The 71837-nt window shown below is 43.2% G+C and overlaps 2 long non-coding RNA genes across 2 annotated transcripts; both read left to right on the top strand.

Annotated features, from left to right (window-relative positions):
* Positions 1 to 31126: 31126 nt before the first annotated feature.
* On the top strand, positions 31127 to 67721 carry LOC113952176. The gene is made up of 8 exons (XR_003529426.1): positions 31127 to 31203; positions 31318 to 31420; positions 33437 to 35805; positions 51608 to 51684; positions 52130 to 53905; positions 55109 to 55284; positions 64653 to 64739; positions 67605 to 67721. It is a non-coding gene; the product is annotated as an uncharacterized LOC113952176 (long non-coding RNA).
* A 469-nt stretch (positions 67722 to 68190) lies between these two features.
* LOC113952177 lies at positions 68191 to 71231 on the top strand. Its single transcript, XR_003529427.1, has 3 exons — positions 68191 to 68376; positions 69768 to 69892; positions 71119 to 71231. It is a non-coding gene; the product is annotated as an uncharacterized LOC113952177 (long non-coding RNA).
* The last annotated feature ends 606 nt before the right edge of the window (positions 71232 to 71837 follow it).

The following is a 71837-nucleotide window of genomic DNA, read 5'->3' as shown; positions in this document are numbered from 1 at the left end:
GATTCTTCCTGATTAAAATTAGTCTTTTGTTCGGAAAGATTTCAGTTTAAAGCTGAAAATCAGATTCTCTGTCTCACAGCATCCCTGATTTTTTTTTCTCTTTTCTTTCTCCATCTGTTTAAGAGCCTTTAATTATTTATGTTGCCACTTTTTTTAATATGCAGCTTGTAGATGCATTGGAAGTGGTTGTGAAAACCTTGGTCTTCACACTCAATCCTGTATATCATTACTGTCCAGCACTTCAGTCCAGCTGTGTGAGTGCATTAGAAGCACCCAAAATAAGCAGAGGTGAAAAGCCATGACACAGTTGCTACTTTGATAAAGCACATTTACTTGTACTCACTGAAAATTCACTGTTTAAAATCTCTTAACATCATGGCCAGACTTAGTGTGGTTTCCTACACCTCCCTCCTGGTGTTCTGCCAAGACATTATCTGGAATCCTGACACCTCCAATCCTGATGTTCCTGCTCTTATCATGAGAGGAGGAAATCTGAAATGTGGTGGCTGCAGTGGCTGTTTTCCAGGAGGCTGGTGCTAGCACAGGGGATATTTGTTTGAAATAAAAGGTATTGAGAGAAAGGCATGAACTCCACATATTGAGTGAGAGATAAAGTGACATCTCTCCCACTCCCTACATGGGGATAAAGCAAGAGGGGTGTAAATGTGGATGAGTTTGTGTACACACACAAATCTGTTTCATCCTTCAGAAAGTAAAATGTTGTGTATTTTCCAGATACATTTCCATTTGCATGTCTTGGTGTGTGTCCAGGGTAATAGGTCCTTGACCCACTTCAACCAGAAGATGCCTGCTAAAAATTCAAGTGTTCTTTCTAGAAAAGATAGTTTTGCTTTGTTTGGGACACCCCAAGTCAGTGTGATCAGTGCTGATCCCAGTCATGGGCTGCCTCCTCCATCAGAGAATTTTTCCACAGACACATCCTTGTGGGGCCTTTCCTTGCACACTCCTGACTTACCAGGGATATGCCTGGTGTTTGTCAGCTCCTTCAATTATGGTTTGCATCAGAAATCCCTTGTGGGGGTGACCAAGGACACCTCCTGAAAGCTCAGCCCTGACTTTGGGGTTGCAGGGTGAGCACATGCCTCGTGTTCCAGCCCTTCCTGCCTGTTCTTGTGATGTGTTTTGGTGGCTGGTACCATTTACCAGGAACTCAGGAGGGATTCCCATCCCACAGCACTCTAGGCAGTTTATACTCAGGTCAGCCCCATATTCCATAAGATTTATCCCAAATGGTGGTGGTGTTTCAGAGGCTGTGAGAGGGATGTTTACACACATCCTGAGCAGCACATCTGAGCCCACCTTTGCTGGGACTGGGGGAGGCAGCAGAGGGAACAACTTGTGAAAGGGAAGCATTGTACTACTCCCTGAGGAACTTGTGGGTAGGAGCACTTTTATACAAGAGGGGATGTATAAAACTCAGCTGGTACCTGCCCTTGGTAGGTACAGAATGGAAAAGAGAAATAAATCAGGGATTAATTGCAGGTTTTTCTGTTCAGATGAAGAACCAGGTAGTGAAGTGTACACAGTAAGACTCTGAGTTTTCTTGGTTTTATTTGAACATTCAGTATCACTTTGGTAGCAGTTCCTCACTGCTGGTTTTTTAAGTTTGTTTAGTATAGTCACAAATTGTATATAATCATTTTCTCCAATCCCCATAGTCCTTTCTCAGCCAGTGAAGGATTAAAAATGAAAGTCATGACTGGGAGGTGAAATTAGAGTATTTATGTCATGTTATCCTTTCATGTTTTGCCTTTTTTCATCCTTTATTATTTTTCTGTCTTTAATCCCTTCTCCTTAATCGACTCTTTGAGGCAGTGGGAATGGCTTATAAAAGGACATGAAAGCATGAATGGAGTAATTGTCTCACCTGAGTATTGCAAATGGGCCACGAACCACTTTGGTTCAGAGCTCAGTGCCTCTGATTTTGTGTTTTCAGTGCTGTGTGAGATGGTGCAAGTCAGACCCCCCTGCACTCCTGTAATCCCTGCTTTGCCCTGCTCTGCTTCCCTGACATCCACTCCATGGGCATTAAATTGGGATTACATAGATACAACTCACCAAAAGAATATCACTCTTAATTTACACCTGTGAGCTCTTTAACTTACCCTCTTTCCTACACCACCACATTTAGCTCAGCGACGAAGAGACCAAAAGAAAATGTCAAAAACATGACAAATAATTGTTTTCTCTAAAAACCCATCCCATAGATCTGCCATTCTCTGTACCCAGCAGTCCCAGGACAAGGGGGTGCAGAAGCTGTTTGCTGTGACTGTGGGGCAAGGAAGGAATAAGCAGAGGTTGTGTTTATAGGTACCAAGGGAACCGTGAAATTATGTGTAAAATACTGAAAAGTGGCTGCTTCCAGAATTTGGGACCAGCACCTGGAGCCTGAGAGGGTGTCATTGGCAGTGGATATCTGCCAGTAAGGGGCTGAAAGCAGCCAGGAGAAGATGGGGAATCCAGAGGTTTTCTTTCAGAGCATCAATCAAAAGCTTTTAAGGGATAAGGATCATAACGAGATGTGAAGTGAGATATGAAAGAGTACTAGTTGTAAAACCTGCCAAATGATACTTATCAGTTCTATTTGGATTGGCCTCCATTGGGATCAGTCTGACACCATCAAGAGTAACTTTGCTAAGGCAGAATATCAGAAGAAAAAACTCTTCCAATTACATTGAAAGATTTGAGGGTTTAATCCTGTATTTAAACACTGTCTTTGTCGCTGTCTTGGAGACTGGTAGAAATGTTCCACTTGACTGTGCTGTCAGGCAGCTCTTGATGGATGTAGCTCCTTTAATTGGTGATGCTGTGCTGGCATGAAGAAGGAATTAAGGCCAATTTAGTAATTTATTTTATGAGTGTGAGATCCGTGTCACTACAATGCCAGTGCAGTCAATAGAGCACACAGTGCTGCTGGTTGGGTGTGATGTATCAATTTGTTTGTGCTACAAACCAAACAAACCTGTCAAATGCACCTCCTGCTCATCCCCAAGGTAGTGCTGTGTCCCACATTTCCTGTGGACACCGAGGAAGTGGAGCCTCAGATATTCCCTGGGGGGTGGGGGTGTGTGTGGTGAAAATAGAGGCAAAGCAAGAGGGTCGGGCTTGTTCCCTCTTACAAACCTAGTCCATGGAAAAATGCTCCAGTGAGCTTGGGAAAACCCTAAACAGGGGCCAGATCTCCATCCTTGGATGCATCCAAAGCTTGGCTGGACCAGCCCTCAGCAACCTGCTCTCCTTTTGGCTCAGGGTTAGACCAGATAAACTGCAACCAATATCATGCCATGCTTGTAATTCCAGAGACGGGAACAACTCAGGTTTCTAGAATTCCAGTTCTTCGTCTGGTCTCTGCTCTGTTGTGCAAGGTAAATATATATTTTTCATTAGAGAGGGAAAAATTAAGCTCTTTTTGGCACATTTTATTTGGCTGGAGCACTGTGGGAGAGGACTCGAGAGCCAAGTCACAGTTGTCGGCAGCTCAGTTCAATCTGCGTCTTGACAGTCAGGGCAAAGCTGGTGCAGTTGGTGTGAAAGGAGCGTGACCACTGAGCAGAAAAAAAGGTTGTTTATTGAAGGATCTACACACCAAGCACCTCCTGAATCTGTGAAATGCAGCTGTGTCACATTTTACAGACACCCAACCACATCGGGAGCAACCACGTTTATCCAGCAGTCAGTCCCGCAGCCCTTGGCTCAGCCAGGGATCCGGTGGCACTGGTAACCATGGCACCCTGCTCTTTGCATTTAGCAGCCTCCTCACACTTCAGCTTGTGCTGGCCTGAAAAAAATAAAGCCAAGCTCAGATCCCTGTCTTTCTGAGGGCACTGGGGTGCGTGGAGCAGTTGTTCTGGCAGCAGGAAGTGTTTGTGATGAAGGCAGAGGCTGTTTGGTGATCAGTCCAGTGCTGTCCAACACAGAAGTCCCTGCTGTGCCCTCGTGCTCTTCCCTGGTATTTTGGGCATCCCTGGGGAGTGAATGGCTGCTGGAAGCTGGGAAGCTGCCCCAGGCCCTGTGTGTGCTGTGCCATCTGGCAGCAAACATTGACTTCTCAGTGCCATCTCCAGGGACAAGTTTATTTTATCCACCCACGGCTTTCTATTAAAGACACATCAATCCCCCTCCCAGGAGAGTGTCCTAAGCACTGGGTTAGCAGCTCTTACACACACATGCTCAGCTCCTCAGAGATTTTGGGGATGGCTTGTTTTGTTTTTACAGCGCGGAGTGGATTTCTCAGCTCTGAGTCTCCCCCTTTCCTCACACAGATGCCATCCAGGCATCTTCCTTAGAGGTGAAAAATACAGATGAAACCTCTTAGGCTGGGTAGGGACTTGCAGAAATCTTTCATGTCTTCGTGGCAGATTTATCACAGAGCTGTCACATAAAAAGGGAGGTGCTGGTGGCTGTGTTTTGAAAGAAATGCTTGGTTACGAAAAGGGGAAAGAAAAAAAAGGCGTGAGGGAGGCTTTGACAGACCCAGCTGTCCCAGTGTGGGAGAGGAGACAGCTCTACCCAGCCCCAAGGAGGGTGTGAATGGTGGAATAGTGACAGCATTTCCCACACTTCCTTGGGTCTTCCTGTGTGGGATGGTTCACAGAGCCCCTTCCCGGGGGCCTGTGCATCACATGGATCATCTCAGAGCTGTCCTGGCATGGTGCAAAATCCTCCTTCTGCTTTTTTGGGGGGTGCTGGTGCCCAGGTGAGAGCTGAAAATAGGATATGGCATGGAAACGAGGGCAACTTTGCTATTAATGAAAACCAAAATGTTTTCTTGGGGGGGGGAAAAATTAGCAATGCCAATTATAGGTTCAGAGGCAAGTTTTCCTCTGTGTTTCTCGGTGAAGAGATTTAATGAAGATTGGTTGTTAATTTTGCTCTTCCTGCAAAGACACTCTCTTCCCTCAGTAAAGTGAGACCCAAATTGGGTTGGTTGTCAGGAGAAGACATTTTTTGTATGTGACTGATGAAGACCTTGCTTGAGGCTGAAGCTCAGTAGGTTCTTAGCTGAAAAGTTTAGGAGCCTTCCTAAAAAAAGAAAATACTGGCACATGGAAGGAGCCCTTTGAGGAATTGCTTTGAGACAAGAAAATATTCCATGCTGCTCTGTTCTGATCCAAGTTTAGTTTGTGCCTCTACTTATTGCCTGGATACATCTCTACTTGCTTTTTTTTCTTTTTACCAAACTGGATTGCTAGAGCAAAATGAAGCATAAAGCCACAGCCTAATGTTTGCAAAATGCCCTAATTTTTGTTAAAGAGCAGCTATTTTCCTTGAGCCTGTGCCTGCCACTGGCTGACAGAAATCAGATCTTCCCTGAGAATTGCCTTAATGAAGTTGAACGTTTCCCTTAACAAGAGAGAAATAACTATATTGGTGGATGATATCATACAGAAAAATAGAGCTTTTGCTCTTTTAGTAATAAAAATAGTATTTCCTTAAGCTTTGCCTTAAACCAGGTATGTATAGATTAGTCAGAAAGCTCTGGAAGACACATGTTGGCATGTAGTGGCCCAAATCTTTGGAAGCCTTTAGCTGTGCTATCCTGGATGCTGGAGTGCATTTGGGATGGAATTACAAATTGCTCCTCTATAAATACCAAGAGTCTTTGTGGTGATTAGTGCTTTTCAGTGAATAAGAAGTGAATTAATACCCATTAAGTTGCATTACAGAAATAGAACATTTTCACAGCATTGGAAGCTGCTTTGCCAACAACACTGTGCTGCGTACTGGGAACAGTTTCAAGCTACTTAGAATTAATGAATAAGAATTATTATGTATAAACATCATCTTTTTTATTATTATTTAAGAGGATGGTTCTCCCAGTCTTGCTGATGTTGAGCTATAACAAGATACGTGTTAACAATTTTGACATTAATTATATAACATCCCACTTGTCACCTTTTTTTTTTTTTAACAGAACATTTTACCCACCTTTAAGCTAATGAGTTGTGGAATTCCACAGTGATTGATGCCTGTTGAGGCTCATAATTCAGCATTTCTACTGTGTGAGATCACTTGGTATGAGGCAAAGGAGAATTGTGCCTGTTCTTAGGTGGTACAAAGAATGCAGAAAGGTTAATGTAACATTGCCCAGTGACAGTAAGAAATAATCTCCATATCTCTGTTTATGTGCAGCATTTTCTTGGCTTGCACTGTAAAACATGGCTGTCAAAAGTATTTACAGTATGACTTTACCTGATAAGTCACACAACTGAGGTAACTTTATTGTTTTAAAACATACTAAATCCTACAATAAGGTGTTACCATTGAAATAGTTGTATTGGTTATAATGGTTATTATCAAATATGTTCTCAAGTTACAGTAGTTACATTTTCAAAGTGTTCTGCATTTTGCTCACTGCATGTTGTCATGAGAGACTGGCAAGGAGAGACTTTCTAGAAAAGCCCTGAAATAGAAGAATACAGATATTTAAACTGTGTTTCTTCTCTTTCTGAAGATCCTGTGTTTTAAGGACATCTGTGTAGCACCGAAAAAACTAGAAAGAACAATATGCTTTGAGGATTAACCCCATATCCATTGATCCTGGGAATGATCAGAAGGGAAGGATGAACCCACAGATTGAGTTAAATACGCTGGTGTGGGGACATCACTGTGCCCACAAGGTTTGTCACAGATGGAAATCTGGAGATGTTGGAGAGGCAGGAGGAGTCAGACAGTGCTGGTGGGCAGAGCCCTGGCAGATTCCTTGGGAGCAGGAGTGTGGGGCGGGAGCCATTCCCCTGGAATGACCTGCTGAGGTTATTCAGCACAACTCAGCTCCACAGATCAATGACAAACTGCACTTACTGACATCAGCAGATGATTCCTTAGCAGAGGTGCGAGATTTAAATCAGGTTAAAACACTAATGTCATTAATGTCTGATTTTCCACTGGAAGCTATTCCAGTATCCAAACCAGCAGGTAACCTCTGAACTTGGTGTCCCCCAAACTGGCAGAAGTGAAAGGAATCCCATGTACCACTGGACTTGGCCCTTTGCTGGGGGCTGACACCCAAACACGTCATTCAGGCTTGTTTCTTGTTCCCACGTTTCCCAAGCTTTCCTTGGATGATGTGTGTCCATTAGTTCCTGTGCCTGCTGTGAAACCATCTTTGTATTTTCTATCAGTTTTGAGTAAGAGGAAGCGAAGCACCAGCACTGACAAGCACATTTGCATCTTGATTTGTGAGCAGTGTTTTGGTCTTTACTGCCCCAAAGAAACAGTGTCAAATTTTCCTTTCGCTCTCTCACTGGAAGGAAAAAGCAGAACAAGGAGAAGAACAGAGATGGATTTCTCCTTCCCTTTGCTCCCTTCAGCCCTGTCTGTGATTACTGTGTATCACCTCTTTCTATTTTGTAGCAACATACAGAACGAAATCTTTTCCTTTTGATTAAACACCAACAAAGCCACAGGATGGCAGAGCACAAAAATAGCAGCTGACAGCCCTTTTATATTCCTGTGCAGACACAAACAGGGGCACAGATCTACACTGAGCAGGGCTGGCACAAGACAAATCGTCTGAGAGCAGAACCAAACTCGTGCTACCGAGGCTTAATTAATTATATTAAAAATAATAATTTAATTACCAACCAAAATTAATGAGGGGAACAACCTCCTGCCACCTGCTGTGGGAAATTATTTTTGGGAAGGCTCGGGCATTTTTTAAATGCTGATCAGGAGTTTGGGCGTGGTGTTTTCTGTGTGTCTGAGCCCCCAGGGATGCTTTGCTGACCTGTGGTTTGGGATGGCATTGAGTATCCAGGGACCAGCCTTCTGGATCCTTTCCTCAGGGACTGCTCGTGTCCCAGGGAGAAGATCCAGCCCTGCCACCACTAGAGGACACCCTCGCATTTAAGATACAGATCTTGCTTTACATCATCTCAGCCGGGGGGGGAAGCAGGTGTGTCTGCTGGGAGGGTTCAAAACACACTGAACACACTCGAGGTCTGTTTTAAAAAGTGGATTACTACTTATATATGAAGCTATTTATTAAGGACATCTTCAAAACCCATTGGTGCCTCAAATAAATGAAATTTTCCCTATCTTAGCCCAGGTAGTTATTTTTATTTTTATTTGTTTTCCTTAAAATATTGATGACTATGTCTTGTTTTCTCAAGGTGTTTGGAAATCATTCTGTATCCAGTTAGAGTTGAGGTTTTCAAAATATTCAGGGATGTTTTCAGAATATTCAGCACTGACCTGCTCCTGCGGCAGCTGAAATCCTCTGCTGAGGAGGAGCAGATCTGGGCATCTCTAATTGCAAAACCAGCCTCTTTGTCCCTCCTCCCCTGGTGCTGAAGCGGGAGCAATTCCAAGGCAGTGCAGAATAAAAATAGCCTGAATTTTAACACAGGGTTACGGGATTTATGTTGCTATAGCCTGTAATTTGTAGGAAGGAAAACGTAAAGGTTTGCAGAGGGCACCGGGCAGCAATACATACAACTGAATCAGATCATCTCTGGGGGACAGAATATTAGGTAGAGAGGAATGGAAATCCTTGAGTTAGGAAAGATGGAGATGCAGCAGAAGCCAGGTGAGGAAGACAAGTGCTCAGTGATTAGGGAGAGCCTGGACACCAGGGCTGGCAGGAATGGCCTCAGTGAGAGATGAAGTGCCCTCTGGAGGAGTTCAGGGGATAACTGGGTGCTGTCAGCAAACAAAGGGACTGGCAAATCACATCTGTAGATCTACAGCTCCATAAAAGAGCAGCTTGGGAAAACAAACACTCCGAGGGGGTTGTTGCCGAGGATTAAACGCAGGCAGGGTGAGTCTGTGCAGGAGGAACCGTATCAAGGGTGACCCTGCTCATGGTCCTCCTGTGATACTGAACAAGGAAATCCCATTCCCTGGGTGGAGGATAGGGCAGGTTCCCAGTGGGCTTCGCTGGGAGAGGGATCTTGCAGTACATTTTTAAGGAAAAGAACAATGTGTAATGCATGTTGGTGGTTAATGAGTGACATGTCTGAAGAAAGCAACAAGTCTTGGTTGCCTTGGGAGAAGAAATTCAGTTTTCCTGTTTATAATTGATCACCTCCCACAGCCAAAACTGTATATTGGATATCTTCTATTTTGGATATTGGGATTAACTATCTACATCTAAAGACTGTAGGTCTTGGAACAACCCTGCTGGGTTCCCCTTACAGGAACACAGGACCAAACTGTTCAGATCAAATTAAAGAAAAAAAAACACCCAACATTTTCCCTGGGATCTGAGCATCTTTGGATATTCCTACAGGACCATGGATTGCATTTTGTCAGCACCCCACAGGCAGCACAGGGTTGTATTTGTTGTGTGGATTGTCACGTTCCCAGATCCCTGAGTGACTGAGCTTTCTCTGGGTGAAAAGTTGTGAAATGCACATTTTTGCAGCCCAACTCTCTGTCACTGAGAAAAGCCGTGAATAATTCTGAGTTTGAGACAGACCTGAGGACTCTGCAGTCTGCTCACAAGCAGCAGAAGTTTCCCTGAATAAATAATTGTTTGGGAATTAGCCAGGCCGCTCCACTTGTTCCCAAATCCTTCTCAGAAGAGGAGTTTGGCCTACAGGGAAACTACTCACAGCTACAAGCTTTTGGAACACGCTTTGGATAGAATATTTAAGTGAATGAAAACAAAATATTATGTATTGAGCAGTGAACAGGAGAGAGCAAAATGCAGCCCTTTGATGGCAGAGCATTAAGATGCAATTGTGCTGTCAGAGCAGGGGAGGCTGAATGTGAACACACCTCTTGTGGCACTTGTTTCCTTGCAGTGTTTGAGGTGTGAGGGAACTTCTCTTGGCAGGAATGCCTGCCATTGTTCTGTTGGCTGCTGTCCCACCACTGTGTCCAGGCTATGGCTTGTCTAGGAAAGAAAATAGTGGGCTCAAAGTACCTTGGCACTGCAAAAATTCATGGCTGATGATGGATCAGCTTCAGCTTTCTTCCTGCTTATAAACAGAGCAAAGCTGTTCCCTAGGACTGCTCCAATAGAGGAGAGAGGCAGGAAAGTGCAAAGATGTCATTTTTACATTATATCCTGAGTTTCACCAGCTCTTTTTGTGTTGGGCAAACAAGAATCCCACCAGCTACAGAAGAGCTCAAACGTGTTTTGTCCTGAATGTAGAGGGGTTGGTCCTTTGCTGCTGCTCAGAGCCTTGTGAACAGAGGGAAGTTTCTATCCTGGCACACTGGTGTGGTAGAGGATGTCCAAGGGCACCGAGCTGTGCCCTGTGGCTCTTTGTCCAGCAGAGTGCCAGGAGCTGTTTGTGGGGCTGTCAGAGAGCCAGAAATATCCCCCTTTGCCATCAGGGTCACTCAGAGTTTGCAGAGCTGCTGCTTGGAGGAGTCACCTTTTCTTTCTGAGGCCAGACAGAAAAATGCTTCTGTCATTTGTGTTACTTTGCAGAGGAAAGAAGTTGTACTACAGAATCCCTGCTGTCAGTGGTGAAAACTGGGGTGAGTTGTGTTCCTGCTGTGAAATGGCACAAGGTGACACCAGCTGGGCTGTCACCTTTGTCCGCTGAGATCACCCTTCAGGGGGCAAATAGGGAGAGCAACATCAGGTCCCAGTACAAGTTTGTTTTGCTTTGAGGCTGCATTATTTGCAGCACTTCTGAAGGAGTTTTGGTAGATGTTTAACTTAGGTAAACGTGTTGGGCTCCCACAGGCTCCTCTGAGGGGCGGTGCTTTGGGGGAGATGCATTGCCACAGATTTTTGGAGTTTTAACTTCATCCCTGATTTTTTTTCTCCAGTCATTCCTGGGGAAAAAAAATAAGTAACATGCTGAGTGCACCCTGTAGTAATTTTGTGCCCAAAGATGAACCCTGCACACCTTTGTTCCTCAAAGCAATGGTTCCACTGAGCAGTCCTCCAGTGCTCCCAGCCAGGTGTGTTGAAGTCCTTCTTTCCATTTTAAACCTGCATTTGTGAGCAAATGACCACAGGCTTAATGGCCCCAGCTTTGCCTCCCAAATTACACTCTATTAATCTTCATTTCTAAAAGAAAAGCTGCTGTTGCAGCACAGGAAGATGGGGCAACCCAGTACAAATCAGAACTGGTGCTTCATGAGAGGTTCCTCTAAGTAAAGTTTCCCTACCAATCTAAACAGCAGGTCTAAAACAAAAAGGTTTTGTTATCCTAAGAAAGCAGAGAGTAAAATGATTTATCTTCCTGTTGGCTGCTCCATGATACCATCAGCTGAACAGGTTTCAGTGTTTAATTATTGCAGAGAACCCATTCATTTGGATCCTGTGTATTGAAAGACAGCCAAGAGGTAAGAAAAGAACAACTCATGGTCTTTAGGTCCTTTCATCTGCCAAAGGTTTCCAAAACAGAAATAATTCAGCTCAATCCTTTCTGGTGAAGGGGAATGAATTGCTGGAGGTCCAGTTCCTGGAGGAGGTTCGGGGTGTTCACCCAGCTCCACTCAGTCTCTCCCTGTGAAATTATGGCCAAAGTTGCTCCTCAGATGGCTTTATATTTTCATTTCTATTAAATATTTATTGTTCCTCCTCCTGCAAGGAACCATTATGTGGTAGACATCCTATATATTTTTCTCCTGGTTTACATGTGCTATTGCCTGCAATAAACATGCTCAATCATAAAAGAAAATCTAATTTCCAAGGTTGGTTGAGCGTTTTCTTTCCCGAGGTTTGATACAATTAGCATTTTTTATTTCCAAAACATGGTAATTTCCTTGAAAATGAAGGAAAAGTAAAGAGAAACAGGGCAGATATTTCCAAACCAATGCAGAAACATGACAGTAATAGTAATGCTGTGCCCTAGGATGCCTCTCCTGTGAGTACCTTAAAATGCAGGACATACATTAATTATAAATGCACCTTCCATACTATCTCTGAAGAAGTTCCTGCTAATTGAACTTCACAGGCAGAGTAACCAACTGGCAAAGGTGTGTGCTACAAACCCATCTGCCCTAATAAGTTCCTTAATGCCTTTATTGCCTGTGTCAGCAAGTGCAGTTTAAAACCAGAATTTTCCAGTGCAGCCTTAAGAGGGGGCCCAAGAGTGCCCTGTTGGAAGGGCTGGGACAGGAGGGAGCTTGTTCCCAGCGATGTGTTGAGGTCTGTCCTGCTGGTGGCAGCTCGAGCTGCTGCCCAGAGAGAGGGAGCCCTGGGCTGCTGCTCAGGGACTCTGCCCTGAGGCCTCAGACTCAGTGTTGGCTGCACCAACCAGGAAGAGTTTTGTCCCTGCCCTCGTTTGCTCAGTTCCTTGGCAGAGAAGAGGGTGGGGTTTGCTGCAGCCCTGAATGCAGGGCAGCTGCAGGATTAGGCCCAGGATCAAAATGTGGGCTTGAAGAGAGCCCAAAGCAGGAGCAAAAGTCAGGAATTGAAAAAGAGAGGTGGAGAGGGAGATGGAGAGGCAGGGTGGTTTTGCATGGTTGGATTGCTGATTAAAGCTCATCCTCAACGGGGCAACTCCTGTAAATGAACTTGGCAAGTGAGACTATCCTGGCTCTTCCAAGTGCAGCAGCTTCAGGGGCTGATTTTCAGGGAATGTCCCCAAGCTGATGAAGTGCTGGTGGGTTTTCCAGATTTCCATTTGCTTATTCACATGGAAACACAGGGGGTTGAGATTCAATTGGGTTTCAGCTTTTATTGCAAATTTAATCACAAATGTAAAGTAAGCAAGTACATCTCCCAGGTAATGAACTCCAAACCTGGCACTGTGTTGTCTTGGTGGAGTATTTCTTGCCCAGATTTATCCCATGTACTCATTAAACTGATCTAAGTGTTCTTTTAGAACCCATAGATTTTTTTACTGCCCTATTAAATCTAAATTAAATGCTTTTTGAGGCATTTATAGTGCTATCATTTGCTCCAGCAGGGAATATGCAAAAGAAATGCTTTAAAACAAATCAGGGTGTATTCTCAGGAACTCTTAAATAAAGGCAGGGAAAGGCAGTGCTGCACTGGGCATCACTGCAGGTGTCCCCGAGGGGCTCTGCTACTTGATTTTGGGGTTGCTGATTAAAAATTGAATTAAAAACTAAAGGAAGTTTGGATGGGAACCAGGAGCAGCTCCATCTGTACAGAGGTGCCAACAAACAGGGTTCAGACTGTGTTTGGGGTATTCTAGGCATGGATGATGTCCCAAAGCCACTCTTGTCAGGTCACTGGTGCCACTGGAGAAGGTGCAGAATGACTCTGTGCCTCTGCCTATTGCTGGCTGGAGCTTCCTTTCCCAGTGGGAATGCTCAGACATGGTGTTGCTGTTGCTGCCAACTCGGGTCTTTCCAGAGTTTAAGAAAGAACTGGAATTATAAAAGTTATAACCTGCTGCTATTATTACCAGCAGATTTTGAGAGGTCCTGTACACCAAATTTAGGATGTTGTCACCTTTAGGATTCTAGCTGTGGCATGGATGCCCATCCTACATTCAGGATGGAGGGAAGGGAGGTTTGCACTGCTTTAGGTAACTTTTTTCAGTGTATTGGAGACTTTGTCCTGCTCAGAAGCTCTCCAAGGGTATAAATCCTGTCCCTCCCAAAATCTCAGTGAGGTGGACCATTGCACCAGTGGGATTAGGATGTCCTTTGCCTTTTGGCCTCTGACATAACTGCCTGAATTATTAAAAAAAAAAAAAAAAGAAAAAGAAAAGCCAAATAGAAGGCAGCAGCAGCAGCACAGAAGGTCACAACCTGCTCATTTCATTGGCACCTGGGGCTGAATTGGTCCTTGGACTGATTTGCTTTTACACCACAACAACAAACACCTTGGCCCTGCCCTTGTCACTTCAGTGCTGAGGTTTCATTTCAAACCCACTTTTTTTAGTTTCATTGGAAACCTGCTTTTCTTTTTCCCTGAGTGGATGCACAGTTCTCCCTAATAACAGCATCAGGGTTACCATGGCTACAGCTTTCCACTGGTGAGGCTTAGAGTGTGAAAAAGAGAAGAATGACTCCCAAACTCCCTGTTAGATGTTATTAGGAGAAGCAGGCAGCGATGGATGGATGGAGCAGCTCCCTGGTGCAAGGACTCTGCTCCTCCAGGCACAAGCCTTGGGTTCCTCCATCAACATCCAACTTGTCTCACACAGTCAGGAACCAGGAGCAGGGGGGGGGGTTGGAGAGTTCTCTGCACTCAGGGCACAACTCGTGGTGTTGCTGCCATTCTGATTCATATACTCAGTTCTTCCACACCTTTTTGCCCTTTGCCTCTCTCTCTCCTGGACTACATGGAATTTGGAGGTACAGGGAATTCGGTATCTTTGATTGCCTGTTATCTCCTAAACAGTTAAATTTGGGGTTGTGTGAATTCCTGAAACCAGAGTATGAAGATTAGGGTTTGAGGGCTTTTTTTTTTTTTAAGTATTTAATATATTTCTGGGAATTAAGGCACTTTGGGGAGGGGGAAAAAAGGCACAAAACCTCTAAATGAACATCTATTTCCCACTGATTTCCCAGTGATACAATGATTGTGCTCTCAAGATATTTGAAAAAATAGCTGTAATTCCTTTAGAAAGTTCAGAGTGGGTGGTACATTTGTAGATTTTAGTGTCATATATTCCTGTTATTCGTAGTTTTTAGTGTTATATATCCTAATTTTGCTGGATAAGTGTGGAGGCAGGTTCTTGTGCAAAGTTTGGTCATTTGGGCTTTGAGAAGAGCAGTAAAATAGAGGTGCTGGGACAGTGAACTCAACCACAGCAAAGGGGCCTGAAGTTCAACCAGGGTGTTGTTGACAAGCTGATTTTGTGCAGGGCTGGCCAAGGTCTCACAGCACTCATGAATTATTCACTCCAGAATAAATGACACAATCTGAACAAGGGAAATAGGATAATTTGGAAAAAGAGGGTGTTGCTTCCACCATCCTAATTCACAACATCTGTAATTTTATACTTTGGAAGGGGTTTTTAATATTTTCAACGTTTCATAGGGGAATCTTTCCAGTTATTTAAGAGCTTAAATTGCTTGTGAAGTCCTGGCCTTTAACACTCAGATATTAACAGGTTGGTTTAAAAAAATCATATGTTTATAGTGATCTCAGAAATAATTTAAATTATATTTGAAAGTATTTAATTTAAATTATATTAAATAGGATTTAATATTCAGAATACATTTTAGCATTTGCAGATGTTTCTTGTAATTTTTAATGTGATGCCCTCAGGAGAAAAATGATGTGGTGGGATAATGTGAGCCCATGAGCCCAGGAGATTCCTTTAAAAACTGCATTACAGTGTTTGAGTCCAGGAGAAACTCTTAATTCGCTCAGAAGGAAAAATCATGAGTGTGGAGTGTCTGTGATTCCTGGCAGGTTTTGTTCCATGTTGAATGGGACATGGAATCCTGGATAGGTCCCTAAACCACAGGGGCTGGAACACCCCCCCAACCGTATGGACAGAGATTAATTGAAGGTTTATACATAATCAAGTGCTAGATATAAATGAGATTATTTGAGAGCAGCCCTAGATGGCTCTGAACTGTACTTTTAGAAGGAATAATAGTATTTTGTGAAATATTCTGGAGGGAGGAAACAGAGGCTGTCATCTGGTTGTTTGATTGTTTTATGCAGTGTACTGGTTCTTCCCCGCTGGGATCTTTGGCTGCACTTGGTGAATTGAATGTTCCTCAGTTGTTGTGGCTTTTTTTTTTTTGAGGATAATTTTTCTGAGAAGTCCAAGTCAACTCATCATTCTGGAGCTTGCTCCAATTCCTTGAGCAAAGTTAAAAAAATTATTCATTTGTGTACAGTTGGTAAAGTTTTAAGGCAGAGACCGAGAGTGCAATTTTGGAGATGAAAATGTGTTCTTTTTAGGAGAAAAATATAATATATCTGATGTGGAAGTGCTAGGAATTCCCACTGCAGGGTGTGTGAATTGGACAGTGCTGCAGTTGGTACTGGAGCTCTTGTACCTGGATTCCTGAGATGCCCCCAAAACCTGCCCTTTGAATACACCTCATTTGGAGAAAGAAACTGGAATATTTCTCTGTTGGGAAAACTTGTGTACGGTTACGTATCTTTATGACTTCAGAAATGAATGTACAACATTCTGGGGGAAAGAGCACAAACAAAAGGCTGAGGAATTGTCAAATCTGAGGAGAATGCAGCCCATCAGAGCTGCAGTCACGAGATGTTAATGACTGCGAGGAAGGCAACCACCTCCTCTTTGCTCAGTAAAGCTTTCCATCCAAAATTGCCATCTCTCTGGCACATACATAATAGAAGGAAGGCAAAGCACAATTGTTTTGTTTCCAGGAGGTTGGTCACGTTTGTGCATTAACTGAGTCATGCAAGAGTGTGTTTGCTCTGTAATAGGGACACAAACACAGACACAAACGCTTGGACAGGGACTCGGGAGACATTTTTGCCTCTTGACTTTCATTCCTTGAGTTTCTGACGTTATAAGAAATGTTATGGCTCCAAAGATTTGTTTGTCATTTTGAGTATTTTCAGGCCAGACCTTGAGGGCTGGAATTCTACACCTGCCAGTCTGCTGGGCAGCAGAGACACCAGGGCTGGATCTCCATGGGATCAGAGCATTAAAGTGCAGAGCTTTTCTAACCCTTGCTCTGACATTTCGATGACAAAAGCAGATTTTGGGTTTTGTGAGGGCCCTGGTCTGTGTGAGGAGCCTGTCTCTAACACTGGGCCTGCTGGGAGGCCCTGGGAAGGAACACCCAGTTTAAAATCTTGGGTTCTAGAAGGAGGTTTTCATTTTCATTTTGTTGTTGCCAGGACTATTCGGGTTCCCAGGTCTTGGTTGCTTTTCTTTCACCCTCCTGCTCCTCCACAGATCCAGTTCTCCAGCAGGAGAATTGGTGGGATGTGGTGAGATTGTTGCTGCTGTTGTCCCCCTCCTTCTCCTGGTGGATTTATCCATGTCTGTATTTGCCTTATCCATTCTACAAGACTTGAGAGAAGCCTGGACTGGGTGTTTAATCACCTTTTTAGTGTGATGTGATCAGTTGTTTGCCACAGGCAACAAGAACTTCACAAAAACCAACACTAATTGCTTTTTTTCAAATTTTGGGATCTTTATAGCTATATTTCAGTCATTAAAAAGTGAAAAATAAAAGAGAACTATTTATCTTACATGAGGTGACCATTAGATACAACTAAAACAGGCTTTTGAAGCTCTCCCAGCGTGGCCATTTAAGCAGAACATCCCCTTTCAAGGTCCTGGTTGATTTGTTTTTGTTGGGTTTAATTTGGCAGCCAAACTCGCTGTATTCCCCCTCACTCCTGGTTCTGCAGCAGCTGCTGCTCTTCCCTGATTCATTATTCAGGAGATCATTAGTGCTGTTTGTGGGAACTGGCCTGGGGAGGGCTCCCCCTTCTCAGACCCAGCTTGTTTTGGGGATGTCTTTGGGAAGGATCTCAATTATCCTTTGGCCTCAGGTGGGGCCTTTCCTGGGAACACGGGCTGGTGTCGCTGGCCCGGGAACAGATGGCTGGAAAACTGTGGATGAGGAGATTTATCCCCAGGGGCAGGAGCAGGAGCCAGGACACGGGCTGGCACACGGATCAGCCCTGGCTGGCAGGTGCTGCCTTGGTGTGCCAAGGCCAGGATTCCTGCTTTTTGTGATCCTTCTCATTCCACTTCTTTCCACTGAAAGCTGAAGGACCCCTGGAAGAAAGTCAGAATGTCTTTCCTTAGTCAGACTAAGGCAGAAAAAGGGTAAATTTACACTGAGGGGCATTTAAAAAAAAAGTTTTGAAGATTTGTCTTCTTAATGAGTCACAAATTTATTTTGATTCCTTTGAAAGTGTTGGTTCATTTGCTCACATTTGCAGCATCAAATCCTCTGCTCCCTCCTGACTCTTAGTGGTGTTTAAACATCTCTAACACCCCTTTCATGGGGCCTGAGCCTTGCAGAGACCCCCAGATGTTCTGCTGAGCCTTCATCCTCTTATTTCTCTGGAGACAGCTGGCTTCAGGATGTCATTCAACTTTGTAGTCAGATGACAACATGTTTTGGATGTTTGCAGATGTTTTGGGAAATGGGGCAATGAATTTTGATGTTTTGCTTTTGGTGGTTTTTTCCCATTCTCTCATTATTGCCTGTTGAGCAAATCATAAATAGGAAAAGTTATAGGAAATGCAGTAAAATGGGGAGGCAGAAAGCTGCTCCTATGGCTTGGGCATAAAATTCACCCCAGAAACCTCAGACCTTTTCCTTTCTCCATCTGCTGCTTTCTCAAGTGCAGAAATTCAGAGCCCCAGCGTGAAGAACACAAGTCATAAGAAATTGGAAGCAGGAACTCCCCTTGTACTTCCCCTGGGTACAATAAGAGTAATTGTTCTGTGGAATTCTTGCAAGGACAATTCTGTTTCCCATTTTACATGTCATTGTATAGATGATGCTTTGTCAGAATTCCCGTTTAGTATCAATTATGTCCATCTTTTATTAATAAGAAATTACCTCTAAGGTGAATAGTCTCGACAAGCAGGACACACAGATGATTCTGCTCTGATAAAAGGTGGTTTTTTTAAATAATTATTCTGCTTAAATTACTTTTTCCTGACAATGAATATTAACCCTTCTCACTGCTGTCATACAACAGCCCATGTCAAAAGCCAGGCAGAGATCTTCAGATATTTAGAGACACTTGGAGAAGTCCAGCTGTTGTCTTGGCACCAACCTCACTTATCACTTCAATGATAAATGAAGCAGCAGAGCAAAAGCACGTGTTGAGTGTTAACCTGGGCTGTGAAATCCCCACACAAACCATTTCTAGCAGTTTCTGTGGGCAAGGATATTCCAGTCTGCAGGGCCATTGTGTTGTGGTCAAGTAGAGGAACTGGTTTTAAATGCTGGTACTCACCTTTCCAAGGCATAATTCATTTATATATATTTAACTTACTGCAGGAAGTACCAGAGGAGGTTTCTTGGCTGCCTTTGTTGCTACCACCACCAAAGCTTGTTGAGCAGCAGTAGAATCACAGAATTCCAGAATGGTTTGGGTTGGAAGGGACCTTAAAGCCCACCCAGAGCCACCCCCTGCCATGGGCAGGGACACATTCCACCATCCCAGGTTGCTCCAAGCCCCATCCAACCTGGCAAGGGGAGAAGTGGGAGCTGCAGAATCCTGGAAGAGTTACCTTTATGGTACTTTACATACAGGGTCTTTGCTGGTTCTCATTGTGAATAAATAATTGGAAGTAAAAAAATAAAAGAGAAATGGGGCGTGGCACAAAACATTTAATAGATTTCCATCTTTAAAACAGCCAGAAATGTTAGAAATCCAGGTTTTTTTCTGAAACAATATCCATTTCCCTATTTGTATAAAACATTTCCATATTAGTGGAGCCCTTTAAATTATGCAGTTGTTTTTCTTCTCATTGATTTTTCTCTTTGAGCATGATAAACATTTATTTCATGAACCTAATTTTCTCTGAATTTAGTGGCAAAAACTTCTCCACAAAAACATGTGAAAAGACCCATCAGTGTGAAGACCTAAAGAACCATTAGTTAAAGTCCATAGAACTGTACTAATAAATAGATACCAGATCAATCTTGCGTGCAAACCACGAGAACATTCATATTGTTGGCTCAGCTTCAAAATTAATGGGCTTTGCATTGCTTTGTAAAAAAGCAATTAATGACCTGCCTTTGATCAGTTCACCACAGACATAAAATGAACTGGCTCTGGAAAGATGGAGAGGAGTAAAATCAGGAGTTTGTTGATAAAGCTCTCAATTCTTTCAGGATGAAAAACGAGCCAGATGTGAAACCCTGGTCACACTGAATTTCGTGACAGTTTGCATTCGGGGGAGCAGAGTTTAACAGCACTGGGGTGTTGGGGAACATGTCATTCCATAAAGCCCTGTTAGGAAAGTTATATGACCACCTTTTTCAGTGGAATCAAACACAGGAAAACTCAATTTATGCGTTGGCAAAGAGAAATTATTTTGCAATGCCCAATCCTATTTAAGTCTGCTTGGACAGAGCTGCTCAAATTTTAGCCCTTTAGTTCTGTGCAGTGCAAAATGCTGGTGGTTTTGCTAAACCTCTTGTGCCTACAAATCCAGCCTAGGAATTATCAGTATTCCCACAGTCTATGATTCCTTACACAGTGTGCAAACAGCTGGGATGGGGATGGAAACCAGGAAGTCCTGAGCACAGCACGGCTCTGCTTGGCCCTCTGGAAACACATGAGCAAGTGGAAGGGAGCAGGGAATGAAATCCACAGTATTTGGGTTTATTTGGGGAAGTTTACTGTTTCCAAAGTGAATGCCAGGGATGCTGTAATTAATTAATCTTTTATCTCCCTCGTTCTCTGTAAAGCCAGTAACTGCACACAGGCAGTAAAGGATGTTTGTTTGAGCACAGCAAGCAGACAGTTATTTCTTGGAAAAAGATCCTTGTAGACACATTGTCATTCCTTCAATAAACACTCAGAGGGAGCAAGTGGAGCCCTTGATTTCTCTCTGCTCTCCCTCATCCTGGAGAGTCTGGGTCAGTTTGGAGTCTATCAGGTCAAATATATATTCAGGGCAAAAACTGACAAAGAATATGCTGGAAAAAGTGGTTTTCCAGCTGTGAGCAGCTGTTTGGGTGGATTGTTATTGTGTGCAGTGGAATAGCTGTGGGCAGCAGGGCTGGGAAACAGGGTCAGCTTTGTTCTGGGGGGAGAACACTGGGACTGGATTGAGGAGTTGCCTCTCTTGGTTATTTTAGTGCTTTGCTTTGTTTTGTTTTACTCCATTTTTGGCCAGACAGATACCTGGTGAAATATAACAATTTCTGAGTCTGGATGAGCTCTTTGCCTTCCTTCTCTCATTCATAATCCTGGAAATCCCCATGGAAATCACATCCACAACCTCAACACTGCATCTCCTTAAGAGCAGAGAATATGATCCCTTGTCCTAAAATCACTTTATAGAAATGTGGTGTCTCTCCATTCACCACTGTTTGCTACTTCTTTTGGAGTGATTTTGGAGCAAGATGAGGACGTGATAAATGAGTAACTTCAGTGCAGTTCAGGACATGTTTCTGGGGCTGGCACAGCTGAGGGATTCTGACCTCATGGCCAATGAAGTATCCAGCATGTCTTTATAGCTAAAGGTATGGCCCCATTCTGGTATTCCTGGGAATCCTAATGCTGGTGGAACACAAAGCATCTCGTGCAATCCAAGTTTGCCTTTTCCTTTCCAGCTTCCTTTGCTTCCCAGCCAAACATGGATGATGGGAGGTTTTAAAGCACAACTGTGCAGCTTCACTTCCTTAACTCCACTCTTGTATTTCTCTCCAAGCCTTTCCAACGTGAACCACCCTTCCTTTGCTGCCCTGCACAGACCCAGGTGGGGATGGAGGGGATTATGGATTTCTTTGAGGGCAAGATTTTGGAGACAACACCACAATGTTTCACGTTGATTCATCTCTGATAACATTGTTACTTCTTGAGGTATTCCAGAAATCTCCTCCACTGTACTATAAACCTTAGGAAGTTTTTCTGTTTTAGGGATGGAGTGGGACACTTCGTAAAGCTATTATTTAGGAAAAAGCCTCTCTAGTGTTATAATTTAATATTATTTGAGGTTAGTTATAAATAAACACTAACACTCATGTTAGTGGGAAGAGAAACAAAGTTGGAGAGCTCATTTTTAGACAAGAGGGATATTTTCTTACTTTTTGCAACAGAGTAGCTGGAATCTGTTGGCAACTGGGAGCACATGGGTTATGCCCAGGTACCATGTCAAAATGGGGCTCCATCCACACCAGTGCATGTAATTATCACTTCACCTGCTCAGCTGTTCCTCTGTGTGACCATATGAGTCATCTGGACAGATGATGATCCCTGTGGAATTCTTCTGCAATTCAATGGCTCTACAGAGAAAAATGGATGAGCTTTTAGTTCCAAATGATGGGAGTTGAATATTTGGTGATGTATTTTCCTGTGAAAAAGAAAACAGCCTCATTCTGTGCCCACTTTCCCAGCCTTTTCTCGCGGTGTTTCCTGATGAACAAACACCACCAGAAAAAAAGCAAAGTTTGCATCACTTTCTTTAACTGAAGAATGTGTCCCCAGTTACTGAACTTTGAATATTGTGTTAAATATCTTGCTATAAATTCCAGATAAGCCAAGTCAGAAGCTGAACAGCTGCCATACAGAACCTTCTGCCGTGGCTATAAAAAAATGGACTATTTCTGAAATAAGACCGTGTATTTCCTCATGCCTTGCCACACAGACAGGTATAAAAATACACAGTAAAAACCCCAAAGCATTGACTTGTAGACATACAAGAGCCAGTTGCTGACTTGCTCTGTATTGCCTTTTGCTCAGAGCAAAAAAAAGAAATCTTGCAAATAACCTTTGAAAGCTTTAAAGTTATTCTTGGTGCCAGCAGAGTCATCGTCGAATCAAAACATTTCTATTCATTGTGTGCAAGTGCAGTTTGTGGCCTTCGGACCTGATGAACAAAAATTCCATTGAGCTTTTACTTTTAATTTGGCATCTCTGTGAGCAAAGATCTCCCTGGGGACTGGCAGAGGAAACCTGAACCACGATCTTGGTTTCAGCTGCAATGCAGAAATGCAGCTGCTCCTGGTCACCTTCAGGAACAGACTGGCTTTCCTTAGACTTCCAAAGTCTCCTGAGCTGGGAAGAAACACAGCCTAGAAAGTTTAAGAATAAGAAAGAACAATCCCTTTCTTTAGAGGAGGGGCTGTTCCATCACCCTGTCAGGAGGCAGAGATGTGGGAAGGATGTCACTCTGGGATGGCTGGTGCTTGTGTGCCAGTCCTTGTGTCCCATCCCGCAGTGGTGACACAGGATGTGTGGCAGGTGCATCTCCTCACCCCTGTTTTCAGAGGAAAATCTTTCCCAAGGGGGAAAGCTGGTAATGCACAAGACTCATCCCTTAGGTTGTACCAACTTCAGGCAGGTAGAGACTGACAGATCCAGGGGTTTCTGGACTGTGGATTCGGTGGGAGTCAGGTGCTTGATACATGTGGAAAATTCCTCTTCCTCAACTTGCAGCTTTACCCCATTATAGCACCCTTCAGAACTCTGCCTCTTGACACTTGCTGGGTCACTTTATCCAGCAGGGCTCTCAGGGTGGTTATTGTGTGTGTGATCCATGGCTGCAGTTGGAGTGGGAAGCAGGGCCTGGACTGTGCAAGCAGAAGATTCAAAAGGAAGAGACTATTCCAGCTTGGCACAGTTCATCCCTTCGATTGCCAAAGCTGCTGTTCACAGAGAGGAAATGCAGGAGTGACTCGTGTTCCTCACCAGGAGGCCTCTCAGGGCATTCCTGCAGCTCCACAAATGTCCTGGGTCCCAGTGGCTGTGCTGTCCCACTGCTGAGGAGACACTGGCTGTGTTCCTTTGCCCTGTGCTCCACTGCTGAATTCCATCACCTTTCCTCACTCACAGACAGCAATTAGAGCAGGGCCGGCCCTGGCAAACAGGGCTCGAGGGGGAGGGAACTGAATAACATGTCAGGGTAGAGGCTAGAAGGGAGCTAATTCTTTCCTGCACATACATTTCCAATCTTTCTTACTTTTTTTTCCTTTATTTTTCTTTTTTTCCTCAAACAATATATTCACTGATGTCACCACTACTACCTTGTATCTGTCAAACCCTGCCATCAGTCAACACTTAATTCCTTTGCTTATTTATGAAGTTGAACACTTTAAAAACCCAGAGGGGAGATCAGAATGTGTAATGAATGAAGAACTGATGTTATCTGTCAGTGAAGTGAATGGGACATGGATTCAGGGATTTCAGTGGGAGCGGGACAAGCCCAGGGAGGTGAGGAAAAGGCATCAAGGTGGGGCTGCTGAAGGATGTGTTGACTTTGCATGGATTAAAAAGGGCTGGTTTGATATTTTGTGCTCCCTTAAGTTGTGACTGAGCAGCTGCACTTAATCCTGAACTGAGCCACATGACCATTCCCATGGATTTCCGTGGATTGATTTCCGTGAAGAAACTCAAGCACATACATTTTTGTAGAATCCAGAGCTTTATTTAGGATTCTGTTTGGAAAAATAATCCAGCCAAGTGTTATTAACTCATCGGGTGGGATATTTCCAGCACAATTTATTTGGGTGCACAGAGAATAAATATTGAGTTACTGGTGCCGTCCCCCACAGCCCGGGGAGTTGTGCTCATCAATAATAACAACCCAGCCACGCTGCCCAAACTCCTCACAACTCCAGGGAAGGACCATCTTCATTCACAGCTGGAAAGGACTTCAGATGAGGTGCCTGAGGTCACAAAGTAACTGCGTTAGGTCTGAAACCAGAGCTGACTGCCAACCCAAAATTGAAATGTAATTGTCTCTGTTCAACTGTAACTTGATTTTCATCTCCTTATTAATGTTCAGATTTAATGGGTAAGAAGGTCAAATCTTTCTGATGGAAACATTTTTAGTCAAATTCACTCTTTTTATCTAAAACTCATTTTTAATTGCTGACAATCTAGAGCTCCACTAATTGTGACTAATTGTGCCGCTCTGTTGTTAAAGTAACTTCAATTCTTTATAGATTTTTGATGTAGTATTTAAAAGCGCCGCTTAAATATCACTTTTAAATTGTCCCCTTTTGATCTCTCACCATCTCCTGCTTCCTTGGAGCGCCTCAAACCCACTTGGAACAACAGCAAACACAACAGTGACTCCAAACCACACGTGGGGCTGGGAGGGACGTGGTTTCATCTGATTACATGAATATTTTAGTGGAAGCAGTGTGACAAACTGGAGGCTGATTGCAAACAGTCCCTGACTGTACAGAATCCTGGCACTCCACTGCCTCTTCAGCTGCTTTAAGGAGCCATCCCAAATCTGCAGGAAAACTTTAATTTTGTAATTTAAATTGCATCACTCACTTAACGAGGTGTTTAGCTGATTGTAATTATGAAAACACTGTGATACACTCAATAAAACCTTAGAAGACCTAGGACAGGGTATATTACCAATAATATTCCTTATCATTTTCACTACAGTAATTTATTTCAAACCAATGAGAATAGAACTGTTTTTCTTCAATTACAAAACACTTTTGACTCAATCAGATTCTCTTCCCAGAGATTATTATGACTTTTTTTTTATTGTACATCCCTCTGAAATGGTTACTTTAATTATGGATCTTGATTTAATAGATGTAAGACATTTTGTAGCAGAAACCTTTGCTATTTATAGAATGACTTTCAGTGCTTCCTGGGATGCTGCAGTCAGTTCTTAGCAAAGCTCAGCCTAATCCTGCAGTCCACAGCTGTTCCCAGGTTTAGCAGCTCAGAAATGCTGAATAATGAGGATCTTGCAAATGCTCTCAGAATTTTGCAGGGGTTGCTCTGGGTCACTGTTACACCTTTGAAATATTCAAGTGAATTGCTACTTTTATTGGAATTTGGATGATGAAATCAGAGCTTTCCTTTCCCTGTTCTCTTCTGGCTTTTCCTGGAGATCCAAGAATGCCTCCAGGTTCGGTCAGAACTGGGAGCAGATGTTTACACTCCTCAAAACAAATTATTTTGTCTCTGCAGAGTAAATGCTTTAGCAAATGTGCTGCTCTTGCCTGAGTCTGGGATAGTTTAAAAATTCTTATGGTGAAATTGCACTTTCTATGGTTTATAAGTTCTACGAGAGGGAAATGTCTCCTATTCACCGTCATTAGTGGTGTAAACACCACCATTGTTTATTACTTTAATGGAGCAGAATTTAGTCTGGAGTCACAAACTTGACATGAGATTTGCAATTGTGATATTATCTGAAAGTGGTGCTCCAAAAACTCGCCGTTCAGGAAGTTAATGGGAGTTGTTCCATCATTAGTCACAGACAGAACATTTATTTTTACATGTTTATTCTTGAACAGTAAATCCTGCTAACTTTGTGCTTCCCTCAGTAGGGTTTTAGTGTTCTTTGGGTTTAATTCTTAGTTTTAGTATGTCCTGTTGGTGGAATTCTCTGTCACTGTCTCTCTCTGCTGCCTAAACCAGCAAGTTTTGGGTTTGTTGTTCATATCTCCAAAAGGAATTTTGAAGATTGTTGGAGTGTTTGATATGTTCTCTGTATCAGATCCTTACAGAATTTATTAACAGACTTTCTAATTGATTTAATTCTTGAACATGTCTGAAGGGATCCTGGCCACACTTCCATGAGAAGTAAATAAAAAGATATCTATATGAAAAATAATCCACAGTCACCTTAATCATCTGCTTGAATTGTGCAGGTGAGCCTGTGGAGGCTGGGGATGATTGCCTGGGAACCAGTGTAAATGTGACTGTGTTACTGGGTTCTGTCTTATCCCCAAAAGCTGGGCTTAGAGCCTAAACATTCCTTGGGACTGCCAGAGCTCTGTGGGACAGGATGTGACTGAGATCAGCTTTGAAATGATGATGGTTTATTGTCCACACAGGGGCAGCTGCTTGACTGGTTCAGTCCTTTTTGGGTTAGACCTTGCCTTTGGTGTTTGGTTTTGTGGCTTTTTACTGGTTTCAGCTTTCCTGCCTCTCTCTCATAGGCTAAAACCTCTCTGGCAGTTCTGTGCTGAAAAAAACCCAACCCAAACAAACCCAGAGCAAACCAAACTCATTTTGGGGTGAAAGTGGGTTGGACTCCAGGGTGAGCTCTGAGCTCTTGGTTGCTCTCGATGGCCGATCGAGCTCTGAGCTGAGGAATCTGCCCTGGAGACCACAGGGGGTTGTTTTCATGGAAACTCAGTTTAATACCCTGTCAGTTTTGTTTATTATTTTAATGCAGTAAAATTTATTCTGTAGTCACAGACTTCACACTAAATTCACAATTTTAAAATTAATTGAAAGTGCTGCTCCAAAAACTCGTGGTTCATGAAGTTAATTGGAGTTTTTCCACCCACCCCTTGGCAGAACACAGGGAAAACTGCTCTGAGGTGCCAGTGCCCCCCACTTCCAACAAGGTCGTCAGCCTAAAACCATCTCCTTGCAGTCTGAAACCATCCCCATCCTAAAGCAGGGCAGTGTCCTTCTCCAGCTGTGCTGCTGTACTGGTAGAAAATTGGGAATATACGGGGCAAACTGCACGGAGATGAGGATTCTCACTGCTCCTGGTGGTCAGGAGCTCTGTCACAAGTGATGTGACACTTGTTGTGCCCTTTGTTTTCAGTGAGTCTCTGATCAGGAGTAGAGTTGAGAATACCTAATTTGTGTGATTGTTCACCCTGTGAGACAGCAGTAGCAGGGCATAATTTGCAAGTGTTCTATAGGTAGAAATGTCTTTGCACGAATTAGGGACCGAATAAGTAGAATTTGTTCAAATCAGCTCATGGAAAAATAACGAAGAGGCCAAATGAACCCATTGAATACCCCGTTGAACACACTTCCCCCATGTGTAGTATTTATGATTTCAGTGCTATGTCACTGGTATCCCATCCCATGACAGGATTTTGGGGAGTCTGTGGTCTTATTTCTAGGACAATAATCTCCACTAGTAAGCACCTGGATGTCTGGAGTTATGTGACTACATTTCCCTGGCAGAAGGTGTCTCTGTGGGTTTTTTGCAGGATGAGGGAGGAACAGGCAATCTGGGAATGCAGCTTCCTTTCAGTGCTGCCTCTCTTCCTGTAGGGCTGACAAAAATCATCAGTTACTGCTTGTTAATGCAGCACCATTGCATTGGAACATCCTGTGCTGCTCCAGCTTATTTATTAAGCCCCACCTAATCAGATAACAGGAAAACATTCCATCCTGGTGGAATGTTCTCGTATTCCCTAGTGCTGTGCGACGTGCTGGAATCCTCGTTCTGCTGCGGGTTTTGGGGCATGGAGAGGACTGATGAGAGCACTTCTCCTGCCAGGAGGCTTTGTGGCTCTGCCTCTGCTCCAGGAGGCTGGAAGGTGCCCAGTTATCCATCCCAGCTGTCCAGGCAGTGCTGGGTGACCTCACCTCAGGCTCAGGAGCGAGGAGGTTCATGGTGAGGGATGTGCCAGGCTCTGGGGGCCTGTGGGGAACAAGAGGAGGGAAGTGAAGGGATTCTGGATCTGGTCACCTCAGATGACTCCTGGGAAGTCAGGAGTTCCTGCCAAACTCGGTGGCAGTAAAGCAGCAGAGCCCTGGGGGAAGGACGGGGGAGAAGCAGTGACAGTGGTGAGTCTTTGATGGGCTGGTGAGCAAATCAGCCCCTCGGCTGCTCCAAAGGTCACACTGCGGAGCTGCCACAAACCTCCTCCTTCAAAGTTGTCTTAGAAGAACCTTCTAAAACCCCAGTTCAACCCTGTATGTTTTTACTGCATACAAGAGCAGCAGATATTCTCCCAACACATCCCACAGAACTCTCCCCTCCCTGCTGCATGGGAATGTGGGATCTTCCTCCTGCCTTTGAGTTCACAGCACCTGTAAGGACACAATGGGCTGGAGGAGTCCCACAGCTCCAGCATCCAGAAGGCTCTCAGGGACCCTTGGAGCTGGATGGAACCAATTGGAACCAACTGTGGGCATCCCAGCCTCTCCTCAGAGCACCCTGCACAGTTCCCAGTGCTGGCACCCTCCAGAGTCCTGGGGGTGACCCTCAGCCAGCACAGACCCTTCCTCCCCTCTGACCCCCACAGCAGGGTGATGGTCACCCTGCTCCAGTACTTCCCACCCAGGGAATGGCTCTTGGGATCCATCCTTCTCCTCACACCTCCTGGGAGCCAAAGGCCCCGGGGGCAGCAGGTTCCTGAATCCCTGGTCCTTTTCTTTGTCCTCCTCCTCTGCCACCTCTCTGTGGGCACAGGCACTGCAACTGCGTGTAACCTCTTTGAGCCACAGACTGTGTGTTCCTGTGGTTTTCTAGGGCTAAAAATCACATTTTAAGAGATGATAATGTCTCAGATAAGAGATGTTAATCTATTCTGTGAAACCCACGTTCCATTTCCACTCCGTTTTCAACAGAAACCAAACACATCCCATTAAACCCAATAAAAGCTGTAACCAGGTGCCTTGACAGGGCACATTAGAAACACAGCTTATTTTCCCCTCCTCAGATGAACAAAAGGTTTATTGATAATATTTCCTGTTAGCCTAAAGCATCTCTTTTAGGAACAAGTGTCTCTCTCGTGGCTGTTTATCAGCATCACATGGAGCTGAAATGTGCCCCGAGCGGGCCAGGAGTGCTTTTGAACCCACGCTGGGTACATTTAGATGTGCATATTATGCAGGGCAATAGGGCAGCAGACTCAGTGGAGTAACTTCAGAAATAACTGAAAGCAGGGCCTGTTCCTGGTACTTCGTAAATAGCAGCAATAACTCTTCAGGTCTCACACATTATTTCAGCTTTTAATATTCTGCTGGGCCATTCTGTGGCCAGGAGTGAAAAGTGAAATCCTTTCAGATCTCTGGTGAGCAGAAAGCTTGAAGGGGTAAATCTGAGCTAAGGAGGAATAATTAACTTTTTCAGAAGTCGCTTTCACCCAGGAGAATTTAAATCATACTTTTAATCTTTCAAATTGACCCTGAACCTTGCATTCATTTTATGTTGTATACTGTAGTTATATAAAATTATGTGTTACAATATTTGAGTAAGTAGAGCTGCACTGTGGACAAAATGAAGTGTGGAAAGTGTTTTGGAGGAGATAGAAGCAAGTTAATGGGAAGTATATGAAAAATCTAATCAATAAGATAACAATTTCCAAATAAAAACATGAACTGCAGGAGAGTCCAATAAATCCCATCAGTTGTGTGGAGCAGCACTATTGGATTAAATTGCATAGTGGGGAGAAGCAGAACACATCAAACACAAGGAATTAATTCTGTCTCTCTCAGTCACTTACCCTGGTTTCTGTTGGAGGTGCAGGGATTGGTTTGCCCTGCCAAGGCTGGGAGAAGGAGGAGAGGAGCACAGGCAGAGCGGGTTTGCAGTATCACCCTCTGCCTTTGCAAATCAGCCCCCAGCACACCCTCAAACAGCCTTCTGAGCCCTCCTAATGCACAAATTGGGGCTGATGTCACATCTCATTAGTGTTGTCTGGGCAAGATTGAAATGTTTTCCTCCCTGATAGCAAATTCCTCATAATTTACCTGCCTGAGACACGAAGAAAGAAATTAGAGAGAGTGATAGTTTCTTCTGGAGTTGCTTAATATTCCCTCAGTGGCATTTAATTCACTTTGCTAGAGTGGTGCATTTTGAAAGATTCAATGTGTGCATATAGTGTGTATGTATAGATATATACACCCTCCCTCCAAAATTAATAGACTCCTCAACCACTTTAGTTCCTTAACATTCCAGGCCATTCCCCAGAACCTGGAGTCACTTTGGTGAATTCCACGGTGCTTCTTAGCTGGAGGATCACCTCCTAAGCAGTTTTATTGTCCTTTTAATGTCTGAACCTGAGGATATTAGGGCTGTAAAGTGATTTATAATGATGTGCTAAACTGGAGTTGTTTCAGTCATTTTTGTTAAGGCCTCTGTGGTTGAAATGGAGGTTTCCTGGGGCTGTATTTTCTTGGAATATACTCCCTGTGCCTCTGCAACTCCTCAAGAAACGAGGATACAAACCATCTGGTAGAGCCTGGAATGCAAAAGTGCTTTTTTAACCTCTCAGTGATAATTCAGATGTTTTACAGCAGCATCTCCCAAAACACCGAGAAAATCTTCTCTAGTTTTATTGTGTGTTATTTCTCATAGTAAAATGATCTGTCAGTAACTCGAGTGATTAAGTTACTGTTGCTAAAGAACTTTATTCCCTATCCACATTTTCCTTCCTGTGGCTCCCAAAGAAAAGACCATTTCCTGTGAGGTGAAGTTGGGTTAAGCTCATGTGATTTTATTTCCATATATTTTTCTGTCTAATTGTCTGTAGGACAGTCGCTTTTAACAAGATTTTTACACATGGAAACGTTAATATCTAAATGTGGGGAAAAGCACTTTTTGAAATTCAGGTGAGGCTTTTCAGTTGTATTTTTCACACTGTACCAAGAAGCCCCATTTGTAGGAATCTGTAGTTCTAAAGCTCTACAGGACCTATTATTTTTTATTATCCATTAAGTGAATCACAGATTCTTTGGAGAAGGAGCAGTTCTTTGGTGAGTTTGGGTCACAAGGCACATCTGTGCCAGGCCAGTGTAAAAAACCAGGATAATTAACAAAACACAAGGGATAATGTACAGGGTTTTTTCAGTTACCTTTGAAACCATGAAAGACCAATTCTCTTCCAGTTCCTAAATGCTGCTCAATGTTCAATCACTTATAATTGTACAGAAAATCAAAGTGGAAGCCACGGAATCAATACCTTCGAAACCAAAGAAATCTAAAAATCCCTGAGCCTGGGAGATCCTGAAAAGAAGTAAAAGACACTGCTACATATTCATGAGGCTTTACAGAAATGAATCTGAGTGATGAAAAGTGTCTCTGAGTGTAAAATACCCACGTTCATTAATCTCTTTTCAACACTCCACAGGGCAGCAGAGCAGCTTTTTGGGAGCACAGCTCAAGGAGAAGGAATTCTGTCTCCAGGGCCATCCCTGGTTGTTCTTCAGTGGGTGTGAGCAGATGCTGCCCAGGTAGGATCCACCAGACAAACGTATTTAGAGCTCTGCCAAGCCCAGGATAACTAAGGAAAAAATAAGGGGTTTTTGTGGGGTTTTTTTCATTCTCTCTCTCTGAGGAATTCATGTTCTATTTCTTGTTTAAAAACAATCACCACTATGAAGAGTTGAACTCCACCAGAGACTTTTGGACCATTTTGGTGGTTCTAGGAATGGAGGGTCATCTGAATATAGGGAAAAAAATCTCACAAAATAGCAATTCCCAGCAATCTGTTGAAATTTAGGAGAGTTCTTGTGATAACAAGGCCGTCGGCTGCCGCTCTGGGTGCCATGGAAACAGGGGAGGCTGCTTTCAATCCATTCCTAGGCCAGAAAAAATAAGAAAAAAAGAGAATAGGCTTTTGTGGGATGACTCATTATAAGGACTTTTCCCACCTCTTTTATCAGTGCATGTAGCTGCTGCCCTGGCAGAGGGACTGAGGGGTGTCCCAGGGCTGGTCAGTGCCTGCCAGAGAAGGAATACTGGGGATTTCTGAGTCTCTGGGCTCCTAATTTACGAGGGAGTTGAGGATCAAGTAGTTGAGGGTATTTTAAAATTAATTTTCAATTTAATTTTTAAGTAAATTTTAAATTTTAAATTAATTTTTTGATTCTTTTCCTGTTCATACTGAGCAGGTTAATGCACCATGTCTGGTGCTGTTTCAGTGCCAGTTCCACAGCGCTGGCACACACAAAACTCTGCCCATCAGTGGCAGGAATAATGCACCATTAAGGAATAATGAGCTCTTCCTTCATCCTTCTCCTGTGGACAGCCTTGGGGAAGGAAAGTACAGAGTGAAAGGTGAGGGGATTTCTTTCCTCTAATTCTATTTTTGGTCCATGGTGCAGCCTGAACTGCAGTTTGGGCTCCCTGGAGCTGCAAATCTTGGGCCAAACCCCTCAATTCCGAATGATATTCCATAGGAGAGGGGGAGGAGCAGGCAGGAGAGCATTTCAAGAGGCCCAGATTAGTTGTGCTCCTGCAGAACTGAGCGTTTTAGAAACACGGAAAGGTAACAACCTCGAGCACCAGAAGATTTGATTTTGCTGGTGTTGTTATTTCCTCATTTAAAAGTAGCTACAATGCACTGAGAAACTTGCAGGGGATGAATTCTGCTGAATCCCAGTTGGTTTTGCACTGAGGGATTTCCTGGCTGCTGTAGCCAGGCTTATCCAGAGGGCCGGGAAGAGCCTGTGACCCCAAAGAGGGAGGAAAGGGAAAACACTGACGTCACCGTGAACTCCTGCTTTGGTTTTTGTACTCAGATACCCCAAATTTTAGATATTTTTATGTGTTTCAGTGCTCCCCTCCTCCATATTCTCAGTAAAACATCATAACAAGGAATTTCTCACTCCAATGACGGGAATCAGTGTGATGGTTTTACCATTTGGAGCCTCATAAATGTGTTGTGCAGAGGATTGGAGTTGTTGTCCTGGAGCTCCTGTGATTGCTGCACTAAATGTACAAAATCCATGCAGCTATTCATATGTTAAGTTTTATGGCTCTGAGGGAACATCTGGAGATTTCCATTTGGGGTTTCCTCAGCTTTCTTTGCTGGGCAGGATGTGGGATTTCCCTCCAAACTCAAAGAATGAAAGCAGAGATGAATGTGAGGTTTTTGTAAGACAAAATGATCCCATCCTTATATAAGATCTATGACAAAAATCCAGATTTCTCTGCAAGCTGCACATGGGTTGTTTGTTCTTCATGTTCCTCGGTAATACAGTAATTTGTTATGCTTAAGCTGATGTTTTTCCAGTTTCTTTACATTTGACTCACATTGTTTCTGTGCTTACGTGGAGATGAAGCCAAAGAGACAGATAATCTGGAGCAACATATCCTTGTTCTCTGTGCTTCATCCATTTATTTCTGTTCTCTGTGATTTTCAGGGTCTATTGGAAAATAATTTAAATAAATTGGCACATACAAAGCTTGAAGGAAACCTAAATAACTTTAGCAGGTAACAGGAAAAATGTTTTTAAAACTGACAGGTTGCCACTGCAGAGCCTTCAGCTGATGAGCTGCTTTCTGGCCCACTGGAAATCAATCACACTGGAATCCTTGGGAGCAAATCATCGGATGGAACGTGGGAAAACTGGTCTTTGTTGGGATGTGGAGAGAGTTTGGGGAGAACAATAGTGTTTATTTACAGATAACTGCCAAGATTGGCTGTTTGGTTCCATATTAGCCCTGCCAAGTGTCGGTGTTTGGAGGGATAAGGATGTGGGTGAACTGTGCTGGAGTGGGAGATGGCTCTGCTTTGGGCTCTATCCAGCGGGATGCTGCCTTACCCAACAATCAAGGTAGGAAGTCACAGGAAATCCCTGGGGTGGGTATGTGCTGGCTGGAATCTCCAGGAAGGAGGAGCACGGAGTCCACACTTTATTTCCATAGGAAATAAGAATTCCCATATAAAGGTTTGGCAGGGAGAACTGCACACACACCTGGCCATAAATTTAATCCCATCAGATGAAGTTGGTTTTTTGTTTTAATTTACAAATATTTGCCTTTTTTCTTCTCTTTCCTTTCTTTCTTTCTTTTTTCTCTTTTCTCACTTAAAAAGTTTTCTTTGAGAAAGATTTGTTTAACTCTGCTCAAAGCTCTCCAGATACTTGATATCCTGACACTTTTGTGATATTCTAGAACTCCATTAAACTGTTTCATTTTATTCCTGCAAGCCCAAGTGTGCAAAGCAAAATCCTTGGTTGGGGATTTATCCCCCCTTTCCCCAGTATTGTGGGTTAACACAAAAGCCACAACTGAGCTCTGCATCTGCCAATTATTGAAAGATAAAATAGCAATTAGAGGGGGTGAAGAAGAAGGATGACAAACCTTTGACATATTATCGTTCTTCCTGCTGGGAGATGATTATCCAAAGGGAGCTGGAGCTGTGGGAAGCCACCCAGCCATCCTTCAAAATGGGAATTTTGTCACTCACTGCGGATTCCATTCCTTTCCTGGGCTGGGATAATTCATTTATTTCAATTAATGGGCGCACTTGAGCTGACAAGATATTCACTTGTTTCTTTAGTTTTTGCATTTTACTGTATTTTAGTGTCTGTGACTTGTCTCAGCATTGATATTTCTGGTCATGACGTGTCTCCTGTGACAAGGAAGGTCACACAACTGGAGATGCATCATCCATCCTTCAGGGCACTGAGAGGTTCTCAGCCCTGCTTCTCTGTCCCACTGCTGCTTGTCTGCCCATCTGGAACACCCAATTAACACCTGGGCTAATTAACAGTGCTGGGGGGGCCTCTTCTATTACCTGTTATTGGTTTCAGCAGGGATAAATCACACTGAACACCACAGGAATTGTGCCATGCGGGAGAACATAAAAAAATGCACTTGTAGATTTAAATATTCGTAAAATTTTTAAGAGAAGATTTTGTATAGTGAATAAAACTGATATTTTACTTCTTCTTTGTAGACCACTAACAGGGCAGGCACTGTGTACCTTGGGCTCAGTGCAGGGACAGTATCAGCTCATGGAGAAATAGCTGATTGGTATTTTTTTTAAGTTTGGTTGTTTGCTGGTTTTGACAGTGGAGTTTGGCCTTTTGAAACTGTCCATTTGAAAGGTATTGGTCTGTACAAAACTGCAGATGAAAGGTTGGGTGCAATTATTCCCCATGGATTATCTCAGGGCAAAACACTTGGTCATTGAAGTCATGGATCCACAAACTCTTTGTATGATCACAAACAGCATTACTGGTTTTTCAAATCAGCTCCTAAAGCTGAAAATATATGATTTAATTCCTGTATTATTTCCACTTTCATGCAGGATCAGGTTTCCCCTTGTTGAAGAATATTTCTTTTCAATTTAGGTAATTTTTTTATAGAAAAAAAAATTCCTTGTGCTGGGAGCTGCTTTATAGAAGGAAAATTGCCTTTCTCCTCATCAATTTTTCCAAGCCTTTTGCAAAGATGAATTGGGGACTGTATTTAACTAATCACATGTTATTCCAGTTTTGTAGAGTAAATACACAGACTGGCAGTGGGACTTGAGAAGTCGCCACAGTTTCAGGGTTTCTGAAATCATCTTGAAAAAAAAGAAATTGAAATTATTTCGTGTTTCCCACCCTGTGTTGCTTTGAATGCAAAATCTTGGTAGGGCAAGAGGTAATATATTGATTTTCAGGGAATTCCAATCAGAGATTGTTGAGGTTTGGGTGTTTAGCAATCTGTCTGACTGTGCCCTCAGTGGTGTTTGGACTAAAGGATCCTCCTACCTCATCTTTTCCAGCTGTCCCTGAATTATCATCAGGAAGAAGGTACAGAACTGCAGATGTCCAGACTGTGAGTTGGTCACATGTATCATCTGCATGCTCCTGATCAGCCAAAAATTATGAAAAGCAAGGTAAACAGTTGAGGAAATGTTCCCAAAATTGCCATGAGCTGTCTGCCCTGATGGGCTTTATTTAAATGTCACCAAAAAATAATGTTTGGATATGATAAATGAGATGCCCATTTCAGTGAGCTCACACACCTAAAAGCAAATACTGCTGCCCATGCAGTTCTTAAATGGCATTTCAAAGAATTGGATCAGTCTTCCTCAGAATTTACAATTATGCAGAGAAAATAGATCATGCCTGTTGTGTTTTTATCCCATCCTCCTTTGTCCTCATTTAATGTTGGAGATCAGTTTGACCCTGGCTGCAGCTTCCTGAGGAATCCCCTCTAGTTCTTTTTCTTTGATGTGCTGCATACATTCCTTCTCCCCACCTTTTCCTAACCCTGTTGAAACCTCTTGCTGAGAGAACCAGGGGTTATACAAACTTCCCTCTACCTGAGAAGATCAGTGGTGAGCAAGAAGCAAAGTGCTCCAAAAGGCAAGATATGGGTCCTGCCTATTGCAGTGGTATGTGGCAGGGGGGTGGTTAGTAGGGCTTAGATTTTGAAGGCTGCAGCACCAGGATTAAAGCCTGGAGTGGTGCCTTGCTCTGCTGGCAATTCCAGGGAAAACAGGTGTGAAGAAACTGCTCTTTAGACTCTCCTCAGCAGTTTTTTCTGGAGGAAAATGAAGATATCCTGGCCCAGGGCTCCCTTCCCGTGGCATTTTACTTGGAGGCAGAAGGAATGTGCTGGAGGTATTTGGACACTCTCCTTTTATCAGGAGCTGTCTCTCCTATTTTGCTCATTACCAGAGTGATGAGCCCTGTTAAATCCTCAAAGAAAATGTTCCTTGCGCCAAAAGATCTTCAGCAGAACAGATTGTTTGAGCTTTATCCCCAGCAGTTTAAATAAGGCATTACCTCACCCTTGTCCGTGTGCAGGGGATGAGCAGAGCTGGAATTCAGCAGGTGGGAGATGCAGGATCAGCTTTGGAGCTGACTCAGTAACAGCTCAGTGTGTGCTGGTGCTGGGTCTCCCTTCAAAACCAGCAGTGATTTATTTATTTTTCAAAGAAAAATGATCCCCTGTTTTGTTTAAGTCACATAAGGAAGCCAAAGGAAAGATAAAATAGCAAGAGGAGGCACCACTTCTTTCTGCTGATGAGGCAGTTGATGGATGGCTCTCTGAGGACCTGACTGAACTCGGTGTTCTGCCCACCAAATGAAGATAAATCATTGGTGAAGGGTTTGTGGAGTACATGCCCCAAATCAATTATGCTCAACATGGAGATCTATTAATCTATTTCTTCCTCTTCACTCTCCCCAGCCTCCTTTAAATGGCTTTTTATCATTCCAAACACAGGTTAGTTAAGTGATGGTACAGTTAGCACTAAAATCACAGCTGTGAGGAGTTCTTTCACCCCTTCCCTGTGCTCTGCCCAATTACCTGAACTCAGTTTTATAACATTTCTCCCAAAGAATCCCTAAGTGTCTCCAGTGAAATGGTCCCATGGACACTGATCTTTCTGCAGGGCTTTGGTGGGTGTTGTCACCTTTCCTTGGAAACACAAAGATTCCTGTATGGAGAAAAAACAGCAAATCGTGCCTATATAAGGCTGTGGAGTTGAAAACACTACAATGAAAAAGTCATATCCAGGAAATTGTCTCTATTGAATGATTCTTTAGGGAAATCCAGTGGAGTTCAAAGCCAGTATTAGATGCTCTCAGTTCCCAGGGAAAAATAGTCCAGTCGTGGTCAATGCCTCACCAAGGAAGATGAGGGAGGCAGAGCAAGCATTGAAGGGAGGGTAAATAACAGCTGGGAATTTAAAATTTTAAATTTTGACAGTTTTTAAATTCTGAGGTCACCTTATGTTTCTAAACTAGGAACATTTCCATGGTGAGCAGCTGCCTCCAGTCTACCTCCTCCCACCTGATATTTCCCCACGTTAACAGTGTTAAGGTTGTTAATCCATCAGGTAGGCAAAGCATTCCAAATGAATTCCAAATCCCAGCCCAGATCATTTCCATCCTGGCAGTGAATGACTGGCATTAGAATGACCCACTAGTTCTGATGCCATAAAAAGCAGCCTGTTTTAGGATGACTTTTGTGACTGTACTCAGAAGTTCAAGGAGCCATGTAAAGTCTCTAAATCCCACGAGAACATATTCCCTGAGAGAATCCCCTGCAGGATGGGAGGCACTCAGACATCTTTGCAGCCTCTAAGGATGGAGAAAAATCACCTTAATGTTAAAAGGTGATGCTTTGCAGCTCCACAGGTTGGAGCTTTCACCCAGACATGCTCAGACCCCTGTCTGAGACCTCTGGGGTCATCCTAGAAAGTGTTTGAAATGCTATTTTTGTCTTCCAGTAGCTCAAGAGTTCCTGTCAATAAAGCCTGAGATACAAAAGCAATACATTGAGTCTTTCAGAGCAGGGTTTCAGTTTCGTGGCTCTGAATTTCATTGACTTTCTAAACAGAGTTGAGCTTTTGTTGGTAATTCATTCAAAGCAAGTAGCCACTGCGTAAATCCTTAGTTCTGTGGTAAAGCCTGTGCATACAAAATTAAACTGGGTGGAATCTGTAAGGCTGGGGTGGAATTTCCAGCTTTTATACTCAGCCTTTCTTCTGATGGAATTAATGAATGTTTGGGATTGTTGCAGATGCAGTCAAACTCTGTAACATATTGATTAGTGGTGTATTGACAAAAATTGGTCTCTTTGTTAACAAGAAACAACACAGTGATTAATAGGTTACGTAAGTTGTACACAGTGTGCAGACAGATGTTTGAAGAAGTGAAGCATCCCAAATAATCAATAATGATGGAAGCAGGACAGAAACTTTCCATCTTAGTCTTGATCATCATCAGCAGAAAATGATCCCAGTGTTTTAGGGAAGGACTAACTTATTTTCATTCGGTTCTCATTTATTGTTATTATTTTAAATTTTTAATTTATTATTATTATATGAATTTGCTGAGTGGATTTTCCAGTCACCAAGGGTCACCAAGAAAAGAGGTTTTCTCAGATTGTACCATCAGGAATTTCTGATCCCAGGTAGATCTGGTTTGGCAGAGCAAGCCTTGAAACTGGCTTCAGCTCTCTGATACGATCCAAGTCAAATCCATGTTTGACATCACTTCAGCATGACACAAGAAGGAAATCTAGTTTAAATACAGGCAAAGGACTTCAGAATGCATTGCTTGAACTTTATGTAGCGTAAGGATTTTTTTCCACATGAATTCACATTGGAAAGGGCTGTCAGTGAGGATGTTCCTCTTTTCCTGCCTTTTTCAGTCTGCCAGATAAAACCACAAAGGTTATTGTTGTTAAGATTTCCAGTTTGTTTCCCCAATTTTCAGATGTCATTCAGAGAAAGAAACTCTGCAAAGGTAAGAACTGAGCCAAGTGTCAAACTTGCCCAGCTCCACTCCTCTTTTTTCACTTTCCTCAGTGTAGGAAGAAAGAGGCAGAATGAGCAGAAAGGAGTCGGAGCTTATGAGGGAGAAGAAGGAATAAAGGAACACCTCTTTTTTAGCTGAAACCTGACTTAGAGAAGCATTGACTTTCTTAGCACTGCTTAGGGCTGAAAAGATCTATTCATAGTAAACTCTGGCCCAGGAAACCAATTTTTATACTCATTTGGATTTTAAGGCCTATTTTTCATTTTCCTTTTGTTCTGTGACAACAGATGTATTCCGACCTTTGCGTGGAAGTTTTTTCTGTTCCCAGTACCATCCTCCTTTATGGGTTAGGCACTGAATGGACTTTACTCCCCAAGACAGAATTAAAAAATACTACAATAATGACACGTGGCACCATGTTTCCAGAGCCCTGTGCCATTTTTGCTTTCACTAAACAATATATTCATGTGGGTATTCTCCGAAATCACTGCAAATTCAGCTACCACAAACGTGAGGGCAGAGAAAACCAATCTGAGGTGGCTCAGTGAAAACACCTTTATTTCTTCTGAGCTGTCCTGAAGGACTGAAAAAATCCCCCTGATTTAGGGAGCATGGATGGAGATCTAAGGATTGTACCATGTTCAGAAACTGAGAAATAGATATGGGGATACCTAGATATAAGGATGGGAAATATTATCCATACACTGATATCCACATCCCCTGGATTAAACACAATTTATGGAGTTGATACAAAGACTCTATAAAATCACAGTTCAAAGGCAGGTGAACAAAACCTGATGGTTTTCTGAGGGCTATTGGCAATGCAATGATCCCTCTCAGCTGTGGTGCCAGGGCACTGCTGAGGGTGCATTGCCTGCAGCTGGGCCTCCTTCCCAACTCCCCATCCCCTTCCCCAGCTCCATTCCCCTTCCAGCACCCGAGCAGGGCTGTTCTCCCCCACTGTTTCCAGGATATTTGTGTTCTTGGATCCCTCGTGGATCAGGATGTTCCTCTGTCAAGGTAAGAGCCTGTGGCTGAACCTGCCCTCATGAGGGGCCTGGTTTGGGGAGAGGGCGGGAAGAGAGAGCTGGGACTTTAAGTTGGACATGAGACATTTTGAGGCATTTGTCTTGACTTGAATATGTCTCTGCTTTATGAGGTTTAATTTAACATTCTATGTAGTTGGATATGAGGTTTAATTGAATGTTCTGTGTGTTTTGACATGCTGGGTTTTTTGGGGGGGGGAGTTATAGTTGGTTCTTGTGGGGTTTTTGCTATCAAGTTTTTAATGGTTTGATCTGTAAAAATATTTAAATTAGGAACAACTTGTGTGGAACACTTGCTTTTTCCTGGAACACTCCTGAGAAGTGTCATCCTTTAATACATAAGGGGGGACTTTGTTTGTGGGGTTTTGGAGTTTTTCCCCAAATGTCAGTAATGGTGGTCTGAGGGAAGAGCTGCGTTTGCACTGTGAGGTGGCTCTGGATTGGGTGGAAAGACCTTTCTCTCCTAACTTTGCAAGTATTGGAAGAACTGTGGCTCAAAACTTAGCTGTTCTTGGGTGTCTTTTAAAGGTTTCTTCCTGCATAGTAACAATAAACAGAATTTTAAGTGGTTTATCTTGCCGTAGAAAATAAAACTGAACCCTTTGCATCCACCTATTGTATTTGCTTTGCAAAACTACTTGGCAGCAGCAGTTAAAGAGCAAAGGGGGGTGTGATGGTGCTGGATGGGCCCTTAGAGGAAGGTTTGAATTGTGTTAATACCGTTTTTGCCAAGTGAAATATTCCTAAGACATTTATCATGTGTTGTTTGTAAATAGTGAGTAAATATGTGCAAGAGATTGTTAGTATTTTCCTTCCCCGTCTTGCTTCTGAAATGGTCCATTACTGGCTTCTCTTTGCGTTCGTTTTTAATATGAAAATCATTTCACTATGAAAATCAATAATAGTATTTTGTGAGGTTGTTGGAGTGAACAGAACATGTGTTTAATGGGTTGTGGGCATCCATGTCAGAACAGCTAAAAAAACTTGGCTACAGAAACCAGTGCTAATGTGGTTCTGATTAAAAGCCTTCAAAAATAGTATGCTACAAAAGGAAATTAGTAGGTGCATGGTAACATTTATAAGTTTTAAACTTTAGTATTTAAGCTGTAAAATGGGGTTTTCTAATAATAAATTGGGATTTCTTTATTAAAGAAAAATCTCTTACCATAGTATTTTTCTTCATGAGCATTTGAACCTACTGCTATGCTACAGAAACCACAAATCTGAGCTACTTCTGTTTTAAAAAATAAACTAGAAAAGATCCCCAAAGGTCAGGCTTAAAATATACTCCTGGTAGTTTTTGCTTGTTCAAGATCTGCGGTTCAGTTTTTTCCTGTTGAGAATTATTGTAGAGCTTCTTTTTTGTCATTTTTCTTCCCATAAATATCTGTGGGGTTTTTTTAATTTATTCCCTGGAGGAAAAGCTGATACATAATTCCAAATATACACCTCATGGTGTTATTCCATTAAAAAAAAATCTCAAAATCCCAAAGCTATCTCAGCTAATGATGTTTGATACCTGCTGATTGAAATTACAACTAACAGAATAATAGATGTTACTTGTACTTATTTAGGTTGTCATCTAATCAAGTGTAAGAAATGCATTTAACTTTGACCACAGAAACTCGGTTTTTTGATCAACTGTGTGTGTTAGTCTCATATTTTGGGAAAAATATATTTGGAACAACAGTCTTTTAAGATTAATTGCCCCATATCTAACTATTGATTACTAAACTTTTTTTCCTACCTTATGAAAATACTCTGATTTTTATTTTGATGACCTTTTCTAGCAGTGAAATGGGCAACTCACAAGAACCTTAAAGAAGTATAAAAGAACATTTTAGTGGATGGTGGAAATAGCTGGAAGTGGGGGGGGTTGCTGGAAAAAAATTCCAGAAGCTGAATTTATTCTGTTTGGCAGGAGGCAAGAACAGTCCAAATGGACAGTGCAAAACACTGAAGGTCGCAGCATTTTGCTCTCTCAGCATCCTTTGGTACTTTAATGAGCATTTTTTGATTATTCATCCAATTATATAACACCTTACACTGATTTTACTTGCAAATACAGTCAAATGTGCCAGAGGACTCTGCAGTTCTTCATTTCCCCAATATTTCATGAGTTTTAGTGAAGTCATTATAATAGTGGCCTTTACGTGCACAATAAATCCCAGGCATCAATTATATCCTAAGAAATAAAAGGGACGTTATTTGTGGCTGTGGAGATGACAATAGAGACATATTTTTCCCCCAAAAAGGTCTGAGCAGTGACTTTCTGAGACAGGTGAAAGTCCTTGAGTTTGTACTGGATCAGAACCTGGTGCTGCCCTTTGCTTACACAAGAGATTGAAGGTTCTGCTTCCATACTCCTGACACTGCTGGGAGTCAAGCCCAGCATTTCCCAAAAGGAATCTTGGTTCTCAGCTCCCCCTCATTCCCACTACTGCCCCCCCCCCAGGTTTGAGGACTTCACTTGCTTCCCCCAATGGAAAATGCTGCTCATGAACACCCACCTCAGCAATTCCAGAGCCACTGGCACTTGATCCCAGAAGTATTCCTGTGTTCTGGGAAGTAAAATGTGGTGCTTCCAGCTGGTGTTGATGGTGCTCTGTTTTAACTGTGTCTGGCAGCTGAAGTTTAGCCATCTCTAGGCTCTTTCTCACAGATTAATTCTGGCCTTTTATCCTCATTGGTACTTTATATCTTGTTTTAAATCCAAACTAACCACCTTCACTAACTTTCTTTTCCAGGTTGGAAAAATCTTAACCATCCTGGTGCTGTCATTGTGTTAGTTGTGGGCAGCTCCTTTGTGCCCAAGAGGGTTGTACTAAACCCCTTTACCTGCAGCCCAAAACAAGGCAGTGATTAAAAGCCAGATATGCTCCTTGAAATCAGCCTTTGTGCTCCCTGAAATTGCCATTTCCATGTTATGTGTGGGATGCAGGAGCCCCTTCAGCATCAATCACAGCAGTGATTGGAGACAGGGACTTGCAGCAAGTGATCTCCATAATCTTTCTTTCTGAACCCATGGCAGGAAGGCCAATATTTCTGCTTTCCCTCAGAAATTATTATCAGATGGTAGGAATAAATCACCGGGGAAATTTTTGCATCCAAGATGCTGGAGGCAGCTGTTCTGGGAATTCCAGGGAATATCTGCTTCTGTGGCCTGGCTGCAAAAGCTGCTTGATCCAAGTGCAATGGCAGTTTGGAAAGACAAGTCCAGAGTCATCAGCTTGGATTTTCAGCTGTTTTGACTGATTTATTTTCTAGCAGTAATTACCCTTTCCCAGTGGACTGATCTAGCCTTTATTTTTCCATGTATTGACAATTCTTTCCACGTGCAATAATTTCAGGATCCTCCAGATATTAGTCCTGGATTGCAGTTTACTCTAACAGGAGTTCAGTATCCCTTACCCCGGGAGCAAGAATTGTGCATTCAGTGCAAATTTCCTTTATAAATGGGAAAATCGTGCCACTTTGAGTTATCCTTGGGATTCAATAGACAACCCCCAAACAAAGCAGGTTCCATGGTTAATAAGAACAACCCTGGACTCTCTAAAGACCTGCAAAGCACTCCCAAAACTGCCAGTCCTGTTTCAGGAATGCACCCTGCCAATGTTTTCCCCATTACATGTGGGACAAATACAGAATTCCAGGTGCAGTATAAAAACCCTGTCAGATTCCTGAAATGCCCAAACCAGAGCAGTTAAATATTTCCCAGTGAGGACTGAGAATGTTTTGCTTGATTAAACTGTATCCAGTGTTCTGTGGTGTAAATCATATTCCCAGTTTCTCTGTGTTCATGTTGGGGCCTTTGGATCCCACTGATGTTTATTTTTGTCCCATTTCCCATCAAGTAAGAGGAGCCACAATCTGAAATCTTGAAATATCCTCTGTGCCATCTTTAGCCAGGAGCACACTTGGCAGTATAGGGAATTTCTTGGTTCAGAGCATAAAAACAATTATTTGTTTGAGGGGTATCAATCTGAGGAGCGTGTTCAAAGTACAAGGGTGGGTTTAGAGATAAAGCAATTTGTACATGGCTTCAAGTGATTCACTTCCAAACACTCCTTGAGTGTTCTTGTGGATCCTGGTGAGTGTTTTATGTCATGTTGGGGGCTCTGTGCTCTCAGAAGAGTTGCACTGGTGGTTTAGGTAAATCAAATTATACCCGCTTTGATGGTGGAAACTACCAGCAATGAGTGACCCCTTTCCTCCAGCTGGTATTAAAAATGTTCTTTGATATGATGGGAATTGCTCAAACACTGGGATTTTTCCAAAGGCTTGAAGGTCGCTGAGATGTTCTGCTGCTGTGTGGGAGAAAATATATTATTTAACATCAGAAACTGTGCCTGGCACCATTGGGAGGGGTGCCAGGCATTCGAATGCATTCGAATTCTTTATCGTGACACTTTGTGCTGCTAATGAGGGGCTGCTGGGAGTGAGGGCCATTCTGCATGGTAGTGAATGCCCTGACACCTCGGGGCCGTAGGGTTTGCCTTTCCCTCTCTCATGGAAGGAGATCCCTCACTCTGGCAGAACCTGCAATTAGAGCTTTGCTGGAAGGGATTGTCCTGTGCTGTGCACTGCCCTCGTGGGTGTGAGTGGGAAGAAAGCCACCTTGGGCTGGAAAATACAGACACTTTCAATCTAAAGTTGCTCAGAAGAGGGGTTTTCAAGTGCTTAAAGTATTTTCCCTTGCATTTACTTTAATTATTATTCATTGTATATATTTATCATGCATTAAAATCCAAGCTGTGCCATATTTTCTCCTGGTTTGTACTCTCATGGCACATCCAGGATGTGTCAGGTCATAACCAGAGTGATTCCTTCCTGTCTCCCCTATTTCCCTGGGGGCTGCACAATACATTGTACTCAATGTGCTCCTAAAAGAGAAGCATTCCAGGGGCCCTGACCAAACATTCTGGGTCCAGCTTGCTGGAACAGTCATGGAAACAAAAGTTTTTCCCCATTTCAGATCCAGGACCCAATCTAGTCTAGGTTTTCCCCCATTCCATTTTCCAGTCCCAGGTAACTTGGAAGATTCTCAGGTAGCACTTTTTAAGGACATTATAGCAAGAAGGAGTATTTTATAGTCCTTCCAACTTCATCCAGTATCATCTTTTCTTGGGTAATGAGGAGGACGTGCTTTCAAGGACTACATTTCCAAATATCCCATTTTTTTAAGGTAATTACCAACAGAGAAAAGATCCTTCATCTTTAATTATTTAAGAGAGCGACATCCCCCAGCAGGAGCCTCAGCACAGACATGGCACTTCCTAGGATTGATATCTGCAGGGCTTTGTTCCCAGTAAACAAGGCTGGAACACCATCAATTCCATGTGTCTGCAGGGTGTCCAGGACAGCTTTTAATGGGATGTGAGCCCTCCTGCCCAGGCAATGAAGCTGTTTCTCTCCTCAGGAAAAAGGAATCTGCTCTTGGAATAAGGTCTAATTCAATTTTTCTGGTGCAAAAGGATCCCTGGGAGATCCCTCCCCTTCTCCTGGACTTTCTTGTTTCCTGCTTTGCAAACTCTGCCATCCCGAGTCTCTGATTCCAGAGGGGCCAGGAATTTGCAGCTGTGATTTACAAGGCTGTAGAGCTGCAGTGGGTTTGGGAGATGCTCACTCAGGGATTCTCTGGGGACTGGAGATCCCAGGAAAAGGAGGGGTTTTCCAACAAATCATGGCAGAGTCTGGAAACAAGTATTTGTGATACTCTACATACAAACCATCAGAAAGTCCTAATCTGAAGGGGATCTACATTTTGTGGTACAAAGCAGGGTTAATAGTGTCAAGCTGATATTTGCATTAGCTACCTAATTATTTAATTCATCTGAATGTTAGATGTCTGGCTTTTATGTTAATTGGGCACATTTCTGGCAAGGGAAAAATAACATCTGACAGTGACATTTAGTGACACTTGAGTCTGGCTCATGTTGGAGCAATAATTTCTGTTCTGGTATTAGGACAGGCTAAAATGCAGGTGTTCAGGTGCTTTGGGAGTGATTCCCCACATCCCCCAGCTGCAGGGCAGAGGTGGACAGAACTCCCCCTGTGCCACCCCTGTCCTTTCATTCTCTTCTGATGATGCAAATATAAGGATACACTTTCTCCTCCTCTTCCCTCTGCCCTCCATTGTGCTCTTGGCAGACAGAACAGAAGGAATAAATTGTGATTTTCCAAACTCCATGATTTAATGATTGTGTTTGGTCTGTGCTACCAGGCTTGCATTTTACATCCCATTAAATTAAAGCAACTCCTGAAACGTTAAACTTGGTGGAGATCTGGGGGAAAAGAGCTCCCTCATTTTAATAATTAAATGGCAACAAACTAAACAAGCCCGTTGGTTTTTCTGCCACTTGGATAAGAAGGAAGTAGCACCAGGTGGTTGTGACATGGGTTGGGTTGTTTGCAGGACATGAGCTGAGGGCCTGAGACATCAGTGATGGAGGGAAGGGCTCAGGGAGGCGCTTCCAGACATGACTGAGCTTAAACACCTCGGACAAAATCATGACTCCACAGAATTGAGCTCTGGTTCCTTTGGGATGGAGATTTATCTGCCCCCTGAGCCATTGGGAGGGAGAGGAACTCTTGTCGTTTGTGGTATCCTGGAAACTTGGGAATATTCCCTCAGCAAACAGTAGGTTTGAGCCTGTGGAGCTGTGAGTGATCTTTGTTTCATTGATTTCTCTTGGTCTGCAGTTTCCTGAAGGACAAGATAAACTTCAGAATTTCCCCCTGCCCCTTTGATGCTTATTTTCCCCAAAAGCTGCTCAGAGCAGCCCGTGGGCCCCAAGGCTGAGTTCTGTTTGTGTCCCATGAGCTGCTGAGAGCACAACTCCAGCCCCAGGGCTGTCCCAGAACCACACAAGGTCCTGGAAGGTCTGCAGTCCACTTCTTCCTGGGTCAGCAGTGCCACTGCCTCAGCCAGAAGTGTCTCAGTCACAATGCCTTCTGACCACTGAAGGTTTCTCCCTTGGCAGAGTTGGTTTTGGTGGCAGCGAGATCTTTGCATTTGAGAGACGTTAAATTGAGAGACTCTGTTGTGAGACTGATTAATGTCAAAATCCAAAGGCATGAGGGGTGTCTTAAGCATTCAGGGTGATATAAATACCAACAGTTCTTTCATTTCAACAATTCTTAAATTTCTTTTGAAAGAAATTTAAATCTCTCATCTAAAAGAGAATGCACCAGAAAGAGGGTATGTGAAATCTTACCTCCCTCCCAGGGAGAAATACTTACCTACAGCTTGACTTAGGTGTGTTGGAGGATTAAAATCCAGAGCTATTTATTGTATTGCTTCTTTACTGCTCAGTTCTCTTTCTGGTCCTGAGCAATTGGATCAAACTCTCTTAAAGCAGAGAACAGCACTGGCTGCTTTTATACAGGGACTTAAAGGATGCATTTGAGAAAGTGGGAGAGTTGGAGTTCCTCTGTCTTTTTGTATGTCCAGAAGTGGTATTTACAGGCCCCATAAATCACCTCTTGCTGTGAAGAGGAGCAATGGGATTGCTGCACTAAGAATACAGGAATATAACTTCATATCCCAGTGGCAAAGGTACTTTCCAGGAGGGAAGCAGTCCTGGGTTCTGGACAGCTACAATTGGCCTGGGTGTCCCTGTGTGCACTGGGATGGCAGGAGAGGAGGGGGGTTTGGTGTTCACAGCTCTAGAAAACCAACCCAGAAGTGACCTGTGCATTACACACCAAACATCCAGAGTTTGGGACAGGGATTTAGACACCTAAAAGCTTCAGTTTTGAGGCAGCATTTCCTGCTGAGTTATTGACTTTATCTGTACCTCCCTGCACAGAGCTCCAGGTAGAATAATTTGTTTGTATTGACAAGAGCTGAGGTGGAAGTAAATTAATTTAGTCAAGCTCATCGATTTTTCCACACTTATGAAGAAGGGAGGTAAGATCATCTTGATGCTGCCATCACAAGCTTCTCTCAAAGGGTCATATTCTACTTTTTCTGAAGGTAATTCAACAAAAATAATGGTGGGTTTGCTGAATTTTCCCAAAGAGAAGCCAGTTCTGACACGGCACTTAAATTAAGGGTGACTTTCACCAAAAGCTGAAACATGTTTGAAAATCAGAGTGATGTGGAATCTCTGACTTGCAGTCTCAACAGAATGAGCAGTAAACCTGGGAGTAAAACACCAGGAGCAGGAATTTTACAGCTTCAAAGGGTATTTGAGTTCTGTCTCTAGTCTGGAAATATGGAATAATCAGAACTACAGGGTGGAATTTATCTCAACATGTCATAGATCAAGTCTGATCATAAATTCTGACTTGTGAGCCTGTAATACCTTTCCAGTTAGGGCAAGCCTTGGGAATGTGGGATAAAAATGGCTCCATTATTTACCCGTGGATATCTCAATTACTGCTGTCCTTGACTGGTCTTGTTCTTTTCATAATTGGCCTTCTGAGGGGTATTAAAATTAACCACATATTGAATGGTTCTTACCATTTACTGCAGGTGACCTTCTGAGGGACATTCACTGATCATAAGCAGTCAGTTTAATTTCATTTATTGATTAAATGAAACTAATGAATTTCCTTTATTGAAACTTGATTGGGGGAAACAAATATGTGAAAGTTATTTATCTCACTTGTGTGGAACTTCCTTAAGAAACACCAAAGAACCATAATGTAGGTTGTATGAAGTATATAGGAAGTGGTCTTGTTATTTATTTCATTTCCTATTTGAGAAATTATCAAAAATATGTGAAATTATTCGAAAGGCCAGTCTGGTGTGTTCTGCATCAGCCCCATTCACAGGAAAGTGTTTAGTACTTAGCATTTCTATAGTGCTATGTGGGTTCATATTTGTCTGACTCCCCCTGGCAGAGATTTTTGACACACTCCTTAGTCTTCATCTGTCCCTGAAATGGGTAATTTAGGCAGCATGGCCGATTAATTACTCAAAAAAAAAAAAAAAGCCCTTTTGTGCTCAGGGTGATGTAACTGCAATTACCTCTCATTTCAGTGTGGAAAAGGTGTGATAACCACTCATTTGTGCAGCTGAAGGGTTTAACTGGGAGTTATTACAGTGCACAGTGCAATTGTAATTAAAGCACGCGGGTTTCTGGTATGAAAAGTCCTCATACATCAAGTGGCAATAAGAGATGAATCAGTCATATTAAATCCCCAGTTTCTTTGTTCACATTGTGTCAAACCCCGAATTTCCAGTGTTGTCAGTGCTCACCTGGTTAAACACAGAACTCCTGCAGAGCACAGGGACACGGGGCAATAATAACTTAAATGATATTTACACATTTGAAGGGATTCAGATGCTTCTGATTAACTGGGAATGGATGAGTTTAGGAGTAAAAACATCAGCTTCTTTTTAGAAAGCATCCCCCAAAGAACATGTGCACTGGAAGTCTGGTTGCTTTGCATGACATCATAGGTGGGTTCAAAATGTTGTACAAGTTTAAATTTGCAGCTTGCAAAGCCAGTTTTCTGTGAGTGTGAAGGAAAAAAAATCCTGTCCTGCTTTGGTGCTGAGGCTGGCAAGGAAATCAGGACGTTTGCCCTTGGCACAGGGTGGTGAGCTCTGGGTTATTGCCTGGTCATGTGGGAATTAAGGCAGTTGCAGGGCTTGGTCTAACTGTGCAAAGCACTTCCAGCTTTCCCTAATTGTAACTCTGTAGGAATAAAGCCCTTATTTTCCAGAGGGATGCAGAAACACCCTCCAACCACTTTTTCCTCAGGGTTTTGGAGGCATTTTATAAGCAAGTGATATTTGCCTGGCTGCCAGCAGTTATCATAAATTGATAAATAATCCATTTATGCCAAGTTGAGTTTGAATGTGTTCAATGGTGAGTACAAGGGCTCCAAATAACCAGACAAATTAGAGCAAAGACTGATAAGAGAACAGACAATCTGATCCAAACCTGCTCCGTGGGCAGAGATCAGGTCGATAATATTGTGCTGCAGGACACAAAGAAAGGAGTTTGGGTCATAAAACAGCGTAAAAATTGGCACATTTATCTTTCCTCACCACTTTTCTTCTGTCTCTAGAGAGTAGGGACAGCCCTGAGATCCCATAATGTGCAGAGTCATGTGTGGAAACATAAATATAGAAGAGGAGAGACCTCAGTGGGGTTGTCCCAAAGTGGCACCCGAGCTGGGTGTTGTAGGGAGAGGGAGTTCCTATGGCAGCAGGAATGAGCTCTTTGCCATTTTATTTAGAAACCAGCATGAACTGCTCTGGTTCTTTGAGGATATAAAAGTTCTAATCTTGGTCTGCTCCAGAGGCTTTTGTGGAGCTGGTTAGTGTTGGATATATGGGCAGCTCCACCACATTCCTTCCATATCCGACGCCGATACCTCTTCAAGAGCTTTTCGCGGCCCACTACACTAATTCAGGAGCTGCTGCAAGAAAGATGGAATGTGGACAGTACAGCTCCCTGCTGCTCTGACTGGACAGAGCAGACATTCCTTGGCCTTGAAATCCTCAGTAATTTCGGGATTTGTTTGGCTAAAACAGTGTTTTTTGCTCTGCAAACATCAGAAGCGCTGACCTTTTATACAAAATAGGCACTTCAGTAATTTCTCCCCCTATTTTTCATGGCAAGTTGTCATTTGTTGTTCAAAGCCCTTTAAGGTTATCCTATTATTTGAAAACTTTAGAGGTTTCTTCAAAGAAGGAAACTGTGAAGAAAATGTTTGAGCCCATAATCCTATTTACAGATGGGATTTTAGAGGTAAGAGGTCACCTCTTAGTTAAGGATTCCTTATTAGATTGTTGTTTAAAAAAGATAAAAGAAGAAAGTGGGGAGTGGGTAACACATACTTTTGATTCCTTTCAATTAAAATGCTGCAGTATTTTTATTTTCAAAGGTAGATGAACCCAGTTTTAAAAAGTGCCTGATTTTTCTGGGCTGATCATCCAAATAGAAATCACATTTATTTAGAATAACCTTAGTGGTTTAAAATATTGCAGTTTGAGTTTTCTCTGCTGTCTGGGTTGGAATAGAAACAAAAGCCATCTGCTTTTTAGCTTGTCAGGAGATATCCATCATCCCACTGGCAATTTTGTTCACTGTGCTCCCAGCTGATGGCTTCCCTCTGACTAAATTCCCTGGAAAAGCACAGAATCCATATGTTTGCTTGTCTCAGAAATGGCAACGAAAAGCACAACCTAATGAAACAAAATAAATACATTTCAGGCAATAAAGATGGAAAAATAACAAAGCAAAAGGAGCCCAAGGGATTTGTTCAAACGAACAGAGCAATTTCTAAAAGCCTAATGGTGCAGCTCAGATTGTATATAATTGTATATTTGAAAACTCAGATTCGTTGGGTAAAAGAATTTGGTATTTTCTTCCTGTAATTTATAGTGGTTTGTTGGTTTGGGGTTGGTTTTCAGAAGTGACCTGGAAATTCAGTGGCTCAGGTTCCAATGGCACAGACGTGACCCCAGCGTGTGTGGCTGCAAGTGAGCAGGTAAAGTAGCAAACAGGGATTTGAAATGTATTGATACTTGTATTTTTCCCCCCCGTGGGGTATTTTAATACAGCAGGAATTTAAGGCTGATGTGTTTTAATCAAAGCCTTGAAGCAATAGTTAAAGTCACAAAATGGCTTCTGTTAAACTTCCCTTGTTTTCAAACACCCAGAACTTCCACTGGCAGCACAGATGGCCTGGATTTGATCTATACCCCAAGCAGATTTCTTGGGGTTGGTTGCTTAGTTTTATGCATTATTTAAAAAAAATAAAAAGCCTTGGCTTCCTTTGAGTCATGGCCATCATAAAAGCTGCACTTTGTATTATACTTTATGAGGTAAAATTGCAAATTTGCTCTTCTTGGCTTTCCACGAGAGACCAGTTAAGTTTGAACCTGCAGAGCTGCCACAGAGCCACATCCTGTCTGTATTTCCACGTGTTTAAGCTTCCCCTTAGTGAGGACCTGCCAGGATGAGGATTTGAAGGTCTTGCTGCAGTTCAGACTCTCTCATAAAGCAATTTTCTATTTTGACAACTTTGAAAAATGACGCAGTTTTGCATAGTCAACATTTGGAGAGCTAATCCAGTGGTTTTTAACGAAGGCAGGTGATTGTTTCTCTTTTTTAAACCCAAATGAGGTGAGATGTGAGTAACTTTGGTGCTAAATTAACTGTAGATGGTTTCTGCCTTTTTTACAGTGGCTGAAGAGCCGATTTCTCTTGTAGCTGATTCTGGCAGGTTTGTTCCACTTAATGGTAAAAAGGTCAATTGCATGAGAATAAAAAGGAAGAAAAAAATCTAAAATGGCATCTTTGAACTAGACAGGCAGTGAAATTAAAATTCTAAATGGTTGATAGGAGGCTTGGAATGCCCCCTGAATAGAAGACTAAACACAGTCGCCTCCTTTATGGAAGAATCTTTTGTTGAAGGTTGGCTTTTCTATCTTTTTGCTGAATTTCCATCAGCTATTTCATTGTCTAATTACTGCCAGTAAAAGTTATTTATTTCTTTTGTCTAACAGCCATTTCTGCAAGTTCTGTGCCCGCCTTGACCACAGAAAAACCTCTTTTCTTCATTTCATTGCTTATATTATAAAACACACTTTGTGTCTAATCCTTGTTTCCTTTACATCTCGATTTTAGCAATAAATATTGCCTGAAAGTTTAGATCTAATTACTGAAATCACTTGGGAATCTCCTACGTACAGAAAGATGATCAAAACTCTGATTTTTATTTATAGTCTCAGTTCTAATTAATGAACATCTTTGTCTGAGCAAAATTATCCCCTTTCTGATATTTTTTTTTCCATGCTTTATAGTTTGGGATCATCTCCATGTTTCATCAATATCCAGTTGGATTTTTTCCTCCAGTTCATTAATAAAGATATTAAATTGCACCAGCCAACATAACAACAAACATTGCTGGATCTGTTCTTTCCTCTTGAGGTCTACACCCTTTGTTTCCTTTACAGTTAAACATTTTCCACGTTGATCAGGTATTGTCTTGCCAGGTTCCTTACTTAAAAATTTCCTGGGTATGAAATTTTAGTCCAGTTAAAAGCATCTTTCTCCTCCTTCTTTCCCCTTTGCCCCATGGAGTGAATTTTTTTCCTCATTTGTATTTTTTGCAAAATAATTCAGTTTCATCAAAATGTTGAGTCTCTGCCAAACCCGAGAGGGACTTTAACTGGAACACAGCGGGGTTAGAGGTGGAAGTATCCATGGAAACAAACTTCCCTGCAGATGTTCAGATATTCCTCGGGCATCCCAAGCACGGGTAGAACGTGGGGCTGGTTCTGTCTTTGAAGGTTCACACCTGACCAGCACAGCCTGAGCTCTGTTTAATGTCAGATCCCAGCTCCAACAGGTATTTCAGAGTAATTGGGCTGAAATAATGGATCCACTTCCCTGGTATTGTCTTTGTAGGGAAAAGACTACATTTTCTCAGTGTTTCTTCTCTCAAGTTGCATCCTTAGCTCCATTCTCTCCCATTTTGCTCTGCTTTTTAAGCAGCTCTGTTGAATCCTTGCCTTAACCTTTATATCATTCCCCTCTCCTTGCACCTGAGCTAATCCACAGCCAGGACTGCAGCCAAACCCTGCCTGCCTGGCTCAGCCAAGCAGTTCCAGTCAGGAATATCATCCATGGGATTGGATGGACGAACATAGGAGAAGTAACCAGAATGCACCAGCTCAACACCCTTCTCCCAATCCAGCCCTCAGGTAATTCTCCCTGAATTCTGTAAAGATGTATCTAAAAGATCTCGAACCATTTCCCTGTTTACATTTTTTCCTCTCTGGTTTCATTCAGGCCCTTGGATCTAAGCCAATTTTTAAAGTCCTAATTGCTCAGGAGCCCCTCACGTGCTCCTACAGGGAGCTTGGCACCATACAGGCAAAGTCCAGTGAAAAAATTGGGGATTTAGGTAATTTATGATTCCCAGGAGGAGGCAGTGTTTCTAATCTGCTCATAAACTAAGCTCTGAATCTAATTTTTTATTAGTATCTTCATTACTCTTCAAAATAATCTTAACCTGGAGCTCAGGTAGAGAATTCTTGTGTTGATAAAAGCTGGCAAAGAGAAATAAGCTGACAGCAGAATTGCTGGCTTGGTGTCCCCCCCCTTCATCCCATACTCTGTTTCCTTCCTCTGGTTTTGTAGCCAAAATAACTGAGTATTTATGAAATAAATTCTTATTTTAATAAGCATTAACCAGACAACATGTAATTATCGACAGGGGAGCAGAAAATAAGGTGCTGCATTAAGGAACGTCAGTGAAAATAATGGATCTAAAACTGCAGAGACTTTTTTATAAACACATCAGAAATGCTTGAGGCTTCTCAGATGATCCAGGGGGGGTTCCCAATTCCCACCTTGTTTGCATCCCTCCTTAGTTCAGTTTAGACTCTGTTCCTTTCCAGCCACGTGTTCTTCCAAAATACAACAAGATGTTCTGGCTCATTGCAGTTGCTCCCTGTAAATGGGACAGTGAAAATTAATGGGGTTTGCCTGACCCCGGGTCAAAGAGCTCTTTAACTTGGTTCTTTCTGTTTAACTTCCTGGCCTGATAATGCTGGAAATAAATCCTTCAGGGAGATGCTCTGGGTTGTGTCTTAATCTGTGGCAGTTACATCATGTACCCTGAAACAACTGCAAAGAAATGAAGCTTCATGTGTAGTCTGCTGAGTAAATCTTCATGGTGTTGGGTTTTTTTGCGCCAGTCTGAGGAAACTGAGTTTGGTGTTTGCCACTGAATCCTTTGCAGGATGTTTAAAATGAAATTTTTTTACAAAAAAAAGAAAAAAATAATCTAGACCCTGTTAATGAGTTTAAGATTTCTTTTTTTTTTTTACTCAAAAAATAGTTCTTAAATAACCTGAGAGTTCTGCAAGGTTGTCATTGTCTTCATCCTGGTGTCCCTGTAGGCCCTGGACATTGAGCTGGTCAAACAAACGGGCTCAGCTGGATGTTGGGAATGAAAGACATCCCTGGACTTGGGTGAGATCAAAGGAAATGTCGACCATGAGCTGCCAGGGAGTGCTGCACCTTCCCAACCGCTCAGGAAATGGGGGGAATTCCCTCCAGGATGAACCAGGCTGGGGTGAGTGTGGATATTACACATCCATATGGATTTACAGCAGAGCATGGAATGCCTTGGCACTTGGCAGAACCCGGCACATCAGGGAGTGGGGAGTGACTGCAGAGCATTCCCAGTGCCTGATAAATGTAATTAATAATTAGATGTTTCCCTCAAGGACTGATTTTGCTGTAGGAATTGTTCCTAGGTAATTCACAACACTGCTAGTTTGGTTGAGTTTCCCACAATCCTATGGGATTGTGAGACATTTACATTACAAAGGACTGAAAAATGTGGTCACTGGAGTCAGGATAATTACAAGTAATTATTATGGTAATTAATAATGGTAATTTTAGTGCCAATGGGTCCCATCCTTTCAATTAGCTGGGAATGAGATGAAGGTCTTCTGGCAGAAAAGGAGGAAGAAAAGGTGCTTTTTGGTTTACTTTGCTCATATCCCTGGAGAGGAGAGGAATTACAGCAGGAAGGAGCCTGTGATTGCTATTGTCATTTGTAACTGGGTTTGTTGTTGTTCCCTTATTTTTCCAGGGGCAGTTGTATAATTTGTTGACATCATTAGTTGATAGTAACTGTGTCTAACCTGCATTTTCCTTGAAGTTTGCTGTTGCCTGCTCAGCCAGAAGAAAGGCTGGTGTGCCCAAAGCTGCATTTGCTGGTTTAATAGGGCCTGAAAACTTGTTCATAGCAGGGGAAAATTGATTAAAGAGGGTTGTTCCTGGGAAAAATCCATTCTGCTCCTTCAGAAAGCAAGAACGAAGATCTGTGTTTCATTCTCATGGGCTGCCACCTGAGGGCCAAGCCAAGGACAGCCAAACCAGTCACTTCACCTGGGCAGTGCTTGGAGTGACCTTGGGAACAGTTTTATGGAAAATAACGCTCACAACCCTTAAAAAGACAGGCAAGGGGATGGTGAAGGTGGTAACCACTAAGGTGGGCACAGAGTGCCTGCAAATGCCTGGATAAAATGGTGTTGGGCCTCCTCTACTGGTGCTTTTCAAGTGTCCTTAAAAATTACAACTCCAAGGCTGCCAGAGCTCAGGGATTGTTTGGCTGATCCTCTCAGGGACAGGGTGTGACTGCTGGGATGGGCCTGGATGGTCCTTGTGAGTCCCTTCCAACTCAGCATATCCTGGGATTTTGTGACTTCTTATTGTTCTATTCATCCTGCCCAAACAGAGCCTGTTCCCAGTGAATCCCTGGGAACCGATGGCCCGTGTGCAGGGTGGGTTTTCAAGGAGCAGGTGGGAAGGTGTGACTCAGGAATCATTTCTCAGGGCACTGATCAACCGTGCAGTAGTTTCCTGCTGCAAGCTCAGCCTCTGTCATCCTGAAATACTGAGAGTGGGAGATTGGAATGCTCTGCAAATACAGGCCTGGTCATGGGGAAAACTGGAGATGGGGATTGATGGCACTGAAGGCATTTTGCTAGTGCAGAACTGTGTCTGCTGCTCCTCCCTGCTCTGGGTGTGTGTCCCTGCTGCTTCCCGGGAGCTGCCTGTCCTTCTGATCCGAGTCCAAGGGGCTGGATCAGCACAGCCCCTTTCCTGCTGCTGCAGGAGGGGCACCCATCCCATTTTTACCAGCAGGAGGCTGGGTTTGGTGGGTTGAATTTTTCCCAGTCTGACTTCTGTAGGACATTCAATCCTGGGAAGTTTTGTAGCTCTCCCACTCGAGCTTGTGGGGCTGTTTTCCCTCCTCTTCCCTCGGTCACACTTAGAGTGGCAATTCCGTTCTTTTTTATTTTGGCTAATCAAGCCAGAGTCTCTCAGTTCCCGGCTTCCTTCTGTTCCCCAATTACCCTGGTAATCCTTTTCAAACCAGTTTGCCTTTCTGACTCTGTTACAGCTCTGGTAGCCTTTGCTCAGCCTCTCAAAGGAGGTAATTAGGCCCTTGTCCAGCAGCTTGCAAGTTGAAAATAATTCCCATAGCTTTAATTTCTCCTTTTTGCCACTGTGTGGGAACTTAGTCTGAGATCACCTGGGTGGGTGTTCAGTGAGTTCATTTGACACAGTTACACCAGAACACTTTGCTGCTGCCTGAGCCTGAGTTTGTGCCTTGTCCTGCTGAGTTTCACCCAATTCTGGTTTCCCTCATCACTCATAAACTTGGGGTTACTTAAACAATATACAGGTTATGATATATTTGCTGAGCCCATGATTCTTTTTGTGGGTTGACCAAACAAAATCAATATTGGAAGATAATTCTGCTGAGAAAAATGGGTGAATTTAACAGGGGGAGCTGAACTTTGTAATTAGCACCTTATTCAGCAGTTGAGGATGTGTTGGTGTAAATTGGCTTTAAACAAAACAACAGTAAACTTGGTTGCTGCAGGGTTTAGATACTACAGGAGATAGCTTCCAATTTCATTTCCACATGTCCTGTGCAGCCAACAGAGTGCAAAAGGCACAATAAGAGCTTTGCACTCCAGCAAAATCCTTTTGGGTTATCTGATTTAATAACACGGAGGAGAAAATAAAATTTCCTTCTGGGTTGGTATAAATAGACATAACTTTTGACTTCTGGAGGCTCTTCTTACTTAGAGTGGCTGAGGCTGTGGCTGTAATATGTTATTTTTTGTGACATTTTCTGCCACAGGTGCTTTTAAATGGAAAGTGGGGCTCAATTTAAAGAGAAAAGGGACAAAAAATGAATGAAAAAAAATTTCCATTGTGAAAATTTAGGCATTTAAAAGTCACTTGAAGAAAGAAGGTTCTTTTAGGTGCTGGTGCCGCCGAGTCAATATTTATCTGGTTACAAATGACCTGCCCTTGGATCACAAAGCTCAGGATAATTTAAGCCCTGTCATTTTCATAAGTTGTTATATAATTTTGCATGACTTTAGACCAGGTTCTCAATGAAAATTCAGTGTGGTAATGGCAATGGGACTTTCTGGGTGAGAAGTTCTTTCTCTGGATGGGGAAATCCTCATTGCATCAATGACTGTTTATTAACCTGTTCTGTATTAAGCCTGAGCTGCAGCTTTTTCAACAAGAAATACCAAAAATAGGAGCATTGGAAAATAGTTATTTCTGAACAATTTTTGAGCCACGTTGGTTTTGACTCATTTTTTTATGGCCAAAGAAGTTTCCTGACACGTGAAAAGTCTGTTTTCAGGAGGTCTATGAGGTCTATGTAAAACACTTTGCTATAATGATGGATTAATATCCTTGTGCTAACTAAGGCTTAAAGCCTGATTCAACTTCATTAATGCAGCCACTTCATTGTGCAGCCACTTCCATCCTGCTCAGGCACATAAATGGGACCCCTGATATCCTGGAATAGAGCAGGACATGTTGCATTAACAGGGAGAAGTGAATCCTTTCTCATTATTTAATTTTTTACCATATTCCAGGCAGGCAGGATAATTAACATGCAGCAGGGCATGGTCTAGATGACCAGTTAACCTCAGATAAATGTGCTCTGGTAATTACTCCCCACACAGCAATGCAAATATTAGAATAAGTTTTAGGAGGGGATTTTATGGATCTTCGAGTTTGAGTAGTTTAAGATTAAATAAACTGCCTGAACTTCACCTGAAATTTTCACCCCCAGACCATTTTTTCTCCCTTTTTCCTTGAACACAGAACTACACAAGTCAGCACTGCCTGAACTTCCCAAATCTTTGGCTGTTGAATTGGATACAGTCCAGGCTGGATGCTCAGACAGACTCATTTCTGGAGACAGGAGAGGTTTCTTTGGATTCTTTTCCTGTTGCACAGATACCCAGGCAAATGCTCCTGACAATCAGTTGAGGCCATGGAGTTTGTACAGACCCAACCACCCTTTCCATTAACAGCAGCACCTTCCTGCTGGCACTGGCACCCAGAGCCACTTCCACGGGTGTGACCTTGCTCACAGCTCTGTCTCCAGGGCCAAAATTCCCTTGCTTTTCCAGACATCCCTCTGAATTCCTCATGGCCTTTCCCTCTTGAGATCCACCAAACCAGTCAGCTCTGCTGTCAGGTTTGTGCTCGTGCAGCATCACTTGATGAATGAGAAGGTTGGTGCATCTTACAGTGGGGCCTGGGGAGTAACATAATGTAATAATATAAAATAATAATTAAAGCAGTTGTGGCTGGGTGTTCTCAAAGCTCTTTACAGGCAGGATCTGCAGAGGGGGCAGCTCTGTGCTTTAGGAAAGAAATAACTCTTTTCCAACTGGTCAGATAACACAAAGGAGAAGGAATATTTAATTATACCCTTGCAGAGGGACCAAGTTCCAAACTGTACCACTGCAGGAGAGAGATCTGGAAACTCCATTTAATAGGGCCCCTAAGCCATGCTGTTCAGCCACATATTTCCATTTCTAAACAACCTACTAAAAATCCTGCTCTGTGTTCACACAATTATTTCCACTTTGTATTTGTGGGAACTTTAATTTGGGGAGTTGCAAGAAGTGGAGCACCTAAGCTCTGCCTGGGAGTGGATGTTGACCCCCCCATTCCACCCCCTCACAATTAGTTAATATGATTAACATTAGTTAATAAGCATTGCTGGAGTCCACTACGGGTTTTCTTAGCAACTGATCCAACTGTCCAAAGGTGCTTAAAGTCAATTATATAAATCCATCTCTCTCCTGTAAAGTACATTTAGAGAGGCTGACACCAGCTGCTGCTGCAATGAGCTTTTTTAGCAGCATTAAAATTGTAAAACTCGACATGTTTCAAGTGCTGTTTAACAATTAATTTGCCTAAATATCAAATCTGATTTAAATGTCTTCAGTCAAAGCAGAGACATGCATGAGAAATTCCAGATGAATGGGTTTAACCCAGATGACATTACATGGGATGTCACAAAGACTGGGCAGCAGGAAGGAGGTGGTTGCCATGAATTTGGCATTGAAGACCTGTCTGATTTTTCCATGTGCCCTAGAAACTGCTTAATTCCTGAAAAAGCAGCAAATTTACAGCCCTGGCAAAGGTCATTCAGAGCAGGAGTAATTCTGTGCTACACCAGATTTGATGCCAGGCCTTCTGAGTCTGAAAAATAGCAGGGGAAAGGGCTCTTTTTAATCTGTTTTTCAGAAATTAAACCCTTTTTAGGATACATTATCCTGCCTCTTGAAAACACCAAAGGACAGGCTGGGTGCCAGGATGTAACAAGCTGCTTTCTGAGGTACCAGCTCTCACCTTTATTCAGGTTTGAAGGGATTAAAAGCTGTGCTGGAAAAACTCTTTGATCAAAGAAGCCTTTGGAAATTTGACAGTCTGCATCTCTAAGTTGCTGTATCCGGTTCATCCCAGCCTGGCATCACACTCTGACACCATTCTGCCATCCCCACATGCTCGTCTCAAGCCCAAAATCCAAATTCTCCATCAGGATACTTTGGCATTTAAAGGGTTTTTTTCTAACTGAGACATATCACAAGTATTAAAAAAAAAAAAAAAAAAAAAGGAAATTAACTGCAGAGTGGATTTTTGTTTTTCCCAGACTTTGCCAAGGTTTTTGTTACATGGGAGGATATGAGGAAAAGATTACTATAATGAATGTCACGTGCCTTTGATTTACCTGCTTGGTTTTAGTCTTTTACTGTTGAATTACACCAAGAAAAGACCTTTCAGGGCAGCAAGAGCAGGAAATGAAGCAGCAACGAGTGATAAAGGAGACTTTGGGGGAAAATATATCAAGGACACTTCAGGAAACAATGAGATGTTCTTGCTTAAGGAATGTTCAGCAGTTTGGGTTTGTTTGGATTCTTGTTTTATTTCCTAAAACTCTCCCTGAGCTGAGCCAGAGCTCGAGTGCAGGTTTAAGAGGTGAATGTTGGTGAGGGATGGCCTTGAGAGAGACCCTTGCTGGGAAACTCTGGGGCTCTCATTTGTTTTCAGAGTGGTTTTAGATGATGCCATAAAGTGTCATTTTGCAAAGTGCTGTTGGGAATCACTTGAAGTGAATGTAACAGGATGCAAGATGTAAATATTCCTGGAAGGGCCTGAGGTTCAGTTTGCCCACAGCATGGAAATGAGGACATCAGGATTGAGTGCAAGGGAACGAATTCCAGGAGAAACCCACGGACCTGGCCAAGGAGCTGTTGCTGATGTTTTGGGTGCTTTCAGTTCACGCTGCATGAAGGGGGTTCCTTTCAAAAACATTAAGTATTGAGACCCTCATGGATGATTTTAAAGAGCTGCTCTGTTAAATCCAACCAGTAAAGGTTTGCAGGTCAGTGCAGTGGTTTGGGTGAACATCCTCTTCGTGGCACAGAGGTGGCAGCAGATGTGAAAGCAGAATTTGGACCCTATTTTAAAACAACACCTTTCTTCTTTGCTCTGCCTCTGCTGTGGCATTTCCCTACACCAGAGCAAGGGCTCTGAATTCAGGCTGGGGGTTTGCACCCCAAGGAAATGCTTCAGAGCTGAGCACAGCAGCTACAAAAGGGCAGAGTTGTGGATTCCAGAGAGAACTGGGACAGTAAATTTGGTTTAGTTGGAGCGTGTGACCAGCAGATGGTTTGGGATAAACTGGAGGACGTGGAAACCGGGGGGGGTGTCAGGAGAACAAGTCACTGCCAGGTGAAGTGTTGGAATTCTGTGGGATAACCCACAATCCAAGCTCTCAAACAGTACTGGCTGTGACCCTTTCACAGATGTGAGGGGTTTGTAAGTACCTGGGGATGCAGAGGGGCACGGAGTGTTCGGGTGGCAGGAGAACAGGATCGTTCTGCCATTCCATGCAGCTCTGTGGTTTGGTGTCTTTCTCAATAGCTCAGCTGACCTACTTTGACTTAATTCCTTGGAACTGCCACACCTTAAATGCACTTAAACTGGAGGAAATAATTAGTTTGATTCTTGGAGACTCTCTGTAGCATTTGGGCTTAGAACAGCTGTAGCAGTCACAACTGCTTGGCAAGTATGTATGTTTTTTTAAAGTTAGATAAATGCACTTTTCTTATCTCTTGTTTATCCCAAAGCACATGGAACATAGGGAACCTTGCTGATTTTAAGTCTTTTTTTTTTTTTTAAATGAACTTCAAAGGAATGGAAACAGAGGGTGGCTGTAATTCAGTAGTTTGGGAAGAGGACAAACATTAGCCTTTAATTATTAGTCACAAACTTTACTGTCAAGACTGCGAAGAACTGGAGGAAAGTTCCATGAGCACAAACTGCTTGCAGTTAGAGGAGATTGCACAACTGGGCTGAGAGGACAGAGAGCTCTTGGGGAAATCAAACTCCCATGTCTGTGGGGAATTATAATTCCCAGTAAAAACGTAAAGGCTCCATCCCTCAGTTACAGATGTCTGCAGGCAAAGGGTGTATGTTCACCCCCTGCAGCCTCCTCAGGAGTTTTGGGTGTCTCTGTCTCCCACACTGAGTGAATAACCTGCATTTAGGAGTTTTTCTGTTGTGAGATCAGCACTGAGCTCCTGAAATCCTGTGTAAAGCACACCTGGAATCATTTAATTCCTACTGGGATAAGTGAAGATTAATTGGACTGTAATTGGCGACTTGGCCATCTGTGTAATGTCACTGTGGGCAGAGCTTTAGGCTCAGCTCATGAGAGGAGGATTCAGCTCTTCCCATCCCTAACCAAACATCACTTTATTTCCTAAGTTTGTTTTTTTTTTTCATCTTCCCCCTCACTTTTGGGAGCATATATGGGAGGTTTTGAGGGACTTCTGCCTTTCCTTAGAATCAAAAAAATGCAATTTTTAAACCTAAGAAAATTTATAGAACAATGAATGTCCATGTGCTGGTATAAAGAAATGTTCCTGAGAATGTGTAAGGCAAGCCCTGGAAGGGATGGGGCCAAAATGACAACAGCTGGAAAACTGTAATAGGAAAAAAAATAACAGGGATTAAAACCAATTCTAGGAAAAAATTTACTCTTGTGCTATAAAACACGTGTCTTATATCCTTAGTTGCACTGGTTTTCATGAGACTTAATCACTTGCTTGAAGTGTTTATAGAGTTTATTCTTTGAAGTACTTTTCTGTACCAGGATTTTTAAAAAAAAACACAAACCCAATCTGTTGCTGGACTTTTCTTCCATCCAACATTGCAGCACTTTGGTGTCCCATCCATCCTCAGGCTTTTCACCTGTGTCTGTAACATTTTACAAGGATTTCACTGAAGTCAGTAAAATCAGCCTGGATTTACATTCAGAGTTTGCAGAACGAGAACTGCTGCACCTTGTTTTTTGTAGAGGGTTTTTCTAGGTGGTTGCCTCTGTCCCAAACACAGGCCTTGCCTGTAAAGGCTGGGGGGGATTTTTGGGGAGGAGACAGGACCAGGTTGCTACTGAGGTCCTGTCCAGCCTCAGCTGTCCAGTGGATCCATGTTCCTTCACCTCTGCAGTGCCCAGGAGTGCAGGATAAAAGCAGAGGAGCTTTGAGGTGAGGGTCAGCATTGTGTGCCGTGGTGTGGGAAAGGTGACACACAGGACAGCTAAAAATACACATGTGGCACAGCCACCTTGCTCATTATGCACCTTGGAAGCTGGTTTGCAAATCGACCTAATAGTATTTAATCAGCTTTATTTAGAGATGAATTAGCATTTGACTTTGAGTTTGCAGTTGCAGAAGTCACCTGAGTTCCTGGGGGTTGTTTTCATGGAGTTGTGAAAAGCTGGAACAAGTGATAACTTCCCATTTCCAGTGGGATCCACATCTGTCCATTTCTCTCTTTTCTTCCATACAAAATCTGTGGTTCTTCTACCGAAACTTTTTGTTAATCAAACAAAAGTCTCACAAGACAAGGCCCTTTCAGGCTGCCTGGAGAAACTTCATATCCTGCCAATTTAGCTTTTAAAATGCCAGGTTTTAGCTGTTAAATTGCCAGTTGTAGCTTTTTTAAATGCTTTTCGTAGCACCATTTATTCTTAGAAGGTAAGTGGCACCAACACAGAACACCAGATTGGGACAATATTCTTTTTTTTCTTCTTTTTTCTTTTTTTATAACACAAACTGCGTTTCATCCTGTGGGTTTGTTGAGGTGGATTTGTCTGTGATGCTCATGTAGACCATTGACACATATATGGAAGTAAAACTGCGTTCTAGCCCAGAAAAGATCCCTTGTAATTAGCATTTCCCTGGGCGTTTTTTCTGCTTTATTGTTTGCATGCTGCTCCTGCTCCAGTCCCCCAAAGCTCCTGGGAATCTCTGTAGTTTATAGGATATGACTCACTGGGCTTTTGACACTGAGCTGTTTGACACAGAGATTTTATTTGTTCTGCCTTGGAGAAACGTGTGTACAGATAAAGGTTTCAGGGGGAGGGCAGTGACCCTCAAACTGTGTTACCTTTGAACAGTCTGATCTCCCCTAAAATGTTAAACAGGAGCGATGGGGCTCAGCCCTTGGCCCTGCAGTTGCTTCACACACACCAGAATGAAGGTAGGGGGTGAAAATAACCTTTAATCTGTTCACTTCCCACAGAATCGAGATGGGAGTGAAACAACCCATATTTGAAATTACTGCTGTAAAACATCCCTGCCTGGAATTCCAGTTTGGTCCAACGAGCAGGTAGGAATGTTAAGTGAGGGGATGGGATCATACTGCACTGTTCTTCCCTGCTGAGATTTCCCTGGACCTGCTGCGGTGCCTTTTCCACGTGGTTTCCCTTCCAGAGGCAGACCCTGCTCCATGTCTCTCTCCCACGTGAACACCTGATGTGGGGCTGCAAACTGCAGTGCACTTTCACCTCTGGATTTAATTCCCACTGGGAAACCCTTGTCCAGCAGTAGAAGGTCTAAAAAGGATGCTTGGCACTAGAGGGCAGTGACTGAGGGAGCTGATTTTCCAAGAGTCTTTTAAAAAGAATGAATTAACCACTGTGTGGCATTCCTGCCTATTCTGTGATCTGGATTTTGCAAAGTTGTCAATAATAGTTGTGGTTTTGAAGGTGTCATAGGTGTGAATTTTCCAGGATTTTTAGTGGTCAGGGCATGACCCAGAGCATTGAGTCATTTGGAATTCTATTCCAAAGCCTTGTATTTCAGGCACTTCAGGTTTTGGTCAGGCTTCCTGATGGGATATGTGTCCCAGAGGTTTGAAGTCAACTGTTTCCTGAGAAAAGTGGAAAACCATGTAATTCTCTCTTCAGATCCTTGGGGATTCAGAGGAAGCAAACATTGGGCCAGAAGATTCATAATCTGTATTTTGTGTGTTCAGGCTCTACATTTTGGGAAGGTCAAGTCCCCTCTCCATGCCTCAGTTTCCCCTTTCAGCACTTCTGTTGTCCCTATAAAAAGGAAGTGTGAGCACCTTTATCCTGTCCCTGTGGGATGTGAAATGCAGAGGCAGCATCTAAAAGAAATTCTGACCTACGTGGGACCTTGGAGTTGATTAAATTTTCCATCCTCTGAGGAAAGGCCTGTTTGGAGTTTGGGAAAGCGAGCTGGTGCCTAATTAGAGTTGGCTGTGGATGTGCTCCAGTGGGGGCCTCTCCTGGTAGTGTGGAAAAGTTGAAAAGGAGCCCGTGGTTATTTTAAAATTAATTATCACTCCTCTGAAGTCTCGCTGAAAAAAGAACAGCTCTGCAAAAAAAGGCAATAAAATTACTCCCAGACGAGGCAAAATGCACCATATGTCAGGGGCACCTCAGAGCCAGGGGGAGCTGCCTCCCTCCTGCCCACGTGGGGTTTGTGCCGAGGAATTCCAGGACACCTCGTGCTTCCCACGGCGCTTGGTGGGTGTCTGACACAGCAGCATCGTGGAGCTGCCTCTCTGCCTTAGCATTAATTCCTTGTTTTGCAATCAGCTGCTCGGGCCTTGCAGCACTTGCAACTGTAAGGGAAATATTGGAATTTTTATTCTTCATTGTTGACCACCTGACTCGAACATCTGTGGAGTAATGGATGGATGCAGGAGCTGAGGGGAAGAAAACATGGCTGGATCTTCTCGGCAGGGCGTTGGCTCAGCTCTCCTCAGGTATTGCCTCCTGATGTGCCAGGCACTTATTCCCTGCTGGCATCCAGCCTGGGGCTCTGAGTGCTTTGTGTGCTCCACGTCATTTACACCACGGAGCAAACAGGCAGCAAAGCTTTCTGAGAGGCCCCTGAGCAGCTCCCTTGGCAGAGAACAGCTCCAGGTGGGAATTCCCTCTGGAAAGGGGGAGAGGCCTGGCACACACTGTTGGAAGTGTGGCTGCAGGTAACGCTGTGCTCGACCAGGACACCCCCAGCAAAGGACAACATGGGAACCAGCAGGGAGGAAAAGGTCATTGAAATGTTTGGCCATGGAGAGAGGAAGAGAATTCTCCCTTAAATCCCTGGGAATGGGGAGAGTTGTCACTTTAAAAGCTCTGTGTCTGATCACTCTTTGTGCAACACCATCCCAAGCGTTCATTAAATGATACTGGATTAAATGCAGCATCCAGGGGATGATTTGTCCAAGAAGTTGTGTTGGGAAAAGGTGCAGGAAAATCCTGCAGCAGAGTCTCGGCCAGTAAAGCAGCTGCCCTAAAAGTGCTGGGAATTCTCTTCTTTTTGTTTCCTTATCTTTGCCCTCCTGGATAATAAACAGGCAAAGCCAGCTGTTGCCTCCTCCTGTGAATCTGTGACTTGTAGGAACAGCAAAACCACCTCAGTGTTGCCATGGAGTGCTGATGAAATCCCTGTTAGAGGGGTCTGCTAGTTATGGACATTCTGTTGGAGCTGGAGTGGGGGTTTCCCTGTAGATCCGTGTCCCAGAGAACTGACTGCACTGCAGATGAGGAGCTGAAACTGTGTTTTATAGTCTGGGTCAGCAAGTCTTTTGATATTCATTGATTAAAACTTGGCAAAAAGTTATTTTTGGATGGTAAGCCAGACAAGCCTGACCTCTCCCTGCCTTTGCAGAGAGAGCTTAACCCCGGACTGTGATTTCCAAGGGGCCTGGCAGGTATTCCAGGCTTTTTGCCTCCTTGTCCTCCAGCTCTGGACAGAGGGAGAAGCTCCCATAGTCATCTGGAACTTCCCATAACCAAAATACAAGAAGATAACACCTGTGGTCCTCAGGTGGGAAAGCTGGTGTCAGATGCCTTCCTCTAAGGATTGTTTGTCCTCATCTGCTGCCTGGTAGGAGTTCCCTCCCTCCAGGTCAGTGCAGGAACACGGTGCACAGCTCCCTGGGACCAACCAGGGGACTTGCTCTGCATTGGATTCGTTTCAGGCTCATTATTTCTGGAAGAACGAAAAGAAGGTGGAGACATTTAATAGGATCAGTTCCCCTTGAAGATAACTCCAGATCTTTCTGTAGTTAATGAGCAAGTCCCAGGAACCTAAAGAAGGAGGTGGTTATGGCAGTGCTGTCAAATCTGCACAAAAAGGACTGAATGTCTAAGAATAAAGTCATGGGTTTGTACGTAATTAACAGAAAGTTCTCAGCTATTGGCATTAATGTTCACAGGAAGGTGATTCAGCTCTTTGCTTATTGGACTTTGTCAGCTTTCCATGGCTGAAGCAGAATCTGATGGAATGACACAACTGTAAGTCACTAATTCCTATCCAAGGGGCTTCCTTGGCATCACCAGGGCAGGGACAGATGCACTTGGGATTGATGGGAACGGGAAAACTCACCACGTGGATGCTTTGGAGTTCAAAAGAAAAGCAAAGCCTCCATCCCAAACTGCCACTTAGACACTGTTAAATCTGATATCCCAAACCATGGGACATTTGTTCCCACTTTGTAGAACTGTAGGTAACTTCCAGTCTTTACCTGTTGGAGAAGATGTCTCAGGTATTTCCTGTTCTGTGTTAACCTTGGTAAATATTTTTGTATTTTATCCCTGATTCCCATCATGTGAACTCTGGAACTTGCTTGTGGCAAAGACTATCCCAGGGATATTTGTATTTTATACTGGTTTGACCATGGATTTGGGTAACTCAGGTGTTTTTGCTGTGCCCACTGGTGGTTTTGAGATGCTTTTATTGCAGTGGATCAGCTGGAAAATCTTGATTTACTCAGCCCCTTTTCTTTGCTTTAACAACCCTGTCACCTGCAAAGCAGGGATGGATTTCTGAGAAGAACTGTCCTGCACTGGGAAATGTCTCTGAGAGGCCCCTGGGATCTGCTGGGTGTTCCTGGAGAAGGGACACGAGGGGACTGTCCCTCCCTGGCCACAGCAGGACTGTCTCCCAGAAGATGGAGCTCTTTCCCCAGCACTGCTGATGGAGACCTTGTAAGTTCAGTATCATATAAAATATGGGCATTCTTACACATGGCACAATTTTTCTTCACAGCTGAGAGAAAGGAGAAAAAATGCACCTGCTGACCAGAGTTATTTCATTATAAAAGACAAGTCTGAGTTATTTTTTTATCAGTAACTTCTACTTAACAGTAATAATGGTACGTGGAAGTAAATGCAGCTATTCCAGATGCCAGGCTTGTTTTTCCTTTGAAGCTCCACATGACTCTTGGCAAGTTTGGGTCTTTAAAGCTTTGCAATTTTCATGAGTTTATCACTTGATTGGAGCTGGTTTGTCTCGCTGACAGCAGTTGCTCCCTTTTTGCTGGAAGCAAATCCTTCACTCCTCCCTGGGTGCAGAGGGGTATTTATTTCTGCTGTGCTTGGGTTTCCACCTCTGAATGATAAAGCTGAGAGGGGTTTTAAATTTCCACATTGGAAACCAAGTGACAAAGCAATGAGCAGAGGAGATTGAAAGAAAAATGTGGATGGATGTTGATTCTTGGAGACCCACAAATCCTGCAAGAGAGGAGTCCCTTGTGGTGGGACTGGAGCAGCAAAGCCCTCGTGGCATCAGATGATGAAGGAAATAATAAACACATGGGAATTTGACTGCCTTTATAATATGTGTGTTTATGTCTGATCCTCTTCCCTTAAAATCAGGGTTAACCCTCTCCCTCCTTCCCTGGGGGAATCTGGGACAAGGCTGTTGGTCTCTCTCAAGCCTGGACACACTGGGGAGCCCCTCTGGGAACTGGACAAAACTTGTTATTCCTGACCCCGGAGAACTGCCAGTGTCTCAGCTCCCCCTGCCTTTGGTGTTATGGACATTCTGCTTCTCATTCCATGACTGGAGCTCACATCCTCATTTTTACAGCTCACATGTGTGTTATCTGAACTGCAAAAGAGATTAAGAAGAAGGGAAGTTTTATAAGCACTGACATGGTTGTCATGACTACCTAAACCACTTTGCTGGTACCATACAAGTCTTTCACTTTATCTGTAGCTTTTATACAAAAAAACACCTTTTTTTTTCTTTTTTTTGCATGAGAGTCTAAAGAAGCAGAGCTCAGGAAATCTCTATAAACATAAATATGTGTGTGAGGGGGGGTGTAGCATCCAGGTGAAGATAATGCTCAACCCCTCAGTCAGATGACAAATCTGTGTGTTAAATTCTTTGGACAGTGAGAGGCAAGTCCAATCCATCCTCTGCTTTTGCCTGGACTGACAGGATCTGAAGCCCTGGCAATCAGGGCTACAGATGATTGAATGGAGTAGCCTGCTCTGCCTTATTGTGAGGGGCAGATATCCCCCTAAAGCTGCAACATGAGGAAGTTTAAAATTTAATTTATAAATATATAAATGTATTTAAATTTGGGTTTTAGATCTGTATCACAGGCCCATAAGGCTGAGACAGCTGGGACATAGGAATGCTCCTTGTGAGGCACTTGGAAACATGCAGTTGAGCCCTCAAAACCTTCTTTGATGCATTTTTTTAGACGTGTTTCAGGTAAGCCTTGTAGTATTTTTGAGGTTCTCTGAGTTTGCCTCATTTCTAAGGGAAAAAACTCTGGAGACCTGTAGGTAAATGTGGGATTGAATGTCCACTTTGTTGCACAAATGTACAGTAGTTGATCTTGAGCAAATAATTCTCCAGCTCTCAGACTCTGATAATCTGTGGACCGAGTATCTAATGCTGCAAATGTTGTTTGGAAACTTTTAAGCCCTGTCCTGTTATGCAAGAAATGAGAAGTGAACATTTATACACTTGCAGTTTGAGCTGTACTGAACTAAGTCTGTGGAATGCATTGTGAGATGTAAAAAACCAACAAAACCGCAAAAAACCCACCCCCAGAACCCCGAGTCTCAATAAAGCTTCTAGACAGAACGTGCCCTGGGTATCTGGTGTCTGAGGCAGCTCTAACCCTTTGTGTTTGTTGGGAGGTGGTGGGGTGGCTCCAGGTGGTGCCAGTCGTGTCCCTCGGCTCCTCCCTCGGCTCCTCCCTGCTCCTCCTCTCCCGGCACTGGAACCAGGTGGGGCAGCTCCAGCTCCCAGTAAGTCTGAGGGGTCTTGGTTTCTTTGGGTTTTGACACAATGTTTGGGGCCATTTTCTGCTTGCAAGGGAATTGTAAAGCAAGTCCCAAGAGTCTTTCCAGATCAACTTGCTATTTGGATTTAAGAACTGGACATGGAAAACTTGTATCCAAATTTATTTGAGACAGAGATTTTCCTTTAATGGCACCTTGACCATTGAAAATATAAATTCATGCAGTAATGTTTTAGTTTACAGTTTAATACAGCGTTCCTTGGAACACTTTATACGTGAAGCCAGAGCAGAGGAACAGAGACTGTGTTTTCCTGACACACACTATTGCTTTAAGGTACTTTTCACATCACTTGATTAATTAATTAATGAATTCTGCCACACAACTGCAGTTATTTGGGATACAATCACTGTGGAAGGAAGGCAAAGATGATTGATTAGAGCACAGCAGAGGAGCTCACTGATGTCACCATGTGACAGAACAGGATTGGATCCCAGAGGTTTCCCTAAAAACAGACTGCACAGGGACTGCTCTGTGTGTGCCCAGCTGCTCTGCTGTGCAGTCATATAAGGCATTAATAAATTCAGCTGTAAAAAAAGGTGATTCTTTGAGGTTGCTGAAGCACTTTGTGTGTTAAACAAGCAGGAATCCCCTCCTTTAACGGGATGTTTTCGCTACTTTTCCATGCAGTGGCAGCAGAGTGGCCTGGCAGGAAGGTTCCAGAGCTCAGACCCTGTTGTCCTGAACTGGGACTAAAGCACTATTTAGCATTGCTTTGCAAAGACTAAATGTAAGTAAGTCTACATGGTTTGTTTTAGCCTTTATTTATTTTAATTAACAAAGAAAGGTAATTTAAAAATCTGGTAGTGGTTCCACACCAGGAATTTTAAGTGGCTTAAATGCCAGTTTTGACAATGCCCACGTTTGCTGTTCCTTTCTGAAGAGTTTCTGTGGAAAAAGCTCAACTTGCTTTTTCCAAGTCCACCCTCCCTGGGGGTTTTGGTTCTGGCAGAAGGTTGTAACAAGTGGAGAGTGACTTTCCTTTCCTTTTGGGAATGTCTGTGGTCCCAGTCCCTCCCGGGGCAGCTCCGGGCTCAGTTCAGCTGCCGCAGTGCCCGGGCTGGGCCGAGGGGCTCCGGGAGCAGCAGGATGGGGAGAGGAGCCCAAGGGCCCTCCAGGGACATTCCAGGGAGCCCCTCCAGAATGGGAAACAGGGCTCCTTAGGGGCTTTTTCCAAGGTTCTGGCTGGCCACTGCCTGTGGAAGTAGCTCCCTGTAAAGCACATTTTCCCAGGAAGAGCAGAGGGCAGGAGCTCTGTGGGAATGAGCCTCGGTGTGGGTGTGGAGGTGAGTGTGCCCGGGTGTGCAAACCCTGTGTGCCCCCTGCTCCGGGGCAGTGCCATCAGCTGG

This window comes from Corapipo altera, unplaced genomic scaffold (assembly GCF_003945725.1).
Source record: "Corapipo altera isolate COAL_440 unplaced genomic scaffold, ASM394572v1 70, whole genome shotgun sequence".
In the NCBI taxonomy this organism is placed as follows: Eukaryota; Metazoa; Chordata; class Aves; order Passeriformes; family Pipridae; genus Corapipo; species Corapipo altera.
This window is presented reverse-complemented; position numbering and strand designations above follow the sequence as displayed.